Source organism: Quercus suber, unplaced genomic scaffold, assembly GCF_002906115.3.
Source record: "Quercus suber isolate HL8 unplaced genomic scaffold, Cork oak 2.0 scaffold_75, whole genome shotgun sequence".
In the NCBI taxonomy this organism is placed as follows: domain Eukaryota; kingdom Viridiplantae; phylum Streptophyta; class Magnoliopsida; order Fagales; family Fagaceae; genus Quercus; species Quercus suber.
The window spans coordinates 1,365,000-1,437,088 of record NW_027069540.1 but is presented as its reverse complement, the minus strand read 5'-3'; the positions used below and the strand labels follow the sequence as shown (position 1 = coordinate 1,437,088).

Sequence of the window (72,089 nt, the reverse complement as noted above, 5' to 3'; positions counted from 1 at the left end):
TGCTCAAGAGTGGCCAGGATTACCTAGAGGTGTGAAGTTTGATCCATCTGATCATGAGATTATCTGGCACTTACTTGCGAAAGTTGGAGAAGGGGATTTAAAACCCCATCCTTTTATTGACGAGTTTATCCAAACTGTTGAAAAAGATGATGGAATCTGTTATGCCCATCCTCAAAATCTACCAGGTTGGCGGGAAGAGTTTTGCATGTTTTTCTTCTTTCTTTATTGTATATCATTATTTTAATTTTGAAATGTAAATAATTTTAGGTGTCAAGCAGGATGGAAGTGTATCTCACTTTTTTCATAGAGCAATCAAGGCTTACAATACAGGAACTCGAAAGCGTAGAAAGATACATGGTGATGATTTTGGTGATGTCCGTTGGCACAAAACTGGTAGGACCAAGCCAGTGATCTTTGATGGGGTTCAAAGGGGGTGTAAGAAGATTATGGTTCTCTACATGAGCATGGAAAGAGGAGGCAAAGCTGAGAAAACTAACTGGGTTATGCATCAATATCACCTAGGAACTGCAGAGGAGGAACAGGATGGGGAGTATGTTATCTCTAAAATATTTTACCAGCAGCAGCAACAGCAAGTCAAGCAGGTTGAAAAGATTGATCAAGATTTGCCTGAAACCACTGATCCAGTGACTGTAAAAGCCGGTCCTGTCACTCCTGACCCACCTCCTTATACTGAAAGGCGCTGTTCAAAGAACGACCTTGGGCAAGATATTACTGTTACTAGTGAAGTTCCCTTGGCTCAGGTAGAGTTCTCTCTCTCTCTCTCTCTCTCTCTCCTGGCAGCATGAACATACTTTCATCTTTTGTTATGAAAACATGCTGTTTCATATCTTCTGCCTTCGCCTCACAATTGTTTTAGTTACCAATCGGAGGCTACCATTTCTGATGTACTTTTGGACTCCTTTTGTCTGGAAGAACTGAGACATGGCACGCTTGGATTGATAACAGAAAATTCCAAGATAAAAGTAAATTGCTGAAAATATATACCTTTTACATTTTAACTCAAGTGCCTATGTGATACTGATATTTTATTACCCTTCTTTTGTTTTTCTACTGAAGCATCCTGCAAATGAGTGTATAGAAAAAGAGGTTGAACCTGAATACAAAATGCCTGATTTTGATGATCAGCCCAAGGTAGAAAATCATACTGGTGAAGTGATGGATAATAATGATGTTCATCTTGAGGAAGATCCAAAATGGTGGGAGAGTGAGTCGCAACATCTTTTGGATTCTCAACAACTTGTGGAAGCACTGTCTCTATGTGATGATATTTTTCAAAGCCAGTCTCCCAATAGGGATGGAAATGAGAATGGGAATGGCAAACTTCGTCTTTCTGATTATGCTCAATTAGGACCGGAGGATTTAAAGAAGGATCTAGAGGAGTGCCAATACCTTGCGTGTGATCCAGCAAACATAGAACATGATACACCAACAGAATTCCGACTCAGTCAGCTTGTATGTTGTCTTCTCTACCATTTTGTTTGCATTATGCAAAAGTAATCAAATTCTGATATTTCCTTTGAACATCTTTGATTGTTGTCTTTTTTGTGCTTGGAATTAATTACAATATTTTCTGGAAATGGGTATTGTAGGATTTTGGATCGCAGGACAGTTATATAGCTTGGGGTGGCGGCAAGGTGATTGACTGAATGTGGCCGGTTTGGGTATATTAACTGTGGTAATTTTGTGCCCACTTTTTGTATAGACTTCACCTATTAGAATGTCTTTGGATTAAATACAGTTTGTTTTTTTCGCAGTTTGAACTGTATATTTATACGGGCGAGGTATAATCTTTTGCTGGAAACTTGAATTGTAATTTGTGGCGGTGAAGTCACTGTTTATATAACTCATGCTCTAATTATATACCTTTGTTGAGAAGATCAAAGATATGATCTATTTGTTCTCTTTAAAATGTTCTTGCAAAGTTTCTTTTTTAAGTCTCAAAATTAGCTTCAAGGTTTGATTTGAAAACAATAAGTTGATCTAGAAGTTTATTAGAATCTAGAGTTGCGAAGTTCTTGTTTCCTGAGCACTAGCATTCGGGATGCCAAAAAAGTGCTATTTTATACTTTAAAAATTTACTTTATCTATTTTACTATCTCATTTTATAAATAAGTTGATTTAGAAGTTTATTAGAATTTAGAGTTGCAAAGTTCTTGTTTGCTGAGCACTAGCATTCGGGATGCCAAAAAAGTACTATTTTATACTTTAAAAATTTACTTTATCTATTTTACTATCTCATTTTACAAATCACTCAACATTTCAAATTTTATTTTTAAATGACTTATTAAAATATTATAAACTACAACATTAAATAATATAAAAAAAACTACTCTTTCTCTCTCTTCCCTCTCCATTTGTCTCTTTGTCCACAGAGACCAAAAACACCATCAAACCACCCACCCTAACCACTGAACCACCATCCATCGCCAAGCTAACACCCACAACTGAAGCTATAGCTACCAACGAAGCAAATCTAGATCACAAACCCAGATCATCTAGCCACCAACGAAGCAAATCTAGATCCCCATAGCCCACCACCACCACCACCACCCATACCAACAAAAAAGTCTTAACCACCTAGTCACCATTCGTAACCTAGCCACCACTGAAACCCACCACAAAAACAACCATCACCAAAACCCACCCAAAAAACCATTACCGAAACCCACTCTGGATCAACCTAACCCCCACTTCGGATCAACTCAACCCAAACCTAAATTGGTCAAACTACCACCACTAGTCCATTACCACTATGACCCATAGCAAACCCACGAAAAGCATACCTATATCGGGACAACCCACAAAGAGCATACCCACGAAGAGCATACCCATACCGGATCAACCCATTGCAAACCCAAATCAGTCAAAACAATACATACCCATACTGGAACAACTACGAAGAGCATTAAGTACTAAGAGAAGAGAAGAGAGATTTGTCGATAACCAAACCAGAAAAACTACAAACAGTTGTTGCTTTGTCGAACTTTGAAGATGCCTATGATCTGACCCAATCGCAATACTAACACCACCCAAACACCCGACCCAAAATAAAGCCACAGGTGCAAAGAGAAGAGAGATTCAGAGAGTGAAATGCATTGAGGTAGAAGAGAGAAGGGAGAAGTGCATGAAAGAAAAAGAAAAGAGAGAGAGAGAGAGAGAGAGAGAGAGAGAGAGAGAGAGAGAGAGAGAGAGAGATGAATATAATATATTATTTGTGTTTTTTTTTGGGTGAAAATATGATTCATTATAAACTAAGAAACAACAACAAACTCAGTACAGACCCTATTAAAAAACATCCCATTGAGGTCATCCTCAATAACATCAATTAAGTCCACAGGCGGACTATCAAAGGTAGAAAAATCAGCATCTAGACAATAGCTAATCCTAGCAAGACTATTCGCACATCTGTTCACCTGACGGAAGCAATGCTTAATACAAACCTGCGGTATGCGAGAGATCAAGAGTCTGCAATCATCCAATAAAGGTGATATGATGTTATTAACATATGAAGGATTTCCTAAGGCATCCATAATAGACTTGGCATCAAGCTCAATTTCAAGAGAAGTAATGTTGAGGTTATTGCATAGAAGAAGGCCCCCCCTTAATCCCCACAGCTCAATGACAAAGCTATTTGTCATGCCAATACTCCTACTAAACCCAATAACCCACCTGCTTGCATCATCCCTAACCACCTTTCCACAACCTGCCAAGTCGGTGTTGCCACAATAGGAGCCATTTGTGTTGAGTTTCCACCAGCCTTGCATCGGCTTCTCCCATCTAATCCTCATCATGAAATTTCGGGTCAGCAACCTTGGGGAGGAAAGACATTGATAGAATTCTAAGGCTTGATTAACAATCATCAAAGCAAGCTTCGGGTTCCTGCTTTTGCCATTGAAAACCAAGTTGTTTCTACTCTTCCAAACATTCCACACAGTAAAGGGAAAAACAACTTTCCAAGGCGGGTGAGTAGCACCTAAATTGTGCTTAAATTTACTATTTAACATCAGCCAATCTTGAAGGTTGCTCCTCCAAAAAGCTTGATTAGTTGGTAAAACCCCTAGCTGGTTCCACAAGCATTTTAACAGTGGGTAGTCCCTAAGCGTATGCAAAATGCTTTCAGCTCCTTCCTGGCAAAAAGGGCATGTAGTATCATGACTAACACCCCTCTTCTCAGGGCAAACCTTAACTCCAATGCTATTATGTACGCATTTCCAAAGAAAAGTTCTAATCCTTGGAAGAGTATTCACTTTCCAAATCCAATGTGCTGAGAAATTTTCTGTACATTCAGCCCCCATGGCAATCCTATATGCACTCTTCAAATCAAAGGTGCCTTTGGGAGACCCTGACCAAGCCAACTTATCAACACTTTTACTCAAAAGCGTCACTGGGGTAGCTTAAATCAACCTTTTAACATCTAAGGGCAACTTAAAGGGGATCGTACCCCAGTCCCAACCCGTGTCTATCATAAAATCTTTAACTTCTAGATGGCTAGCTTCCCTTGTGATAGGACCTTGAATCAACCCTTAAGAGAACCTCCATTTGTCCACTTATTTTGCCACACATTCAACCCACTATTTCTACCAACCAGCCACTTACTACCTTTATTGAAAGTATCCATACCTTTTTTTACAGCAACCCATATATGGGAACAAGGAAGCCTATTGGCATTAGCAGCCACTCTTCTTCTTTGATTACAATATTTCAGCTTTAGCACTCTAGCCCAAGGGGCCTCCTTTTCAGTGTGGAACCTCCAATTAAGCTTAGATAAAAGAGCTATATTTTTACCCTTCGTTGATTGTAGCCCAAGCCCCCCTTCCTCCTTAGACTTTATCACCTTATCCCTACCAACCCAATGAATCTTCTTGGCTGCCTCCGACGATTCCCAAAGGAAATTTCGGTTAACTCTATCTAACCCATCCAAAATTCTTCCAGACAAATAAGTACATTGCATAACATACACAGGTATAGCAGCCAAAGAAGCTTGTATGAGAACAATCCGCCCCGCCAAAGAGAGCATGTTAGCCTTCCAACCCCAGAGTTTTTGTTTCACTCTATCAAGGATGAAATTGTACTCTTGAGATGAAGAGATAGGATGATTTAGAGGAAAGCCAAGATACTTCCCCAAGAAAGGAGTGGAAGCAAAACCAAGTATGTCACATAATGATTCCCTTGTGTCTCTGTCCACATTCGGAGAGAAATAAACTCTCCCTCGACTTAGCTTCACTCACTGATTGTCTAGTTAATTCACAAAACTCATCAAGAACATCTCTAATGGCAGAACAATTTACCTAATCCGCTTTAGCAAAGAAGATGAGATCATCCGCAAAAAGAAGGTGAGAGAACTCAAGACCACTTTGAGAAGCTTTGACTGGCTGCTATGTCTTCATATTGCACTTCTCTTCTACTAGTTGCCCAAGAAAGTCCATGCAAATGATGAAAAGGTATGGAGAAAGTAGGTCACCCTACCTTATCCCTTTAGAAGGCAATATCGGATCTAAGGCTTCCCCATTAAACAGTATGGAAGTGTAGACCGTCGACACACAACTCATTATGACATCTATGAGCTTTGTGGGAAGATTGATCCTATCAAGCATGTTTCGAATAAAACCCCACTCAAGCTTATCATAAGTCTTCTCCAAATCTATCTTCAAAGCCATGTACCTCGTCTTCCCTTTCTTCTTCCCAAGGGAGTGAATTATCTCTTGAGCAATGATGGCATTGTCAATACCTTTTCTCCTTGGGACAAAAGCCGTCTGTAAGGGAGATATAAACTTATCCAAGAAAGGTCTTAACCTTGTCACAATAATCTTGGTCACCACTTTATACACCGTATTACAAAGGCTAATAGGTCTATAATTACCTAGTGTCTCAGGACCTTGGATCTTAGGAATCAATGCAATAAGAGTTTTATTCAAATGCTCAGGCATTTTCTTACTCCTAAAAATTTGCTTAACTTCCTCAACCATTGAACCTCCCATTACTAACCAAAATTTTTGGAAAAAATCCGCATGTAGCCCATCTGGCCCCGGGGCTTTAAAAGGTTTTAATGACCACAAGGCAGCTTTAATTTCTTCTTCAGTTACCTTTCCACCGATGCTCTCTCTATCCCCATCTGAGAGTCTAACCTGACAATGCTTAGTGATGGGGTCTTCCCTTAAAGCACTCTCATGAGATGTCGAGTATATCACATTGAAACCCCTTCTAATAAACTCTTTAATATCACTTTCCTCATGAATCCACTCTCCCACTGCATTTTTGATTGCCATGATTTGATTCCTTTTCCTCCTAACCAATGTCGAAACATGGTAAAAAGCTGTATTGCGATCACCCTGGACCATCCAATTTACCTTAGACTTTAAAGCCCATAACTCCTCTTGATTGAAAACAATATCAAGATCCCTAAAGAGCTCTTCTTCCAACTTAAGAAGAAAACTAGAAGGTTTGATAGCAATAGCTCTCTGAATACCATTGATCCTAGCCAGTAGAATTTTCTTCCTTGTAAAAATATTCTCAAACTGATTCTTATTCCAAGCCATAACATTCCTAGTGAAGCTATCAACGGCCTCAACAAGATTATTTGCACCTCCCCACGCTTGAGAGACAACATCAGGGAAAGTTGGGTCTAATAGCCAACACGTTTGGAACCTAAAAGGCCTTTTCTTACCACTGCTTACCCCTGGTTGCATTTCTAACAGAACAAGGTAGTGATCAGAATGATACCTAGGTAGATGGGTAATTTTTGCATCGGGTATAACAAGCACCATTGAGAATTCACAAAAAACCTATCTATCCTCTCCTGAATCAAAGCTTGAATTTCCCTTCTATTGGTCCAAGTGTATCGAGGCCTCACAAAACTGGTATCTATCATATTGCATTTATCTAAACACTTCTTGAACAAAAGAGACCTGTTCACACTCACCGCTCTACCCCTAAATTTATCATAATTTACCAAAGGTTCATTAAAGTCCCCTACTATAACCCATGACATACTGCGAAGGTCTGCTACTTTCATGAGATTATTTCACAAAATGTGCCTTTCAGCACTCCTAGGACTAGCGTACACAGTAGAGAAAAGCCAAATTACATTAGAAATTCGTACCTTAACCGTGCAGTGAATTTCTTGTTTAGTGCTGGCCAGATGGGCAACATCAACTCTGTCTGAATTCTACAGCACCCATAATCCACTAGCATACCCAATTGTGTCGGTGCGAAAAGCTCCATTAAATGGAAGCCTCTCAGTAATTTCCCTTGCTCTGTTACCCCCAACTTGGGTTTCCATTACCACAAGGATAGCTGGATTATGATTTTGAACCAGCTCCCTAACACGCTTCTGAAAGGAGGGCTTCAAAACACCTCTACAATTCCAAATGATACAATTCATGAGGAAATTATGGTCTGGGTTTGGACAATCATCCAAGGGTAACCCCAACATTTCCTTCCCCTTCAAAGTCCATCTGATCCGCACCATGTGCTGCAAGACCCCCACTCCCATCACTTGAAAAGTAATGAACAGATTGAAGACCTATATCAGTACCTGTGTTCCTCCTCCGGTGTCGGAACATCCGCCAGGAAAACCCACCAAACTATCACTACTTTCCATGCCGGGTCGGATAGAAGCGCCAACCCTCTTTCACACTCTTCTTTGTTTGTGAGAAGATGTCCTTCCATGCATTCCTGAGCTAAAACCAAGTTAGGCTTGCACGACTCACGGCCAACCCGCTCACCATAATTTTCACCACTGCTCCCTCTTTGAATCTGACCCATCTCTAACATGGCAATGATAGCGAAATGAAAATCTCCAGCGTTGATAGCTGGGTTATGAATAGCCTGATCACCTTTCAAGGAATGCGCGCTTAGCTCCTTGCTTTGCACCACAGTCAACGCCTTCATGCTACCTTCCCTAGCGGCACTAATTTGAGGAGTATGAATAGCCTTAACACGCGCGAGCTCCTTCATTCCCTTTACTCAGTTAGGCTTCGTCTGATTGTGAGCTGCACCATTTCGGGATTTATCAAATTTTTGTTCTTTTAGTTTCAAACTTTGGGCCGAAAAAGATAGGGCTTGGTTCACACTTTCTTTTCCTATTCTATGTATCACCTGCTCCACTTGGGCTTTATCCAAGATCCTGATGGGAGACAATTTTCTCTTAGTCTCCTTATTCGGCCCATTGGGACTAGCAACTCTCTCCATGCTAGCCCATATCTTCCTATTTGCTTCATGGAGTTCGTTGCTCCTCTACTCGTAAGCCAGCCCTTGGTCAGGTAAGGACCCACCACTTCTCTGAGTTTTTGTTTCTTTATTCTTGCATGCCATGACCACCCATGGCCCATACGATTCTTCATGCACGTCCTTACGTATGGCATCATACTCCTGACCATGTGGTCCTACCTTTGCCTCAACGTTGTTAGCAACATGCACAACTTGTGAGCTTGCTCCTCTATCACCTGCACCTCCCAACTTTGCTTCCTCACACGGTGGCACTGACCTAACAACAAATGGACAAATCTCTCCTCTATGGCCCATTCTGCCACACTCAAAACATAAATTATGAATACCCTTATAGGTAATGGATTGCTCAAATTTTCCTATCATCACTGTAGTGATAAGCGGCTTATCCACATCAACTTGGATACACAACCTTGCAAATTTGCCTCTAGTTTTAGTTGCAGTAAACATATCAATCCTTAACACATTGCCAATAGCCTTCTCGATATGTTGGAGTGCCTTGGCATTGTAATATTCAATTGGTAACCCACTGAGTCTTATCCAAACTGCAATGGAAGACACATTGGTTGATTCAGGCTTGAAATCTGGTTCCCATGGTCTGAGTGAGAGGAAATGGTCTCCTATAAACCAAGGGCCTTTCTTCAAAACATTCTCAAAATCCTTTCTCAGTGACAACCTTGTAAGGAAGAAGCCATGTTCTAAATCTACAACGTCCAAACGCCCTATTGGCTTCCACATTGACAATAGTTTAGCTTGAAGGAAATTTAATCCAACAGCTTTACCGTACACTTTCACAATCAGAGCCCTCGCCCATGGTCATCGAATCTCCTGTTTAAGTTCCTTCGAAAACTTCACAGCTACCATACCTTGCTTGAGCATTTCCACTTCATCATTCAACTCGGCATCGTCATCCATGAACTCCTCAAAACAAAAAGCCTGCGTGTGTGCGCTTGGTATTTCGCCCATAAGTTTGTCTTTGAAGGAAGCATTTTGGTTGCCCGACCCCCCAGCAAAGCTAGAAGATGAAGAACCCGAACTTTGGCCTTCACAGAATCCAACATGATTGACATTTTTAACTTTCTTATTACTACGGGCAAGTTCCTCTTGTTCTTCGATGGAGAGAGAGCGTTCAGAGAGCATTTTCAATGTTTTGATAGGTAGTATCAACTATTAAGAGCTCATTATATTATTTGTGTTTACATTCAAGTGAATAGTTGGTTCTATATTTAAGAACCAACTGTTTACAAATTGTAAAAAATTAAGGAAACCCATCGCCATATGGAGCTTGTTTTTTGAAGTTTTGGTTGCAAAATAGCAACTAGGGGGTGTTTACACCCCTTAATGCTAATGCTCTAATAATGCATTTAAAGATTGTGTATTTGCTGAAAGTAGCATAGAAAAGAGGAAAACTCTTGTTTTGGGTGTGGTGCATTGGTGCTTGCCAAAATAAGCTTAAAGAGCTCAAAAAATTGGCCTCTTTTGGGCTTGCCAAACGAATGGTTTGCTATAATAAGATGTAATGTTTCAGTGTAGTAGATCACAGCCAAAAAAAAAAAAAAAAAAAAAAAAGTCTTGGACCATATCTTTTGCAATGTTGGTAACTATACTTCTTGTAGAAGACTTTATATGGTTGTTTTTATATTTATTTATTTTTATATAAATAAATCTTCTCCTCCAAGAATTGGGGGAAAGATTTAGGTCATTGGTATAGGCGTACAGCCCACTAGAATTTGAACCCTTTTTGGATTAAGACTTGAGAGAGTTTTAACTTGGACCAAAAGAGAATGTGTTTGGATTTGGATGTAGCTTTTTGGTTAAAAAGTTTATTAAAGTATAATTGTACTTAATAAAAGTGAGAATTAAAAATGCTGTGCCGTACATAAATAAATAATTTAAAGTTAAAAAAAGAAAAAAGAAAAAAATGGTTACCAAGCAGAGAAAACTCCTATGTCATTTGTGGGTGCCCGAGGACGAGGATGAAGTTGAAGAGTTGCAATATTGTTGTGGGGATGCCACAGGCCACGGGGCCGAGGAGGAAGGTCACCCGAGGAGAGGAAGGGATGAGTCATAGGACTCTGAGGCGTTCTGGGTTGAAAGAAGGATATGAAGAGAGAGAATCTGTGATCATAGGGGAAGTTTCTAATTTGGAGTAGCCTATTGCCTCCGCATTAAATGGTGGACAACAATTTTATTAGTTACATTGATGAGGAAGTGACCTGAACAGTGCAAGTCACAGCTAAGTAGATTCCTTCTGCCACTTTCTTCAGATATAGAAAGAAACAAGTGTCATGATAGGAAGTATGTTAGGTAATGATGGATGGTTGAGATATGAGAGAAGGAGAAATATATAAGAAAAAGGGGGTTTACAGAAAAAAGGGGCAAGACACAAGTACCAAGATATAGAGAAGAAACGAGAAGAACACTGAGAGAAAAGAGAGTGAACAGTAATATTTCTTATGTAAATGTGGCCTCCTCGAGCCAATTGGTTAAGGTCTGCATTTTCTTCCCTATTTTTCTCCTCGGGTGGAGCCCTCCTTTAGTTGTTTGTTTCCCTCTCTTATAAATTCATTGTTTTGGGCCACAGTTGGATTGATCCAACCACTATTCTAAGTGGACTTGGGCCTCTAGTTTATCTGGTCCTTACATCATTAAAAAAAAAAAAAAAGGGCTGGCTATTTCCTCTCTCTTTTTTTTTTTTTTTTAGTGCTTATTGCTTAATAGATTAAATAATGAAAGTGAAACACAGTATTTTAGGTTTAGAGTGGATGAAGCCAAGATGGGCCAGAATAAAAAGCTCAATGCCGTGTGGACCATCGTTGTAATTGGAAGAATATGATGCTCATGGTCAAGAAAACATTAATAGAGATTGATTGCATGAGTCATTGGGAGCAGCACAGCTTAGATTTTTATTTTATTTTTGTTGAATAACTGGAACAGTAGTATGAACATACATACATACATATGAGGAGGCCTTGCAGACCACATAATTCAATTCGGCTTGAAAATGGGCCAAAAGAACATTGTTCCTAGCCTTGAATTTGGCCAATCAGAGGCTAGAAATCTGTTGATAAGCAGCATTTATTAATTGCTTGTGGGGGAACCAAGATGACGAAGACCTGTCCTTGGTAACCAGTGAAGCTTGGACCCGGTTGGCAGCCTGGCAGCATGATGCATGAGAGTGCCTTAATTTGCTGGGTGAGAATACTCTTGGTGTGTAGGGCCAGACCTGCCCAAAGTTTTTTGTTCCATGGCAATGGCATCATCAAAGGGCCATGGTGTGTTCTTAATGAGTTATGTTAAGAATACAATAAATTGTCACAACAGTCGAGCTATTAGTCTCTTATAGGTCAAAATAAATAGTAAAATATTAGATTGAGACTTGCAATAATTAAAACAAGTGAGTTGTGAAATTTTGTTGTTGTGTCCATAAAATTTGTAGTTCTGAAAGTGTCTGATACTAAGGCCATGGTCCCTTTTCTGTACTTCATGGATGCAGCTAAAGATCAGATAGATGAGACCTCCAAACTCTGGCCAGTTTGGTTCTAATCTAACCAACTTTTCGTATTTCCATTAGGATGAATTATGATGCATGCTCTTATATTTGAGTGTGGTTTTGTTCTTCTCCTCTTTTTTCTTCATCTTCTTTTTTTTTTTTTTTTTTTTTTTTTTTAATTTAAATAATTTTTCATATCGTGGGTGTCTGGAGTTTTTTGAGAATTTAACTATTCCTATGGTGGATGTAGTTTCTAATCTCACATATAAAGTAATTACAAAAATAATTTCTTGAAGTGGTCTTAAGATAGGCAGTTAAGAGTTTTGAACACAAGATCTCATAGATCTTATGAGACATTAGAAGTCACTAAATCAACTCTTTGACATCGAGTGTGGTTTTGTTCCAACCATTTGCATGAATATATATTTAGAAATTGGTACTATAATCTCCAAAAATGTCATTTAATTTCCACAGAGACAATGATTTAAGCATTCCAAAATTGGTCAATACAATAATCAACTAAATTATACAAAAGCTCCTAGGTGTAGTGCCGTCACATTCTAGCTAGCTAGCTTTTCATGGCTCANGGCTACGTTCGATTGTCCCGGTGGCACTATACAGCCCAATGACCTACTTGTCTTTGCCAAATCACAGGTATTACAGTTTCAGATAAGATTTCCTCCAATTTCCTATAATTTTTATTTAGATGTATGACATGCATAGTACTTCAAAATTAAATAAATATCACGTGTCGCACATCTGACTAAAATGGGAGGGAATTGGAGAATTCAATTAGAGGGGATCATCTCCCCTATAGTTTTCCCATAATCAATACAAAAAAAATTATTTCACACTCGTCTTATCTGTACATACAATATTCAAAATTTACATAGAACGTCCAAAATTTTTATTAATAAAAACGTGAAATAAAGATGTATTGACAATGTACATTATTTAAAAACTTTTTTCGTGTAGTACTAATTACTAATGTAGTGGCTTTTGGTGTATTGTTTGTCTCACTACTAGGTGGATTATATCTTGGGTTCAAACCCAAGAAACACGAGCTACATGGTAGGACTTGGGTCAAATTATCCTAAACAAGTTCATCATAGAGGTGCTTCCATTGTGTCCATCAAGATAAATCCTGAACCTGTGACATGTCTAGGAGGCTTTTTGTATTTCAACTCGAGTGAACCCAACCCAAACGTGTTGGATGGTGCAGTGGTTAGTGGCCCCGATGAGAATGATAACTTCTACGACTTAAGATCTAACTACGAACAGGCTGAACCAACCACAGTTACTACCGCACCACTAGTTGGCATCCTGGCTAAGCTTGCCTTAAGCTTCAAATAATATATTATAGATTTATAGGGCTTGCTTTAATTGATTAGATGAATGGGCATCTATGGTTATGTAATTTTTATTATTTAATCAACGAATGCTTGATGGGAGTATTAGTTGCAGCTAGTTGTTGTTCTGCAAGTTGCTAATTAATTGGTTTGATTTTTATTTATTTATTATTTATTTATTATTTTATGAGACTAATTGGTTTGATTGGTTATTCATATAGTGGTCTGCAGCAGCTTTATTGTAATAATAAATTATGTTTTATCGGATGATCCCGAAGGGGCAATAATAAATTATGTCTGTTATAATAAAATTTTAGCTCATTCATTAAAAAAATAAAAAAATAAATGTGGTTACTCTAGGATTAAAATTTATTGTGATTCTCACCACTCCCCATCCTTTTTTTTTTTTTTTTTTTTCTTCATTTTTATGATGCACTCTCCTTCAAATTTGAAGTTCATGCTCTCTCTCTCTCTCTCTCTCTCTCTCTCTCTCATAATTTTAACACAGTACTGTCAATCATAGACTAAAATATGAAGGGTATTGGTTCTTTCTCACTTTTTATGACACATCGTCCATATACATCACTTATTTCACCTTTTAAATGTATATAAATAAGCCATAAATTGAACATCACGCGTGAATTGTGGATATTATATGTATGAAATGTACATAAAAGAGTGTTAGTAAACAATTACCACAGTATAAAAACTTCAAAAAAAAAAAAAAAAAAAAATTACCACAGTATAATACACTTTGTTGTGGGTCTCTTTAATTTGACAAGTCCAAATAAGTGGACCAAGTGAAAGGAAAAGCCCAATTATGCAAGCAATCCACCAAAAGAATACGAAGCCCATTCTTTTTCTCCATACCTACATATGGGCCAAGTTTACATGAAAAACCTATTGTGAATCATTTGGATAAATGAATATAAAGAGAGAAATTCGGATTTCAATCTTTAATTTAAATGACTTTAATAGGGTATAAAACAACAAATTTTTGAAATTTATGAAGGTAATTGAGCTTTATTATTATGTTCAAATGATTATTTGTATGATGCTATATCATATTCATATCCATCATATCAGTTATCACAATAGTATTTTTTTTTAGTGAAATCTCCAAAGCTCTTATCATCATCATGTGTTATTAAACTTATATCAAGCCATTTATATAAGTATAATTGTTGTTCAAATCCATTTGGTTGGGAAGATTTTAAGGAGAATTCAATTATCACTGTTAGGATCTAAGAAATTAGGAACTAATGTATTAGAACTTCAATTTGTAATGTTGGCAAACTATGATCAAAACGTTTAGTCTTGTTTTAGACTTGCTCAAAGTGTGCTTAAGTGTAAAGTTAGAATCAAGTGTTCTGTAAGATTTACTATGTAAATCTGCCTAGCTCGATCAATCAAAAATTAGGCTCAATCAATCGAAAGTCATGCAGATTGTTTTTCTGCAGAATTTTCCAATTCAGCCCAAGTCCATTTGACGTGTAGAGTTTTATGTTTTGTCTTAAGTATAAAAGGGAAAACGCTAACCACGTTTTGAGGTTGTTATTTATGCTCTGTGTGTGAATCTTTTGTGAGATTTAGAGGTGTTTGCCTTCACACATACTTAGGGTTATCAAGAATCAAGACTATGTCAAGAACTTGATGATTGTTTCAGTTGCTGATCCAAGAGCTTAAAGGTACACATGTAGGAGTACTTGTACTTACTGGGAATCCAAGAAAGAAGTAGTCCGTGGACTTGGAACTGTCACGTAGTCGTGGTAGTAAGTTTCTTACTCGATGTAGTAATAGAATGTTAGTGGTCTAAGTCGCTATTGTGTAAACTTCAATTCTTTCATAGTGGATTTAGTTTACCTTGAGAATAGCTAGGTTAAATCCTTTCCAGGTTTTTTACTAGTTTGGTTTTCCTGGGTCATCATATCTTTGTGTTATTTATTTTCTGCACTTTACATTGATATGATATATTTGTGTTAACCTTGATTTGATAATTTGACTAAGTAATCATTTGGCTAATTAACTAGGTTAATTTAGTTGTGTTTTAAGGGGTCTAAAAACGTACAATCACAATAATATTTTTTTAGTGAAATCTCCAAAGTTCTTATCATCATCATGTGTTATTAAACTTATATCAAGCCATTTATATAAGTATAATTGTTCTTCAAATCCGTTTGGTTGGGAAGATTTTAAGGAGGATGGAAAATAGAGAAGAGAAAAGTGGAGATAATATTTTTGGTGGGTGTTTGTTTTGAGGGAGGGGAGGAAAAAAAATTAGTGGGGTCAAGGTATTTTCTCCCTGAGCCCACCAAAATGTTTTCTCTCCAAAATGGGGAGAAACCTTGGTGGAAAATGCTCATGGCTCGAGCGGACAAAAATGCCCATATGCAAAGTACACATGGGTTTCATTCTTTGCCAATTTGTATTTTTCTTTTTTTCTTTTTTTTCCCCTTTGATTTTTGTCTCTCTATTATACGTACACTATGTCTCAAAATTTTTTCTTTATTCTTTTTTCATCTTCTTTGGTTTTTATCTTTTTCTGTACTTCTCAATTTCTCATTGGTTTTTTATTTTTTCATCTTTCTTTGGCTAGTGTTCTTTTAAAAAAAAAATTATGTCCATACACAATTTTTTAATAAAAAAATGTGTTACTTTTTTGTAAGGATATAATTGTAACTTTATACAAACTTCATTTCCCTCCAAATAAAAAAGTTTTCCATTTTTTCACTTTTTCATATTCTCAACCAAACATAAATGAGAGAAAACTAAATATCTTCTATTCTCCTACTTTTCTATCGTCCATTTTTTCCACCCCTCTAAACAATCGGAACCTTAGATTTGAAATCCTCAAAATACAAACTCAACCTTGGGGACTTTAGGAACATGTGATTTAATGGGACATATGCAACACCCATGAGCCCATGGGTGACACAAGTGCAAGCCATGCAAACACTTTGTGGGTTTTCATATATTTGTTATGCCTAGTTGTTCTTAAAAGGTTTTTGATTACTTTTCTCATCAATGAAGGATTTCTAGTTACATGGTTTTACGTTCTCAATTTTATGTTTCAAGTAAGGGAGTCAATCTCGTACTGGAGGTTGTACCTATTTGATTAGTGGAATGATATATTTCGGTACTGGTCAATACCGATGTACCATTTTGGGTTTACCGCTATTTTATATATATATATATATATTATAATAAGTATAAAAGTTTACCATAAAATATTACCCCAATTGGTTTTAGACTTTAGCATCAACAAAAAGAAAAAAAAAAAAAAACATAGTATAAAAATCAGAAAGCTTAATTGTTCATTGCATACTAAGAAAACAAATAATACTAATAAGTTGATGCAAATAAGTTATCATTCTTCCCTTGCAAAAATTCAAAAATTATAAAACTAAATAAATAAATAAAAATGATTTTTTCTTTGGTACTGGCCAGCATGCCCAGTACCGGCCAGTATGCCCAGTACCGGCCAGTACACCCAAAATTGGCCAGTACTCCCGGTACATGGCCGGTATGCCCGGTATTTAAACCGGTATGAAATGTTGGCATTTCGATACCGATATAATACATACCGGCCAGTATGGCCGGTATCGATACTATATTGACCACCTTAGTTTCAAGTCATTGGGCATTAATTTGTATGTAGATATAATTGATACCAAATTACAGTTGTGGGGCCCATGGGCCTGATAGCCTCGGCCCATCATGTAGCAGGACCAAGGCCCACGCCGAGGAATACTGACTATTCAAGGCTAAATTGGGGAAAACCTCTTTTCCCAATCCACGCCGAGGACCTCCTCATCCTCGGCCTGACAAGGATGATTTTTGGGAAAGACCAACCCCAAAGTAAGCTGTCACCCTTGAATTTAATGCATTCACCTAACCCCCCTGGCCGCATTAATGGGGAGATAACCCCTTAACAGAGCAACGTTGATCAGAGTGAACCACTTGAGTACTGATAAGGCCTCTGATGGGACGGACGGCCAGAAGAGAGGCAAATGGATGATCAACAGATGGAAGAAGGAGAGAGGAAGATGAAGACTATATAAGAAAAGCAAGTAAACTAAAAAAGGGGGGGGGGGGAAAGAGAGAAGAAAAGGGTCTCCTCGGCCACGGGCCGAGAAGCATCCCCCCAGTTGTAAAGAAACTCTAAGTATTTCTTTTATAAAAGAGAGTTCATGCTTGATGAACGATGGCCAGTGCCTAAACCTTTAACCCATTCTCTATAAATTTATTATTTGGGCTTGTTGGGCTGAAAACCTATTCATACTCAGGGTCAATCCAAATTGAGTCCCTACAATTGGCACCGTCTGTGGGAAGGATTAGTGCGCTGGCCGGCGCACCAGGCGATTGTTCTAAGTGGTCGTTTTATAGTAGGTTGGCAAAGTAAAAAAAAGAAAAAGAAAATAGAAGAGTTGACAGCGAAAAGAGAAATCTTGATATTATTTCATAAATAGAAAAAGTACAGATTACAATCAGAGGCTCAGACAGGCGTGTTTTACAAACAAATTTACAAGCTAATTCTACAATCAGAGGCCCAGGTGGAGCCGCCCTAAAAACGCTAGCCGGTGGGAAGTGTCAAGCCGTCCCTTTCTTGGTATAAAGAGAATGGGAGAGCTTGACACAAAAGGCAGAGAAGGGGGAGGGCCATCATGTTTCCAGGCCACCGACAACTCCCTTCTCGGCCAGGCGGAGCTGGAACAAAGAGAGGAGCAGATGCAGGGGCTCCGAGATACCTTCCCCCATGATGTTCCCTTGATCCTCTCCAATCCTCACGAGTGTTGGCTGTTGGAGACGGCAACACTCGAGCACCGCCCATGAGGTGAATTCACATGTCTTCTTCGTCGGGGGTGTGCTCCGAGGAAAGACGTTAGGTACTCCAACAACATCCCTCCGGGCCACCTTATATGGCGCCATCGGGGTTACGCCTAGATTCTGCTGCACCGGAAGCCCAGTGGGGGCTGCGGCCATAATGGCTCTTGGCTTGGATGCCCTCACACCCGCCCAGAGCCGCCTCGTATTTGCCAACTCCAGTCACAATTCTGGCGGAGTTGTTAAAAGGGATTGGGAAGTTGGAAGGAGGTGTCTTTTCTGTTTGTGCTGGGAAGTTCATGGATTGTGGAGAAACCATCTCCTCACCTTATATAGAGGATGGGGTTTGGTGAGAATTAATTCATGCAGAGTTCGAAAAGAGAATTATTAGCTGGGCTAATAATGAAGTTACCAATTTCCAAGGAGGCCATAGACCGTTGGACTCGTGTTAATTTACGAGGACATTAATGAGGGTGCGTTTCGTGCACCGAAGCGTCAAGTGCAGAATACGAACGGACAATGGACGCTTCATAAATGAAAAAGATGGGGCCTCGAGCTGGAGGCGAGATCAACGCCACGTGTAAAGATTATAATCTGACCCAAGGAGGAATCATCTCCAGTAAAGCGGTCCGAGGACAAACCTCTACTTACAGAAAAATAGAAGTGGTAGATAGAACCAAGGTATTGCATGGTCCTCGGACCCAAGCCTATGGTAAAACTATTCACACCATTATACCTGGGTACTAGACAGAACCAAGGTATTGCATGGTCCTCGGACTCAAACCTCTGGGGAAACTAGATACTTACAGAAAAATAGAAGTGGTAGACAGAACCAAGGTATTGCATGGTCCTCGGACCCAAGCCTATGGTAAAACTATTCACACCATTATACCTGGGTACTAGACATAACCAAGGTATTGCATAGTCCTCGAACCCAAGCCTATGAAAAACTAGATACTTATAGAAAAATAGAAGTACTAGACAGAACCAGGGTATTGCATGGTCCTCGGACTCAAGCCTATGGAAAACTAGATACTTATAGATAAATAGAAGTACTAGACATAACCAAGGTATTGCATGGTCCTCGGACCCAAGCCTATGGAAAACTAGATACTTATAGAAAAATAGAAGTACTAGACTGAACCAGGGTATTGCATGGTCCTCGGACCCAAGCCTATGGAAAACTAGATACTTATAGATAAATAGAAGTACTAGACATAACCAAGGTATTGCATGGTCCTCGGACTCAAGCGTATGGAAAACTAGATACTTATAGAAAAATAGAAGTACTAGGCATAACCAGGGTATTGCATGGTCCTCAGACTCGAACCTATGGAGAAAATAACTATCTGGAGAAAAACCAAAGCGTTACTTAAAGTCAAGCTATAATACGGTCTTTAGATTTATATTTAAAGGATAACAGATGGTTTCATGAAGCTAACTCCAGAATAGAATACGAATATTGAGCAGAATACAATAGTAAAGCAAATAAAAGAAAATATCATTAGTTGGAAGCAAAGTATTAAGTATTCAGTTCAAACGGAAAGTATACAACTCTCTTACAACGCCACTGAGGCAAGAAACAAAATGAGATAAAAGAGAAGATAAAAGAGAAAATAAACAAATTTATCCTATGTCGTATACTAGTCTCCCCAACTCAGTAGGCAAATTAAGTCAATAAGTAAATCAAAAGGCTTTGGCCAAGGCCTAAGGGCTTGGTCTCGAAAGGTCCGCCGGAGGCCTTGCCACGTCTTGTGGTATTTCCTGACCCTCGGTTATAACTTCCCCCAACATTCTCTGGGGCTCAACCTCCTCGGGTGGTTGGTCAGTTAACGATATATCCTCGGCAGTCTTATCGCGACTCTCAACCACTGGTAATGAGGACATCTCCTCAGGAGCAGCAGGTGCAACCTCGTGAATGGCAATAGGGTAATATACCCTGTCCTCCCTCCTAAGATCAGATGAGGCATCAACCCCTACTTGGTTGAGGGCTTCATGCCAAGTCTGAGAACAGTAATGCCTGCACACTGCAGGAACTTGAGCCCGAAGGGTGGCTTCAGTCTTAGCCACCCCATCTGCGAAAGCATCCTCCTCTGCCTGTTCTACAGAGTGCTCAGCGTCTATTTTTGCAAATACCGCCTTGTCTTTGGCTCTCACTACGTGCATGGTTCTATATATTTTTTTTTACACAATGTATAGGTTGATCTTGTGGGAGGATATTACGATGCCGGGATGACGTAAAGTTTGGTTTCCCATTTGCATTCACAATAACAATGCTTTCATGGAGCACATTCTCAACTGGAGGCCAAGAATGATCTTTCAAATGCACTGGAAGCCATCAAGTGGGGCACAGATTACTTGATCAAAGCGCACACTGAGCCAAACGTTCCATATGGGGTCAAGTTGGTGATGGTGATTCTGATCATGCTTGTTGGCAGCGACCAGAAGACATGACCACTCCACGGCCAGCTTATAAGATTGAAGATGAACATCCAGGATCAGGGGTGTAGCCAGAAATTTTTACATGAGGGGGCCGATTCGAACTATGAAGGTTGAAATTGACGACGATGAGTATTATCATTGTATGGATAGTCTATATTTTTAGGTTGATATGGACATTTTTTGAGATAAGCTCGTCGGATTTCATCTTGTTTGTTGATAGAGAATTCACATATTTGTTTACGTGATCCTGGATCACGATCTATCTCTTCAGATTGAATTCTTGAACATTTGGAGGGTTAGGGTGTTCATCAGGCATTAAAGTATCAACATTTGTTTCTACAGTCACAGGTGTCCTAATTTCTAAATTGTTAACGTCTTTTTTATTAAAGAATGCATCAATTGATTTTCGTTTGCTCATAATTCTTTTACCTTTAAGATATGACTCAAAAATTAACCTAAAAAGAAGTTTAAAAAATAAAATTTTAATTAGAAATTTTTACTTAGTTATATGGATGTTGTTCATACTCAAGAAAAAACAAAATTTCCACTATAATTTAAACATACAACCCATTTTTAATACGACTTTAATTAATAATGACCCCTCAAATAAAAACAAAAATTAAACACACAAGTATTGGTATACAACATTAACCAAACAATTTAACAATACCCACAGCCACATCCACAGTCACATGATATCTAACTAATCAAAAGTAGATAATAAATCAAAATAATTTTATCTTAGAAACTTTGTCTTCACAAATTGCAAAGATGGGTCACTTGTGTGGCAATGCCTACTGCCTTTGCTTGACTACCTCCAACTTTAGATCTTCCCTTCAAGACTCATCATAAACAATCTCTCCATGTCTTCAATTATGTATTTCTCTAAAAATCTATGAAAATATAAAGAGCATGTGAATATTTAGGTGTAGATAGTTAAGAAAAAAAAAAAGACACTAAAAAGAGATGAATGTCTAATGCTTAAGAAAGAGAAGAAAACTCACCAGTCACCAAGTAGTAACCAAGTTTCAAAACTAAAAATGATGAAGAAAGAAAAAATTGGTTAGGATTATTTATTATTATTTTTTTTTTTTGGGGATTGTGAGTACAGAGGACTGGAGTTTTGGGGGCTAGTAGGTAGGCAACGGTACTAGTGCAAATGAAAGTGTATCAAAGAAGACAAAACAAAAGAATAAGAAGTAAAGAAAGGGATTCCGTGGGTCAGTGGGTGGATTTTTTGAGATGAAGAGAAAGTGAAGTATTGTTTTTAGTGTTTGGACTTGAGCGGGCTAGCTTGTTTTATTTGGAGTACATATAGTGATAAGGCCTAAAACTAAAGTTGGGCTTGGGAGAATATTTGAGAATTGGGCATGGGGGGGGGGGCGGCTGTCCAATATTAGGGGGGCCCAATTTTTTTTTTCTACCTACTCTAATGGATTTTTTTTTTTTTTTTTTTTTGCAGGGGCCGGGGCCCCTCCCAAGCAACTATGTGGCTCCGCCCCCATCCAGAATTTGATCTTGCTGCTGAAACTTCTGCTGCTTTTGCTGCAACTTCTATTGCTTTCAAGACAACAGACGACAAATATGCATCCAACTATTAGACCATGCAAAACAGTTTATTTCCTCTCCACCATCGTAATCACTATTTATCACCCTTATCGATGGTTATAATTAAGTGATTAAATTCACCTCATTTAAATTCTTAGAATAGTTGATAATTTAATGTGTCTTAGAATACCTACTTTTAGGTAAAATTTCTAAGTTACATGTAAGAACGAATGTTAGAATATTAACTTACATTTTAAAAATAAAAAATCTTGTATTCACCTCAAAATTTTTTTTAAACCATTTAAATTCTTAGAATAATTGATAATTTAATGTGTCTTAGAATATTTGCTTTAAGGTAAAATTCTAAAGTTACATGTGAGGACAAATGTTAAAATATTAACTTACTTTTTAAAAATAAAAAATCCTGAATGTTGAATCCAACTTATTAAAGAGTTTAATCCACATATGAGTGAGGGGATGTTCAATTAAAGGCGAAATTATTAAATTTACAATTTTTTGACAATTATTTTACCATTACAAAAATAATCAAATATTAATACTTACCAAAAAAACAGTGTCACACACGTTCTAACACATATAGTACATATATGGTTGCCAACTTGCAGCTCTTTGACTTTGTACGCAATCGCCCCAGGATTGTACCAAAGCAGCATTCCTGTAGCAGGAGAATTCTACAGTGGCAGCGGATTTGAGGTACAGGAGAATTCTTTAGTTGTATAATGGTTTCTTATAATTAGAATGTAATTAATTGGAACTTTTTTTTTTTTTTTTTGAGAAATCTAATTAATTGGAACTTCAATTCACTATTTGATTCCCAAAAGTTTAAGGGAGATGATTTTTTTTTTTTTTTTTTTTTNGGGTAGGATTCAGAACCTTACCTCTTGATTCCAAAACTTATTCCAAACCTAGTCCTTTAATGATTGTCTACACTCTACACACAAACCCGAATACTCAAATCCCATATGCATGCTCCCTAACCTGCTCTATGAGGGTTAAAAGTGGTGTTGTTGCCATCCCTAAGGAAGGAGCATATAGTATAATAATGCTGAAGAAAAACAAGAGAAATAGAGGAAACAGAGATAGGATATGAGAGTGAGTTGATGGAAGCAAAGAGGAGAGGGGGACAAAATCACATACATTGACTATGATTTTGAAGGTGATGAAACTCTATGTTAGTTCTGTCATTTAAAGAATTAATATAAGAAAATGAGGAGTAGAGGAAAGAATTAGAGAAGAAATTCATGAAATGATACTTTTAGGTAACGAAGACCATCAGAGCAAGCTCTTACTGTGATTATATGTACTTTATGCAATTGGTTTACACAAATATTTTTATGATCCAATGATTTTATGGTAGGAAGTTTTATATTAATTAATAATAGTAAGCATGCAGTTGTTATTATTAGAACTTCATTAATATCTATCAAACACTAGAAGCTATTGATTCTACTAATTTTATCATTTAAATTGTTTCAAGAACATGTGATCTCCATGTGATGTAGTGGTTTCTTAAATTATAATCCCTTTGTCTGACATTGTTTTTCTACTCTTCCGTTTTAGGACATACCAAAATATTGTCCACTTTGAAAAGTTAATAAACACAATTATTATAACTTTTCTAGCAAACCATGTACTTTATTTGAGAAGTCAATACTTCTTTTCCATTTGCTTTATTTGAGTTTAAATAAAAAAGAGTAATTTTGGAAATTAGTAACTTTTTACTAATGCATTAAATAAGTTCCCTTAAAAAGTTGGTTTTCTTAAAAGACAGTGTTTGGCTACAACTTTCTTTAAAAAAATTAACATTGCTACATATGTTGAAAATTTAACCATTGGATTGCATGTTCTTTATGCTCTTAACACATGTATCAAATTTTGTGAAAATCAGATATTATTTACTATAAGATTCATAAACTTATTTTTTATGCATAATTTTAGACTACAAAAACTTGCAATTTAAATGATTGATGACATAATTATTGATCTTTGATCTTCTAGAAAATTTTCAAACATAAAAGATATAAAAAGAAAATGTAAATCCATAGTGGATTTGTCAAAATTCACATATAATAAAAAAATATTGAGTGAAATTGTAGCATTAAACTACAACCAAGTTTGTAATCAAACTTTATCATTTCTTAAATTGGACAAACTATTTAGGATGAGGGAGTATTTATTTAGTTTCCAAATATGTAATATGATTATAAATCAAATGGGTCATCCTTTTGGGCTCTGATACACTTAAGTCTCCAAGGTTCTGTTTAATGAATATATTCGAAATTGAGAATATATTTATTTATAAAAATGGAAGGAAGAAATAATATACAACTTCTCATTCTTTTCTTGATGCAAAATACTTTCTGGGTTGCAGTCATTCAGACGTTAATCTAGATGAATTAGGAAAGGAGACAATCAAAGAAGATGATCGGGCTGTTTTGCTGGAAGGAGGCCTCCCAAGATCATAGTACATCCATTAAAATGAACCTAATTAGGTAACTTGCTATTATGTATTCTTTTGGAGTTCTGCTTTGATTGTCTTTGGGTGTTCTTACCTTCTGCTTCTCATGTTTCTAGGTTTCTGACAATGGATGACTCTTTCTTGCTAGAAAATAGGACAACTTTGAGAGCAATGTAAGTCATTATCTTTCTTTTTTTTTTTGATATACAAAACTTAGCATTCTTTCTATCTTCATATCATAACTGCATGCTGTAGGTTGATATGGACTTTCTTTGAGATAATCTTATCGGATTTCATCTTGTTTGTTGATAGAAAATTCACATATTTGTTTACGTGATCCTGAATCACAGTCTATCTCTTCAGATTGAATTCTTAAACATTTGGAGGGGTCAGGGTGTTCATCAGGCATTAAAGTATTAACATTTGTTTCTACAGCCACAGGTGTCCTAATTTCTGAGTTGTTAACATCTGTTTTCTTAAAAAATGCATCAATTTTTTTTTTTCGTTTGCTCATAATTCTTTTAGCTTTAAGAATATGACTCAAAAATTAACCTGAAAAGAAGTTTAAAAAATAAAATTTTAATTAGTAATTTTTACTTAGTTATATGGATGTTATTCATACTCAAGAAAAAACAAAATTTCCACCATAATTTAAACATACAACCCATTTTTAATACGACTTTAATTAATAATAACCCCTCAAACAAAAACAAAAATTAAACACACAAGTATTGATACACAACATAAACCAAACAATTTAACAACACCCATAGCCACATGATATCTAACTAATCAAAAATAGGTAATAAATCAAAACAATTTTACCTTAGAAACTTTGTCTTTACAAAGTGCAAAGATGGGTTACCCGTATGGCAATGCCTACTGCCTCTACCTAACTGCCTCCAACTTTAGATCTTCCTTTCAAGACTCATCACAAACAATCTCTCCATGCCTTCAATCATGTATTTCTCTTAAAATCTATGAAAATATAAAGAACATGTGAATATTTAGGTGTAGATAGTTGAGAAAATAAAAAAAAGACACTAAAAAGAGATGAATGTCTAATGCTTAAGAAAGAGAAGAAAACTCACCAGTCACCAAGTAGTCACCAAGTTCCAAAACTAAAGCTGATGAAGAAAGAAAAAATTGGTCAGGAATTTTTTTTTTTTTTTTTTTTTGGGACAGTATAGTGCAAATGAAAGTGTATCAAAGAAGACCAAACAAAAGAATAAGAAGTAAAGAAAGGTATTCCGTGGGTCAGTGGGTGGATTTTTTGAGATGAAGAGAAAGTGAAGTTTTGTTTTTAGTGTTTGAACTTGAGCGGACCACCTTGTTTTATTTGGAGTACATAAGGTGATAAGGCCTAAAATTAAAGATGGGCTTGGAAGAATATTTGAGCTGAACTTGGGAGAATAGTTGAAAATTGGGGATTAGGGGAGCCGGCTGTCCAATATTGGGGGGGCCCAATTTTTTTTTTCTACCTACTCTAATGGATTTTTTTTTTTTTTTTTTTTTTGCAGGGGCCGGGGCCCCCTCCCAAGCAACTATGTGGCTCCGCCCCCATCCAGAATTTGATCTTGCTGCTGAAACTTCTGCTGCTTTTGCTGCAACTTCTATTGCTTTCAAGACAACAGACGACAAATATGCATCCAACTATTAGACCATGCAAAACAGTTTATTTCCTCTCCACCATCGTAATCACTATTTATCACCCTTATCGATGGTTATAATTAAGTGATTAAATTCACCTCATTTAAATTCTTAGAATAGTTGATAATTTAATGTGTCTTAGAATACCTACTTTTAGGTAAAATTTCTAAGTTACATGTAAGAACGAATGTTAGAATATTAACTTACATTTTAAAAATAAAAAATCTTGTATTCACCTCAAAATTTTTTTTAAACCATTTAAATTCTTAGAATAATTGATAATTTAATGTGTCTTAGAATATTTGCTTTAAGGTAAAATTCTAAAGTTACATGTGAGGACAAATGTTAAAATATTAACTTACTTTTTAAAAATAAAAAATCCTGAATGTTGAATCCAACTTATTAAAGAGTTTAATCCACATATGAGTGAGGGGATGTTCAATTAAAGGCGAAATTATTAAATTTACAATTTTTTGACAATTATTTTACCATTACAAAAATAATCAAATATTAATACTTACCAAAAAAACAGTGTCACACACGTTCTAACACATATAGTACATATATGGTTGCCAACTTGCAGCTCTTTGACTTTGTACGCAATCGCCCCAGGATTGTACCAAAGCAGCATTCCTGTAGCAGGAGAATTCTACAGTGGCAGCGGATTTGAGGTACAGGAGAATTCTTTAGTTGTATAATGGTTTCTTATAATTAGAATGTAATTAATTGGAACTTTTTTTTTTTTTTTTTGAGAAATCTAATTAATTGGAACTTCAATTCACTATTTGATTCCCAAAAGTTTAAGGGAGATGATTTTTTTTTTTTTTTTTTTTTTATATGAACTAAATTATGCATACCTGTTTTAACATGATGAATTGTTATGGGCTGCAACATGGCATGATCGTGCCACCGACAAGAAACTGTAGGGATAAATTCCTGTCTATGTGTAAATTAAATTAAATATAACCCAAGCAATAAAGAAAATAGAAATTTACGAAAGTGATAAAAAAATAAACCAACAAGAACACCAAGAAATTATGTGGAAAATCCTTGAGTGTAGAGGGAAAAATCACAGGGCAAATCTGATCAATTTACTATAATAAAATAGAGATTACAACACTCAAGTTATACTCAAAACCTGAGTTCACAATAAATTGAGAAAATACAATAATACCTCTAGGAACAAATACAACCTCACCGCAAAACCCTATAGCAAGATCTTCTACTCTAAATACTTCAACTCTATATGGTTATAGCATCCAAATAATCATCCTAGAGAAAAATCTCCAATTTATCTTCCTTGTGTGTCTTGAGTAAAAGAAAAATAACAATTTATTTTTTCCCTCAGTGCCGCAAAAAACACTATTCTTTTTCCTTCAGTCGGCTTCAAATCTGTGTTTCAATCTTTAGTCTCTCTCTAAATCTCTCTCTATCATGAAACCACACGCACCAAGCTTTATATAAGATCTTCTGCTGCCTGACATTCCTAATATAATTAGGAATAGAATTCTTTGACTTCTTGTGCAATTGGTACACTTATTTCTATATGAAATAAGATTCCATGTGGGCTGGACTTCTAGGTGTAGCCGTGCACCCCAACAATCACCCCCTCTAGCTCATCGAGGAAAGAGAACTTCATCCTAACTCTTCACTTAGAATTCATACCAGCCATTCCAACACAAAGCTCAAGCTTCTCTTTGGTCACAACCTTAGTCAACATCTTAGCTAGATTCTTCTTAGTATGAATCTTTCTCAATTGCATCAATTGTTTTTCAACAACTAGTCTTATCCAATGGTATCTCACTTTAATAAGCTTTGAATGAGAATGAAACATAGCATTCTTGCTCAAGTCTATTGTACTTTGACTATCACAATGAACTACATACTTGTCTTGCATCAAACCTAATTCTTGGAGGAATTGTTTTATCAAAAGCATTTTTTTACCTGTTTCATTCACTACAATATACTTAGCCCCAGTTGTACATAAGGCAACACTCTTCTACAATTTTTACTGCCATGAAACAGCTCCCCTTGCAAAAGTAAATAAATACCCAGAAGTAGATTTTCTACTATTAAGGTCACCAGCCATATTTGCATCTGTATAATCCTCCAAAACTGGTTTAGAGCTACCAAAACTCAAGCAAGACTTAGAGCTACCTCTCAAATATCTGAAGATCCACTTCATTGCTTCTTAGTGATCTTTACCAGGATTAACCATAAACTTGCTAACAACACCAACTGCATGAGCAATATCTAGGTCGTGTACAAACCATATCATACATCAAACTCCCAACTGTAGAGGAATAAGGAACTGATGCCATGTTCTCTTTCTCTTTCATGGATGACAGACAAGATTTCTTGCTTAGCTTGAAATGACCACCAAGAGGTGTACTGACTGGTTTGGTATGCTTTATGTTGAACCTTTCAAGTATTTGCTAACATATTTGTCGTGTTGGACCTAAGTTTTTCATATCAAAGGCCATAAACAAATCCTTCTTCAAATCACCAATCATACTAGCATCTTACCCTACAATCAACATATCATCTATATATAACAGAAGAATAAGAAATTTACCATCAGGAAATTTTCTGACTTACACATAGTGATCCACATTTGTCTTTGTGTACCCATGACCCACCATCAATGAGTCAAACTTCTTATACTACTGTCTTAGAGCTTGCTTCAAACCATACAAACTCTTCTTTAATCTGCACACCATGTGTTCTTTTCCTTTCACTTCAAATCCTTCTAGCTGTACCATGTAGATCTCTTCCTCCAAATCACCATGAAGAAAAGTAGTCTTCACATCTAATTGCTCAATCTCAAGATCCAAGCTAGCTACTAATCCCGAACTACTTGAATGGAACTCATCTTGATTACTGGAGAGAATATTTCATCAAAATCAACCCCATGTTTCTGACTGAAACCTTTGACCACCAATCGAGCTTTGTACTTCACTAACTTTTCACTATCTTTCTTTAGCTTGAACAATCATTTGTTTCTTAATGCCTTCTTACCTTTAGGAAGTTCAACCAACTCACAAGTCTTATTCTTATGCAAAGAATTCATCTCTTCTTACATAGCCTTCATTTGGCTCTACTTGTCCTTATGAGACTCTACTTCCTGAAAGCTTTCTGGCTCCCCTTCATCAGTAAAAAAAGTATACTCAGAAAAGGGACATCTAGTCGATGGACGATACTCCCTAGTAGGCCTCCACACTTGAGGTTCTTCCATCTATGGTGGAACAGGCTACTTCCCCTGTTCAACATCTTCAATATCTTGAGCATCATCACCATCAACTCCTGCTGGCACATCACCATCAACTGCTATTGGATCATCGCCAAGATTCTCATCTTGCACCTCTTTCCTATTTGTGGCATGCTGGAGGAAGAAGAGGTAGGTGTAAGGTCGGGAACACCTATAATAGCATCCTTTGTCTTTTTAGTTTTCTCAAGGTCTACCAAATTTTCATTCTCATGAAAAACCACATCTCAACTTCTGATAATCTTCTTTTTCTCAGGATCCCATAACTTGTAACCAAATTCTGCATCTCCATATCTAACAAATATACAAAGAGTGACTTTGCTATCAAGCGTCAATCTTTGTTCCTTAGGCACATGTGCAAATAACTTGCACCCAAATACCTTCAAGTGAGAGTAAAAAACATCTTTCCCAGTCCAAACTCTCTCTGGAATATCAAACTTCAATGGAACTGATGGATACCGATTAATTAGGTAGCATACAGTTTGAGCAGCTTCACACCAGAATGAATTAGGTAAATTAGCCATTCTTAACATACATCTAACCCAACAATAGTGCGGTTCATCCTCTCTGCCACACCATTTTGTTGTGGGGTACCAGGATCTATCTTCTTATGTCTAATACCTTTCTTGAAGCAATAACTCTTGAACTCATTAGATGTATATTCACCTCCATTGTCAGTATGGAAACACTTCAAAGGCTTTCTTTTCTCTCTTTTTGCCATGTTATGGAATTTCTTGAAGTGCTCAATTACCTGGTCTTCAGTTTTCAAAAAATACACCCACGCCTTTTGTGAAGCATCATCAATAAAAGTAATAAAATACTTATTGCCACCTAAGGACTTCACATCAATGGGACCACATACATCAAAATAAATGAGATCTAACAAATTGGGCTTTCTAGTAGAGGGAATGTGAAAAGACACTCTATGTTGTTTTCTAAATAAACAGTAATCACAAGGTTTAAGTGCTATACCTTTAGCAAAAGAATTGAGAGACTTCTTTTTCTAAAATCTGCAATCCCTTTTCACTCATGTGAGCTAGCCGCCTATGCCACAAGCTAGGCAAAGAATAAATCTTCATGAGTTGCACTAACAACATCTTTGCACACCTCTACTTTTTTTATTTATTAATCCACCTTTACTTGTGTCTTGTAAAGTGTACAACAAAACTTCCCTCCAACAAGCACCAATGATCCTTTAGAGAGCCTCCATTTACCATCTCTAAAATAGTTGCCATAGCCTTCTTTATCCAGAATATGAGTAAAAATCATATTTAAGCGCATATTAGGCACATGTCGCACATTCTTCAATGCCAAGGTGTATCCAGTATTAGTCTCAACACAAAAATCTCCAATTCTCATAATGTCAGCATAAATATTATTGCCCATCTTCACTTTTCCAAAGTCTCCTACTTTGTATGAAGTAAAGAGCTCATTTCTTGGAGTGACTTGATAGGAAGAGGCTGAGTCAATCACCCATTCAACATAAGGATGTGAAACATTACATTATTAATAATCTCCTATAGAGAGCACCACATCTTCAATTGTCGAGATAGTAGTGGTATTCTATTCCTCGGCCTTATTCTGATTTTCTCATCTTTCTATTTATTCTTCCAAGCCTTGCAGTTTCTTTTTATGTGTCCTTTTTTGTCACTATAGAAACACTTGAATTTTCCTTTCGATTTGATTGACTTATGGATTTACCATGCCCCTTAGAATTTCTAGTCTTACTCCTCCCCTTGTTCTCTGTGACAAAAGCCTGTGCATTATCCTTGCCTATGTCTTTCTTCTTGTTTCTTCATTGAACAAGCTATCCTTGTCCATTGCAAGTTGTAGCACACCATTTGGAGCAGAGTTACTAAGTGACACCACTAAAGTCTCCCAACTGTTAGGTAAGGAACTCAGAAGCAATAAAGCTTGAAGCTCATCATTAATTATCAACTTCATTATAACCATTTGATTTACCAAGTCTTAGAACTCACTCAAATACTCGGTAACAAATCTCTCTTCCTTAAGCTTCAAATTCACAAGGTTTCTAGCCATGAAAGCTTTATTTTAAGCCATCTTTCTTTCATAGAAACCCTTCAATTTTTCCCAAAGAACTTCTGCATTAGTCTCTTGAGATACATGATGAAACACACTCACATCAATGCATTGTCCAATAAATCCAATGGTTTTTCTATTTAACTTCTCCCAATCTTTATCAGACATCTTGCTTGGCTTAGCACTATCACCCTTAATAAGGTCATGCAAATCCTTACAGTAAAGGACATCCTCCATCATCAGCTTCCAAATTGAATAATTCGATGTTGAGAGTTTAATCATAGTGCTCATATTCATATTCATATTTTCCATTTAATTCAACACAAGACAATCACGTCCAACAACCAAAGCTCTGATACCATTTGTATGGATAAATCTTTGTCTATGTGTGAATTAAATTAAATATAACCCAAGCAATAAAGAAAATAGTAATCTACGGAAGCGATAAAAAAATCAACTAACAAGAACACCAAAAAATTACGTGGAAAACCCTTGAGTGTAAAGGGAAAAACCACGGGGCAAATCCGATCAATCCACTATAATAAAATAGAGATTACAACACTTAAGTTATACCCAAAACCTAAGTTCACAATAAATTGGGAAAATATAATAATACATCTAGGTACAAATACAACCTCACCACAAAACCCAAAAGCAAGATCTTCTACTCTGAATACTTCAACTCTATGTGATTATAGCACCCAAATAATTGTCCTAGAGAAAACTCCTAATTTATCTTCCTTGTGTGTCTTAAGCAAAAGCAAAATAACCTTCAGTGGGCTTCAAATCTGTGTTTTAGTTTTTAGTATCTCACTAAATCTCTCTCTATCATTAAACCACATGCACCAAGCTTTATATAAGAGCTTCTGTCGCCTGACATTCCTAATATAATTAGGAATAGATGTCTTTGACTTCTTGTGCAATTGGTACACCTATTTCTATATGAAATAGGATTCCATGTGGGCTGGACTTTTAGGTGTAGTCTTGTACCCTAACAAAAGCTAAAAGCTTGGAAAAGTGTTGAAAACACACGAGCTGTTTAAACCCCAAATAAAAGTTACGGCTTGGTTGATTTTACATTAACTTAATACTAAGTGCAGAATAGTGTAAACATAAGCGTATAAGCAAGACAACTACTCTAATCTATATTTAAAGCAACCTTGCAATAAAAATGAAATGAACAAGAGTAGGAAAGAGAGATGCAAACACATATAACACCAAGACGTGTTATCGAAGAGGAAACTGAAGAACTTGGTGAAAAACCTCTCCACCGTCCTCCAAGCAGAAATCGATTCACTAGACAATCAGTTGAGATACAAGGGTGAGCAAGAGACCCTCCAAGCCTAATCTACCCTTTGTACCTAAGCCCTCCAAGCTCTTACTCCAACAAGGCTTCTCGGAACCATATCTTGTCTAGTTTTTTAGATCCCACAACAAGTTCCATGTTGCATCTGCCACTCCAGGCTTCTTCCAATGATTCCTAGCAGTACCAAAACTTCACTTGACACTCTCAAATGGTGTGGTAAGTGTTTGGGCTATCAACCTTTTAGTAGTATGGAAACAGAGAGGTAGGAGATGAGGAATTTCCACTAGCAAATGTGTAGAGGATTGTGGGTATCTAATTCTCTAGGCGTTTGGCTAGGGTTTTCTCTTAGAAACTCTCTTTAACATTTGTGGGTAATGTGGGTGTAAATAGTGTAGGCACAGAAAGTGTGTATCAAATTGGACAGGCTGGTAGAGCAGAATGCCTCGCGGGTGTCTTGTAGGAAGGCCTTACCCGCGAGATACTCGTGAGAAACAACTGTCTCCATTTGGCCTGACTCTTCGCATTCCAGCACATGCAGGGCACATGATTCATTTCGCAGGTAGTTAAGTCGCGATATACTCGCGAGATATCTTCAGTCTTTAAATGTTAAGTCTTCACACACTCTCTCTCTATCACACAATCCTTATAGAGAAATCCCATAATAAATACAGGGTACAATAGATTGAATATAATTACAATCAAATTTGGCACGGAATATAAGCCAACAAAACAAATAGTTGTAAATAAAAACTTTACAATCTCCCCCTTTGGCTATTTCATGACAAAACCCCTAAAACATACTCTAGACTTAAACGTGAGTTTGGGAACAGTGGCAAAACTCACTCACATCTAATCTAGAAGTTGTGAAGCTTGCAAGCATATACTTGTTACTTGAAACACTTGCACACAAACAAAACTTTCATTAAGCTTATGACAAGTTAAATACAAGGTACGTACATGAGCAAGCAAAGTGCGATCAAGCTTGTAAGCACATCATAACATGTAAGCATATCTTTGATCAAACAAAAACCAGTAGTCATTAATGAATGACTACAATGAACATTTAGTAAGAAAATGCTCATCCAAACATGCAATGCAATTAAGAACAATCCAAAGGATTAATTGCATGTCCAACACTCAATCAATGCAAAATACACTAAGTACTTGCATCTAGGATAAAAGATCCTACTAGGGCACAAGAGTGAGGTACTTAAAATATATTAGCAACTTCTTAAAAGTACAAAAAAATGCTACAAAAGTATTGAGATAAACACAGAATAAACTGAAATAAAACTGAGATTAAAACAGAGTATTTAAGTTTTGAACAAAAGCTGTAAAATCTATAAGCATAAAGTAGCAGTTATAAAACCTAAAATAGATAGCAACTTCTTCTTCTTCTAGCTTCTTCTCCCTTTATCACCATACTCCCCCTATCAAAGGTCACCATACTCCCCCTATCAATGACATCATCTCCCCCTTTTTGTCATGAAATAGCTAGTCATTTTCTTCTAGCTTTTGTTGAATTTCGTCCAATTGAGTTTGGAGTGATGTGAGCTTTGAATCAAAATGATTATGGTACGAGTACATGATAGATACCAGCCCAGATATCTTGGTACTAATCTCTTGAAGAGCAGTGGTGATATTGTCTAATTGTTCATCATAGGCATAAGGTGTAGAGCTCGAGGTTCTCGACGGTGCATGACTTTCTTGCTTGGTGGTCTTCTTAGTGTGACTCATACTTGCATGAAGAGTACGAATGTTAATTGGACTTGGCCTTGGGTATGGGCGCTCATCTTCCAAGGGACGAACACCTTTGAGCTTCAAAATCCTTGAGATAAGGCGACAGAAAGGAATACAATTCCTTGAAGCAGTCCGATTAACTGTTTTTGCCAAGATGTGAAAAATATGAGAGCACACATCAATCTCTTCGTCAGTGATCAAATCATTCAAGAATAATGCTCGACCAAGATTCATATATCCGGTGCTTGACAAGGAATAGAGGTTGCTATACATGATCATTGAGAGAAGTCTTAATTCGGGAGAAAGGGATGCCACATTGATTGAAAGAAGTCTTAATTCGGGAGAAAGGGATGCCACATTGATTGACTTCTTATTGGAGGAGAATTTCAAATTAGCTCCTAAAGTCTTTTTAAGAAACTTTTCATCTGAGTTCAGCTCATCATATACCGGCGGTATAAGGAGTATTGGCCGGTTAATGTGTAGAATTTCTGCCAAGTACAGTGATGTTACAGAGAAACTTTTTCCTCGAACCCAACATTTTATCTCTTCTCCGACAACAATGGCATTGGCATAGAATTCCTTAACCATGTTCTCGTATGTATCCTCGAGAGTTAAAAGCAAAAAGTTCCAATCTTTTGTGGCAAACCATAAGGGTATATTTATGTCACTGAGTGAAGGCTGATCAACGACCCTTTCAACTAGCAAAGGAGCGTCACGAAAATAGTTCCTATAGTTTTGAAAAGCAGCAAAAGATCTGAACAGATCAGGGTCATAGACTTTAGTTGAGAAACGAGGCCTTTTTGACCTTGGTGACAGTTCATCAACATCAATGATTGAGTCTTTCCCTTTGCTGCTACCTCCTTTTACTGCAGATCTTTTAAAAGGAGACATCTGCACAAATGAACACAAAGCAAAGAACAACATTTGCACAAACACAAACCAGAACACAAAACTTGATTAGATTCAAGTTAGTTCCAAAACAAATGAAATAAAACTTAAAACAGAGCATAATTAACTCTAAACAACATGCTAAACACATAAAAACAAGAAAACATAAACACAATGCATGAAAACAAGTAACTGTGCATGTGTGTGCGTCTGTGTTAATGCATGAGAGTGTAGCACCAGATGCATGAGGGGTGCCTAGGTGTGTGCCTAGTGTGTGTAATATGGGCAAAGAATATGAAACACACAAACAGTGACAAAAAACTAATTAAGCAAGGTCATATAAGAATAAACCCATAAATTGAAGTCACTTGAATCCAATTTAGCACAAAAATGTCACTCGGACATTTTGTCGAACACCTAGCATGCACAATTGTAGTCTAAGTATGAACGATGCATGAACATGGTGAAGACTAGCCTTAATACATGTTAAAATGCCTTAAGAGGCCAACACAGATGCACAAAAGACAAATGAGACTCAGCCCAATCAGAGAATTTGAAAAATATGCACAAAAACTAGAAACCTAACCTAAATTTTCGAAAAACCCCAATTTTCAAAACCCTAACAAACATTATTGCAAAATCTAAGAAAATCACGAAGAAAATGTTGAAGAAAACATACCTTGATGTAGAAAAAACAGAAAAGATGCTTGAAATTGATGGGGTTTTGAAAGAAATTGATTTTAGGTTGAAAGGGGTTTGAAGGAAGTTGAGCAAGGGAAATGTGTGTGATTTGAAAAACTGTCACATCAACTATATAAAACTAAAAACATGCGTTTTTTGCGGGTTAGAGAGTAGCGAGACAGGCGCGAGACAGTCGCGAGAATGGCCACTAAAGCACATAAGCTTTCATGAAAGCTTAAAGTTGCGAAACAGTCACGATATCCTCTGTTTGAATTTTAAAAAAAATCTAGTTTCTGCCAAACAGCATTTCGCGAGAAGCTGTTGGTCGCGAGATAGTCACGAGACAATCGCGAGAGTCTCTGTGTGAATTTGCAAAAAGTTTATTTCCCTCAAACACTTTTTGCGGGAAGCTCTAAGTCACGAGATTCTCGCGAAACAACCCCTAAACCAGATTTTGATGAAAAACACAAAAATGCATTTTGACCAAAAATTAGACACATGAAAGTATAAAATCACTTTAAAAAACATATAAAACACTCAAAATCTTTTTGGGTTTGATTAGCATATACTTTAGCATACACATCACATTTGAACATATACAATCACACAAATGAGATAGGCATTAATAGAATCAAAGTCTTGTGTGTTGTGTGTGAGTATCAAATGTAGAATAGTCCTTAGACTAGAGTGAAGCTTCAATGATCAATTCAATCGAGTCATACATAACTGATACGAAATCAAGTGGACTATCTCCATTATAGAAATGAGTATATATGACCTCCCACAAGAAAATGATTACATAATTTAGAAGCTTTTCATTTGGCTTCTACATAAATCATAAATTGATTACATTTGATCCATTTTAGATGATACATCTCCCTTTTTGAGATCGGTGCTTGATATTTTTGATATATCAACATTTAGAAATAGCCTTTGGCTTTTTGGGCACCATTCATTTCAAAACACAAGTCGCTTTCCCTTTTTCCTAGTCAAATACTAGTACGTGCGACAGGCTTTTAGAACTCGATATCTCTTTTCAATTTGAGATTTACATTTACTGAGCTCCTTTGCAAAAACATAAAAATAAAGTGAGAAGAGATATAGACACAAGTCTATGTAAGTATCAAGACCATCAAGACTATTGACCAATCATTTATGACAAGCTTGAAGATCTATTTACAACAATCACACATAGTTTTCAAGATTTCTTCCACCCAGATAAATGTGCATATAATTATAAGCTAAGCTCAGAAATGCATTATGCCATTAGTACGAAGGTACTAGGCCAAACTCACATGAGATATACACAAAACACGTGATCAAACTTTTTAAAAAATTTTCAACTTTTTATGGGTTTTTGAATTTTTGAACACAATTAAAAACAAAACAAAACAAAAATAAAGCAAAAACTTGAAAAAGAAACATGCAATCAAATGCGACATGTGAAACCTTAACAACAGATATGCAATAATGAACAAAGAAGGTCCACACACAAAGATAGAGTTCAAGGAATGATACCGACACCAATGGTCTTACACAAAGATTCAAACTTCGGACCATCAAGAGGTTTAGTAAATATATCTGCCTTCTGGTTGTCAATGGTGATGAACTCCAAATACACCGTCTTTTCCTCCACCAAATCTCGAATGAAGTGGTACTGAATCTCGATATGCTTTGATTTCGAGTGTTAGATTGGATTCTTTGATAGATTTATGGCACTTGTGTTATCATAGAACACACACATAGTGTCTTGAGTAATTCTATAATCATGTAGAAGCTTCTTCATCCATAATAATTGTGCACAACAACTTGCTGCTGCAATGTATTCAGCTTCAGCCGTTGAAAGAGAGACTGAATTTTTTTTTTGCTCATCCATGACACCAAGTTATTTCCAAGAAAAAAACACTCACCAGAAGTGCTTTTTCTCTCATCAATACATCCGGCCCAATCAACATTAGAATATCCAGCTAGGCATTCATTCGAGTCTCTTGAATACCAAATTCCATAATCGGATGTGCCATTTATGTAGCGGATAATTCGTTTGACTGTAGTCAAGTGTGATTCTTTGGGTGCTGCCTGGAATCTAGCACAAACTCCAAAACTAAATGCTATGTCTGGTTTGCTAGCAGTGAGATATAAGAGACTACCGATCATGCTTTGATAGAGTGTTGGATTCACTTCTATACCTGTTGCATCACGACTCAATTTTGCTAAGGAACTCATGGGAGTGGAAGTGTGCTTCTTTGAGTCTAGGCCAAATCGTTTTACAAGATTTTTGGCATATTTCTCTTGAGAGATGAATATCCTATCATCTCGTTGTTTCACTTGAAGCCCTAAGAAATAGTTCAACTCTCCCACCATGCTCATCTCAAACTCCCTTTTCATTTCTTCTGAGAATTCATGATCTAGATGATTGATTATGGATCCCAAGACAATGTCATCCACATATACTTGAGCAACAAGGAGATAATTTTCATCTCTTTTGACAAACAAAGTTTGATCAGTTTGACCTCTTGTGAAACCATGATCTAAAAGATATATGGTGAGGCAATCATACCAAGCTCTTGGTGCTTGTTTCAACCCATATAATCTTCTTCAGCCTTAACACGTGTTCAGGAAAATTAGGGTCCTGAAACCCTTTTGGTTGTTCCACAAACACTTCTTCATTTAAAAATTCATTCAAGAAAGCATTCTTCACATCCATTTGATACAACTTGAAGTTTATAATGCATACTATGGAGAGAAGAACTCGAATTGACTCTAATCTTGCAACCGATGCAAAAGACTTATCAAAATCTATACCTTCAACTTGAGTATACCCTTGAGCCACCAATCTCGATTTATTTCGTACAACTTCACCATCTTCATCAATTTTGTTCTTGAAGATCCACTTGGTGCCGATGACATGTGTATCCTTGGGCCTTGGTACCAGCTCCTATACATCATTTCTAACAAATTGGTGCAACTCTTGGTGCGTGGACTCTACCCAATTCACATCCTTCAATGCTTCCTCCACTTTCTTTGGTTCAAACTGAGCAAGATAGCAGTTGTATGTCACATGATTCACAATATAAGCTCATTATTTTCTCAGCCAAAGTCCTTCATCTAAGTCACCAATGATAGTGCTTGAGGGATGATTGAGGATTACTCTTGATGATGGTCTTTGGAAAGTGGAAGGTTCCTCATCACGTGAGATTGGAGGTTGAACTTTCGGAGGGGTGAGTGGACTAGGAGATCCTTGAGTGGATCTAGTCACCCTTCTTGGTATAAGAGGTGTAGACTCCTCTTCCGACGATTCTTTCTCAGCATCTTCACCTTGAGACATTTCATCGTCTTGCTCATTCTTCTTAAGGGTTTGGCCTTCACCCTCATCATCAATACCTTTTGTCACAGATATTGTCCTTGATGACCACATTTATCGATTCCATCATCGTCTTAGTGCGCTTGTTATACACTCTATATGCTCGGCTATTTGTAGAGTAACCTAGGAATATCCCTTCATCACTTTTAGCATCAAATTTTCCAGGATTCTCCCTATCATTGAGAATGTAACACTTACTTCCAAATATTCAAAAATATTTCACTTTTGGTTTCTTCTCTCTCCATATTTCATATGATGTCTTCTTAGTTCTTGCTCAGAAATAAATTCTATTTCCAATGTGACAAGATGTATTCACAGCTTCAGCCCAGAACTTCTGTGGAATGTTTTTGTTGAGTAACATTACTCTAGCCATTTCTTGGATCACCCGGCTCTTTCTTTCAACCACCCCATTCTGTTGTGGAGTTTTTGTAGCTGAAAATTCCTTCTTAATGCCATGTTCATTGCAGAATGCTTCAAACTTAGCATTTTCAAACTCTTTCCCATGATCACTTCTGATTCTAACTAGGGGAACTCCTTTTTCATTCTGCAACCTCTTGCATAACCTTTCCAACTTATCACATGCTTCCGACTTCTCCCTAAGAAAGTCCACCCAAGAAAATCTTGAGAAATCGTCGACAACCACCATCATATAGTGCTTTCCACCCATGCTTTCTGTTCTAGTTGGATCCATCAGATCCACATGTAGTAATTCCAAGGGACGAGAAGTAGTAACTACATTTACTTTAGGATGACTTGACTTTATTTGTTTTCCCAATTGACGTGGACCACAAACACTCTTCTCAATTTTTCCAAACTTTGGTAAACCAACCATAGCTTTAAGTTTCGAGACTTTTGCTACTTGTTTGTAATTAGCATGTCCAAGACGTTGATGCCACAACTCCAAAAGATTCACTCGAGCACTCCTACATGCTATGCTTGGTTTAGGAATGACTCCATAACAATTGTCGGTGGTCCTTAGTCCTTTCAAAACTTAAACACCTTCTTCATTCAGAATTAGACACCCTTTCTTTGAAAATTGGACAAGGAAATCTTCATCACAAATTTAAGTGATATTCAGCAAGTTCACTTTTTATCCCTTAATGTACAACACATCAGTTAATAATGGCAGTCCTAGTATATCCACTGTTCCCTTGCCAAGAACTTGTGAGTGACTACCATCCCCAAATGTCACGAAACCGTCTTCCTTCTCTTTGAGATTTTTGAACAAAGACTTATCTCCTGTCATATGCCTTGAACAACCGTTGTCAAGATACCACAAACATGAATTAAATACTTTCAAAGTGGTATGAACAAAAAGGCTAGCATGTGAGATACATTCTTGACCATTAAAGGACATCTTGTTTTTCTTAGCTTTACTCACAGATAAGTGTAACTCCCTTTTCAAACAATCAATTTTGTCACTCAAGTGTCTATTCCTTCTCTTATGTTCATCAATTAAGGAATTCGACTCACATAAGCTGTTATGAATATCATGATTCCTATTAACTAAAGATTTCAGCATGTGTATACAGATTCTAGCATATTTCTTAGATTTGAATAACTCTAAAAGATCATTACTAAAACATTCTCCAAATATGCTCATATAGTCATTTTCACAAACACCTTTACTCTGCTTCATGTTGGCCTTAGCCAAATCACTTTTCATATCACACTAAGGGGTCTAGGATCACACTTAGATATTTAAACTACAGCGAGTGTACCTGCTCTGATATCAATTGAAAGCTCGAAAAAGTGTTGAAAACATACGAGTTGTTTGGACCCCCAAATAAAAGTTACGGCTTGGTTGATTTTACACTAACTTAATACTAAGTGTGAAATAGTGTAAACACAAGCGTATAAACAAGACAACTACTCTCATCCATATTTAAAGCAACCTAGCAGTAAAAATGAAATGAACAAGAGTAGAGAAGAGAGATGAAAATACAGATGACACCGAGACGTGTTATTGAAGAGAAAACCGAAGAATTCGGTGAAAAACCTCTCCGCCACCCTCCAAGCAGAAATCAATCAACTAGACAATCAGTTGAGATACAAGGGTGAGCAAGAGACCTTCCAAGCCTAATCTACCCTCTGTACCTAAGCCCTCCAAGCTCCTACTCTAACAAGACTTCTCGGAACCGTGTCTTGTCTAGTTCTCCAGATCCTGCAACAAGCTCCATGTTGCATTTGTCATTCCAAGCTTCTTCCAATACTTCCCAGCAGCACCAAAACTTCACTTGACACTCTCAAAGGGTGTGGTAAGTGTTTGGGCTATCAACCTCTCAATGGTATGGAAATGGAGAGGTAGGAGATGAGGAATTTCCACTAGCAAATGTATAGAGGATTGTGGGTATGACAATCTCTAATTCTCTAGGTGTATGGCTAGGGTTTTCTCTCAGAAGCTCTCCTTAATATTTGTGGGTAATGTGGATATAAATAGTGTAGGCACAAAAAGTGTGTATCAGACTGGACAGGCTGGCAAAGCAGAATGCCTCGCGGGTGTCTCGCGGAAAGGCCTTACCTGCGAGATACTCTTGAGACACATTTGTCTTCATCTAGCTTGATTTTTCGCATTGCAGCACGTGCAGGGCACATGATTCATTTTGCGGGTAGCTAAGTCATGATATACCCATGAGAAATCTTCAGTCTTCAGATGCTTGAGTCTTCACACTCTCTCTTTCTCTCTATCACGTAACCCTTACAGAGAAATCCCACAATAAATACAGGGTACAACAGATTGAATATAATTACAATCAAATTTGGCACGGAATATAAGCCAACAAAACAAATAGTTGTAAATAACAACTTTACAGAAACCTTACCTAGATTTCCTTCGAGGGTCAGGGAATAATATCGGTGGAACCGGGGCTGAGTTTTCCTGGGATGACAAGTATGTCGGTGCAGAGGTCCTATTTGCGAAGGTAGTATCTTTCTTGTATTCATAATGTTGGATTTGTCTCATATTTGTTAATAGTACACTTATCAAAGTGCCTTATAAGTTGAAAGGAGCGAGGTGGAGATATGAGATAATACCCTGATAGGTTTTTAGACCCCTTAAACCAACCAGATTAACTAAGTTAATTAGCCAAGTGATTAACTTAGTCAATTTATGCAATTTTAGGTTATCACAAATACACAATCATATCAAGAATATAAAGTAGCGGAAAAGTAAATAACACAATGATATGATGACCCAGAAAAACACACAGTAAAAACTTGGGGAGGATTTGACCTAATAATCCTCAAGGTAAACTTGAATCCACTATCTGAAAGAATCGAAGTTCATACAAAAGGACTTACAAGCTCCCCGCTTGATTTCCTAATGCTACCCACCAGTAGAACATACTGACAAGACCACGTGCAAGCTCCGAATCCACAAACTCCTTCTTTCTTGGATTCTCCACAAGATACAAGCATTCACACTTGTTATTCTTTAAGCTCCAATGGCAGCAACTGAGTTGATCATCAAGATGTTGAAGTAATCTCTACCTTGAAAACCCTAAATTTATGTGAAGGAAAGCTCCTCAATAATCTCACAAGAGATTCACACAAACAGCAAAGTATGAGCAATAATACAACCAGAGCAACTCACAAAGACGTGGCTAGAGTTTTGTTTTTATACCTAGATCAAAAACAGAAAACCCAAAATGTTTAATGAGATAGGGCTAAGTTGGAAATTCTGCAGAAAAATATTTTGGTAGACTTTCGATCGATTGAGTCTAGCTGAAATGCATCAATGCATCTGCAGCCTCTCGATTCCAACTTTACATAAATTAGACAACTTTGAGTAAGCCTAAACAAGACTAAACATATTTTTTTGATCATGGTTTGCCAACATTACACATTAGAGTTCTAAATACATTAAATTCTAAGTCTTTTGAACTTAACAAACTCCCCTTTTGGCAATCTGTGACAAAACACAAAATAAAATCTCAAAGTTTACAAATAAAAGCCCTTTACAAAAATAATGCTCATAAACACAAATTCAATCCTAACTACTATCCATCAGTTGTAAGTGTAGACAGCAGCTCAATTGAATTAGGCTGTATATTTCTGAAACACTCAACAAACGCATTAATGCATGTATAACGGAAAAATAGTAAATCAACAATTATGTAAACTAACTCTCCCCCTAAGTTAAATACATCAAAAATAAAACATTCTTGTATTTTGCACACATATTCCCACATTTCAAATAAATCTCCCCATTTTTATCACGTATTGACAAAGACAATCCAATAAAGAGTAAACATACGCAATAAAGGATAAGAGAAAATAGAAAATCAAGGGAACACAAAACAATTAAACTCTATAGAAAATAGAGACAACTCACCCTATGAACAACAATGGTTAAAAACAAGATTCTCCCCCTATAAAAATAGGAAACACAAAACAAGGGTTGGGAAAAACAGTTTTGGGGAAAAATAAGGGGGGGGGGGAAAATAAAAAGACACAAACCAAGTTTTTTTTTAAAAAGTTGAGGATACACATGAAAAAAAAATATTCTCTCTTTCAATAAAATGCAAACATGGCACTATGTGACTTATAAACAATTGCATGAGTAGAGAAAATATTTGCACATTGATTATCCATTATATCTCTTAAAAAAAATATTTTCTACAGTTTACACATAAAAAAAGGCATATGCTAGAAAGTACATAGCTCAAAAATTAATCAATCAATTGTTTGATCAAGTTGAGTACCTAATGTAGCAAAGTGTATGCATGTTATGTGTGAAAACAATGAGAGATATGACTGCAAAACTGCAAAATGGATACAAAAACAATGCAATGCATATGAATCCTAAACATACATGATGCATGAAAAAATATGTCATGATGCATGCTCTAATGCAGTGAAACTAAGTTCAATATAAATTTAAATTCACAAAATTGGCTTGCGCACAGAGTTTCTAATAAAAACCCCAAAATTGAAAATCACTTATTAAGATTTTAGAAAAATTTGACTAATTGATCATCATACAAGCTAGAATACTTAATATAATGATCAATTACATCAATTCAACAAGCCAATTGCATCAATTGAACCCAATTTGAACAAAATCCCCAATACGGGTACATTCAAGCTCTAGAAATTCTAATTTCTCAAACTTTAAACACATTTTGCATTGAGATCAAGGAACTTTTAATCTTGGATGGCCACAACAAGATCACACACAATAAAATGTACCAAGTTTAACAAAGAGTAACTTGTGTAGTGTGTGCAACTAGCAAAAACTTGAGATATATTTTAGGTGATATGTGAATAGCAATCAATCACAAAGTCTACAAAATCCATCACATAGAATTCAAAAGAGACTATCACCTAAAGAGTTACATCATATAACTCCCACATCTCCTAGAACATAAGCTTGCAATCATGTAAGTTTTTTGAATTTTGCCTCATAATATACACACCAATTTTAATTATGTGATTTGGCATCAAGCCTAATAGTACACACCAATTTTAAACATTAAGCAATTAAACCGAGGCTACACCTTATGTTTTTTTTGTGCATGTGCTACACTTTCTCGAGCACAGAATCTTACGATATGCACTAAGGTATTCGTGATTGGCTAGTGAACAGTGGTGAGATGGTTATTTATGCATTTTTAAAAAGGATCAAGTCCGACAGTCAAATAACATGTGACTTCAAGATTAAGATAAAATGATAAACACCATAAACATCTTTCCCACATAACATGCACCACAAAGTTTCAACTAGTAAAGTGCAATTAATAAGTTCATCAAAGCTAAACAAGGTACATAAACCTGTTATGTAAAGATAGGATAGCCAATCTTTGATTATAAATCCAAGATGTGAAATACAAAACACGAAAATATTTTTGGTTTAAAAAAAATTTATAACCAAAAACAAAAAGCATACTTTATGCTAAATGATTAATGCAAATGCAATGCATGACAGTACTTAGCTAAGCTATAGAGGGTATACAAACAAGAAATATCAATTTCTTAATTAACCCATGAGTACATGTACAAACTAGTACATACTCACACAAAAAAAAAAAAAAAAAAAAAAAAACATGACCAAAAATAGAAACAAAACATGTCCACAAATAATTGAAAGAATTAAATCAGGGACAAGTCAGCAACACTCACCTTAAAGAATCTTTTCTCACCCATCTAGCACGAGTCTTCAGCTTTGTAGGTGAAAAACCATGAGAAGCAGAGTGTATTTGAGAAATTACACCAATTTTCTGAGAAAGACTGAAATCTTGCAAATTTCTTTCACAAGCCAACAAGTTTAAAATTTTCAAAAACATACGAAATAATTTATTTGGACTTATGGTAGGAGAAATATCATCACATATCCTAGATTGACATATAGAATGCTTAAATTTCAATTTATGACAATTAGGACGAATATGACCACGGACACCACAAAAGTGACAGACAGGAACAAATTTAGGAATATTAGTATTCCTAACAACAAATCTAGTCTCAGATTTTGGTTTTTGCCTCAACAAAGAACAATTTGGTCTAATATGACCAACAACACCACAAAGGTGACAGGTAGGCACAAAAACAAATTTATTATGTTCTCTAACAATAGGTTTAGACATAGGTTTAGAAACTTCAGCGTCTACATCAAAACTTTTACATTTGTCTAACCTAGCAACATAAGCTTTTTCTTTATTATTCCTTTTGAAAGGAGGGATATAAACTTTCTCAGTTTTAGACTTAAGAGAAACAAAAACACTTCTGTTATCAACAGCAGGCTTAGTACTATTCAAATTTTCAATCTTAGCTTTAGATTCAACTAACTCTTGTTCCAAGCTTTTCATCTTCTCATCTTGAGAGGAAATTTGACTTCTCAAAAATTCATTCTTTTTATTAGACTTATCCAATCTCACAATCAATTCCTCTTTTTCAAGATTAGCCAATGTTAACTCTTCTTTAAATTTCTTAGAAATTTTCATAGATTTCACTAATTCCTTACGAAGAGTTTCACAGACATCAATAAAATCAACAAAAACAACAATGTCCTTTTTATTCAAATCATCACAAACATGAGTAGAAAGACACTTCAAATTATCCATGATAACATGGGTCAAGGATCAGCTTTTAGATCAAAAGATCTACAAGAAAAGAGCTACCTGCTCTGATACCACTTGATACAGTTTTTAAACCCCTTAAATCAACCAGATTAACCTAGTTAATTAGCCAAGTGATTAACTTAGTCAATTTATGCAATTTTAGGTTATCACAAACACACAATCATATCAAGAATATAAAGCAATAGAAAAGTAAATAACACAATGATATGATGACCTAGGAAACCACACGGTAAAAACTTGGAGAGGATTTGACCTAGCTATCCTCAAGGTAAACTTGAATCCACTATATGAAAGAATCGAAGTTCATATAAAGGACTTACAAACTCCCCACTTGACTTCCTAATGCTACCTACTAGTAGAACTTACTGACATGACCACGTGCAAGCTCCGAATCCACGGACTCCTTTTTTCTTGGATTCTCCACAAGATACAAGCATCCACACTTGTTATTCTTTAAACTCCAATGGCAGCAACTAAGTTGATCATCAAGATGTTGAAGCAATCTCTACCTTGAAAACCCTAAGTTTATGTGAAGGAAAACTCCTCAATGATCTCACAAGAGATTCACACAAACCGTAAAGTATGAACAACAATACAACTAGAGCAACTCACAAAAACGTGGCTAGGGTTTTGTTTTTATACCTAGGGCAAAAACAGGAAACCCAAAACGTTTAATGAGATAGTGCTGAGTTGGAAATTCTGCAGAAAAACATTCTGGCCGACTTTCGATCGATCGAGTCTAACCTTCTATTGATCGAGCCAGGCTGAAATGCACCAATGCATTTACAGCCTCTCGATTTCAACTTTACATAAATTAGACAACTTTGAGCAAGCCTAAACAAGACTAAACATATTGTTTTGATTATGGTTTGCCAACATTACACATTAGAGTTCTAAATACATTAAATCCTAAGTCTTTAGAACCTAACATACCCCATACAAGAAAATAGGATTACAAAAGTGTTTATATAAACATAACCCTATTTGTGGACATTAATACACTATCGACCTATGTACATTTTGTGTTGATTTTTTTCTTCTCTCTTCTTTAATCTTACACAAGCTGATTTTTTAAGTAAGAAAATAAACAACAAGTACTTGTATATATAATTCTAGCTAGTACTATTGCATTTATTTTGTGTTATAGCTTGTTTTGGAAGGGAAGGTGGAGTCTTCAGGCTTATGAAGCCAGTACAAGAGCTAGGTAGAGCAGTTCATATGCAATTGCATGCCTTCAAAAAGGCTATAGTAATGTGAACAAGTCACCTGGGGGGCTTGCTATGGTTTTTATCATACGACCTTCAATACACGACTGCTGCCACATTCATTGCAACATCATATTCTAAGTATCTCACTGCAAAGAAGGCTTCAATCCAATGTCCCAATGGCATTGTACAGCCCAATGAACTACTTTTGTTGGCCAAATCACAGGTTTATTACAGTATTCTCATATTTGAAACTGAAAATATTGTTTCACACTTTCGCACTTGTTACCTAATGTTTATAATTTCATGTGCCATAACCACTTTTTTTTTTTTTTGAAATTTATTGAGTACTCCAGGAGCAGTGCTCCCTCTCACATGAAGGGGTAGGAACACACCCCATTTTTTTATGTTAACATTTAAAACTTGAAATAGGTTACATGCATAGACGTGCACACTATTAAAAACATGTTTTTTTTTTTCCTTTCAATGTAGTACTACTTACTGATCAGTTGGTTTTTGTGTATTCTTTGTCTCTCACTACTAGGTGAATTATATATTGGGTTCAGATTCGAAAAAATTAAGCTACATGCATGGTAGGATTTGGATCAAATTATGTGAAACAAGTTCATATATCATAGAGGTGCGTCCATTGTGTCCATCAAGAACAATCCTGAACTTGTGACATGCAATGGAGGCTTTTTGCATATCAACTCGAGTGAACCCAATCGAAATATGTTGGATGGTGCAGTGGTTAATGGCCTCGATGAGAATGATAACTTCAATGACTTAAGATCTAACTACTAACGACTGAACCAGCCACTGTTACTGACACATCACTAGTGGGTGTTTTGGCTTGATTTGCCTAATTAAGTTTCAAATATACATTATAGCTGACAAACATTTTTAGTTTTAGATGAATGCACATATAATATAGTGTTGTTGGTCTTGGAATTAGTCCATGGCCAACGAATGCTTGATAGGAGTCGGTTTCTGCTAGTTTTTGTTCTACAGATTACTAATTGGTTATTAGTCTAGTTTGCTTTTATATTATAGCCGTTTGTAGCTTGCAACTTGTTTACAATAGTGAATGATATATGTTGTCTAAATTTCTCTTTTTGATATGTGACATGGATTTGGGATTTCCAGACATCATTAATTGAATTCTATATAGATTTCTTTTGAGATTTCAGGATTATTAAAATCATTTATTTCTGAAAAGTAATGATTAGATGGATTCTCACCACTTCACTCCCCTGTGTTGGGAATTCAACCTAAATTCCAACCTGTGAGAAACAAAAAAAATAGAGAAAACACACGTCAAAGAAAAGTAATCACACGCACAAGACAGTATTTATGTGGTTCGGCAATTTGCCTACGTCCACGGAGTTGCAGGGATTTTACTATTATCAGGGAAAAAATACAAAGTGCGGCTACAGTGTTTTTTTTTTCTCTCTCTCTCTAAAAACACAACAACAGTTATCAAACCCTAATCACAAAAGTGGCTTTTATATCTTGCGCATAGGATTATAATGGGCTACAAAATGGGCTAAAAATAAACTAGGCTCCACAAAGCCCAACAAATCTCCCACTTGTAGACTAGTTCAATTACCGACATCAGCCGTTATCCTCTAAAAGCAATCCCTCATCCCTGCAACTCATCCTCCTATCCTCAAGCTAGAAGGCCAACTGAAGCTGCACATAGCTTCAGCTTCTCAATAGTGACACCCTTAGTCAACATGTCTGCCGGGTTCTTAGATCCACATATCTTCTCAAGTATTACGAGCTTATCTTCAACAAGGTACCAGATAAAATAGTATTTTGTTTGTATATGTTTCGACTTTGAATGAAACGCCAAATTTTTAACAAGAAAAATTGCACTCTGACTGTCACTGTGTAGAATGCCCATCTCTTGCTTCTTACCCAATTCATCTAAGAAACCATGTAGCCAAATCATCTCATTTCCAGCTTCAGTTGCTGCAACATACTCAGCTTCTGTAGTTGACAAAGTAACAATCTTTTGCAGATTTGAAACCCATGATATAGCTGTACCACCCAAAGTAAATACAAACCCAGTAGTACTCTTTCTACTATCAATATCGTCAGCAAAATCAGCATCTACATAACCCTGTAGTTTCAAACTTGCACATGTGAAGCAAATATATGTATTTGATGAACCCTTCAAATGTCTCAGAATCCACTTGATTGCCTCCCAATGCTGCTTTTCAGGCCTACTCATGAATCTACTCACAACTCCCACTGCATGTACAATGTTTGGCCTTGTACACACCATAACATACATCAAGCTGCCAATAGCTGAGGCATAGGGCACCTTGCTCATACGGTCCCTTTCTTCTTCTGTCTTCGGTAACTGTTCTTTACTTAATTTGAAATGACTACCTAAGGGTGTGCTCATTGGTTTAGCTTTATTCATGTTGAACCTGCTGAGAACTTTCTTCACATACTCTGACTGTGAAAGCTTCAATGTACCATTAGTCTTGTCTCTAATGATTCTCATACCAAGGATTTGCTTTGCAGCTCCCAAATCCTTCATTACAAACTGTTTTGACAATTGCTTCTTCAAATTATTAATCTCCTCAATGCAAGACCCTGCAATAAGCATATCATCAACATACAATAGTAATATGATGTAAGAATTGTCAAAAAACTTAACATAACAACAGTAATCAGCTTTACATCTCTTGAACCCAATTCTATGCATAAAACTGTCAAATTTCTTGTACCACTATTTAGGAGCTTGTTTTAGGCCATACAAGCTCTTTCTCAGTTTGCAGGCTAGATTCTCTTGTACCTGAACAATGAACCCTTCTGGCTAAATCATGTAAAGATCTTCCTCCAAGTCACCATGAAGGAATGCTGTCTTCACATCTAACTGCTCAAGATGTAAGTTCTCTGTAGCCATCATTCCCAGCACCAGTCTAATTGTTGACATCTTCACAATTGGAGAAAATATCTTTGTGTGGTCAATGCCTTTCTTCTGCTGGAACCCTTTAACAACTAATCTGGCCTTGTAACGTTTGCTACCATCATGCTTATTCTTTATTCTGTATACCCACTTGTTATGCAAAGCCTTCTTTCCTATTGGCAATTCAGTCAGTTCCCATGTCTGATTCCCCAACAAGGAATCCATCTCATCCTTCATGGCTAACTCCCACTTGCTTGAATTTTCATCTTGCAAGGCTTCATTATAACACTCTGGCTCACCACCATCAGTCAACAGGAGATAATTTAAAACGGGTGAATAACGCTGTGGAGGTTTAATGTTCCTGGAAGATCTGCGGACTTCAACTATAGGTGTACTCTAATCTATCTGTGAATCTACATTCTTCTTATATTCTTCACCCTTTTTCTGGACAGTACTTTCAGTCAATTCATCTAAGTTTACAAACTCTAATTTCTTTTGATCTATCTCTGTAACATCTGACACTACAGTTGACCTGTCCTTGTACATAACTTGTTCATTAAATATCACATTTCTACTTCTGATGATTTTCCTATTTTGTTCATCCCAAAATCTATAGCCAAATTTCTCATCACCATAGCCAATGAAAAAATATATTTTAGACTTTGCATCAAGTTTACTACAAGCATTAGAATCAATATGAATATAAGAAACACAACCAAAAACTTTTAAATGTGAAAACTTTACTTCTTTACCGCTCCAAACCTTCTCAGGAAGTTTGAACTCCATGGGAACTGATGGCCTTCGATTTATCAGGTAAGCTACAGTGCTAATAGCATCAGCCCAAAAAGTTTTTGGTAGTCCAGCGTGCAACCTCATACTCCTAACACGCTCATTGGGAGTTCTGTTCATGTGCTCAGCCACACCATTCTGCTATGGTGTCCCAGGAATGGTCTTTTCCATCCTAATTCCTTGTGCAGCACAATACTCACTGAACCCTCCATCTATGTACTCTCCTCCATTATCGGACCTTAAACATTTTAGTTTTAAACCTATTCTGTCTCAACCATGGCCTTCCACTTCTTAAAAGTTTCAAATACATCAGATTTATTTTTCAGAAAACAAACCCATACCTTTGTACTTGAGTCATCAATGAAAGTGATGTAGTACCTTGAACCTCCAAGGGATGCAAGAAGGCCCCCACAAATCAGTGTGTACTAACTCCAATTTTTCAGCCTTCGATGTTCTGCTAGTTTTCAAGAAGCACATATTTTTCTGCTTTCCTAAGATGCAGCTTTCACACATATCAAAATCGATGGACTTTAATTCTGGTAGTTTTCCTTTTGACAGCATCATCTTCATCCCTTTCTCACTCATGTGACCAAGTCTGTGGTGCCATAGGCTTGTATCAGTACTTGCTTCAGCAACTGCAACTGTGTCTCTTGGGCTTGAGGTCATATAGAGAGTGTCAGTCTTCTTTCCATGAGCCAATACTCTAGCTCCCTTTGTAACCTTCCAAGTACCACCAACAAATAGTATTGCATGCCCTTCATCATCAAGTTGTCCAACAGAAATCAGATTCCTCCTCAAGTCAGGAATATGTCGAACCTTCTCTAGTAACCAAACAGATCCATTGGGCAACAATATCTGGACGTCTCCCATACCTACAACATCCAAGGCTGAACCATCAGCCAAATACACCTTACCAAAATCACCTACAACATAATTCTGTATGATTTCTCGGTGTGGAGTGGTATGAAACGAAGCTCCTGAGTCCAAAACCCAATCATCAAGTGGACTGTCTACTGCAAGAAGTAATGCATCATGTACCTCTTCTATTATAGTATTATCAGAATCATCTTCATTCTTCTTCTTAGGATTTTTGCATTGGTTCCTAAAGTGGCCTGTTTTCCCACAATTCCAACATTGTACTTGTTGGCCTGATCTAGATTTACTTTTGTTCCGATTAGTATTTCTGGATTTTGATCTGCCCCGATTTGAATTTCTATTATTACATCTGCCTCTTATCTCAAGGTTTAGGGCAGAACCAGATCCTGAGGTTTCACCTCCATCTCTTCTGCGAATCTCCTCAGCCAGAATTAAATCTCGAATATCATTGTACTTGAGCTTTTCTTTTCCTGTAGAATTACTTACTGCCATCCTCATTGCCTCCCAACTGTTTGGCAAAGAAGCCACGACGATCAAAGCACGAATCTCATCATCAAAATCAATTTCTACAGATGACAATTGATTTGTGATAGTGTTAAATTCGTTCAGATGTTGTGCTAGTGATGCATTCTCTGCCATCGCTCCCACTCAAACCTAACCCTAGGCTCTGATACCAGTTGTTCGGAATTCAACCTAAATTTCAACCTGTGAGAAACAAAAAAAAATAGAGAAAACACACGTCAAAGAAAAATAATCACACGCACAAGACAATATTTATGTGGTTTGGCAATTTGCTTATGTCCACGGAGTTGCAGAAATTTTACTATTATCAGGGAAAAAATATAAAGTGCGGCTACAGTGTTTTTCTCTCTCTCTAAAAACACAACAACAGTTATCAAACCCTAATCACAAAAGTGGCTTTTATATCCTGCGCACAGGATTACAATGGGCTACAAAACGGGCTAAAAATAAACTAGGCTCCACAAAGCCCAACACCCTGCCCTTTTTTATTTATTTAAGAAAATGTACCCTTCCCCCTTCAAAGATTTTGCATTGATGGTGACCAATCAAGACCTACACGGAGAACTCAGGCCAATTAAGTTTTGGAAGTGATTCAACAAATGGACAATATTTTTTTTTTACTCGTGATTAGTTCTCTGTGCTCAAGCATTAAGCACACATTCTCAATTGGAATTAAGAGAGAGAGAATTTTTAGATAATTAAATAATGTAACTAATGAAAAATTAATGGATACTGTATCCGTTTGAAAAAAATCTTAAGGTTATTTTACATTTTTTAGTTGCTTGGATGGACTATGGAGTACATTAGTAAATTTTGTTTAACAATTAGTTGAATGGTTGTGTATTTGCAAGAATTGTTATAATTAAGGTGGTGATTGCAATTTTCATAGTTTGAGGTGTAAAGTGCAAGAACATGGTTTATGGTATTTTTTCAAATTTACCCATAATTTCACCATTATACCCTTTACCTCTATTTGTTTTCTAAAAATAGGGACAAATTCAGTATTTAATCTCCATTTCATTAAGAAATGAGTATTCTTTCACTTTTGGGAGCAAGTATGGTTAAATAAATCAAACTATTTATGACTAGTAAGAGCTTAGTTCTAGAAAACATTAGTTCATATTTGTTTTTTTAGTAAACCAACCAAAGCTCAAGCCCAAATTTACTTTGCACTTGGAAAACACAATAGAAAGGAAAAAAAAAAAAAAAGACAAGGAGAAGAGCAGAGAAAGGAAATAAGTATTCCATTAAAGTGTTAGTGGGCCCCACCTCTAAAACTCTTTCTTCTCTCTCCTTTTCCTCCCAAATTGGGAGGAAAGAAATTGGTCAGCCATGGAAGAAAACAAATGCCTCCCTTTTCCTTTCCCCTACTCTATTCATCTCAACCAAACAAGAGATTTTTCTCCTTTCTCTCATATTTAGTCATTTTCCTCCTACTTTCCTCAAACCAAACATAACCTTAGGCTTGACTATTGAACGAATTAAGCTTAAATATGAGAATGTTTTCATAAATAAGCTCTTGAACATGAGACTCGAGATTGAATTGTGTAAATTTATAAATAAGTTCATAAGCTGCTTAAAAACCATGGGCAAGTCATGTGGCCCAAATTATTTTGGAGGTTTAGCTTTATATTGGAGAGATTCAATTGATTTGCACATTGATACTTGCTCATAGAACCACATTGATGCGATTATTAATATAGGAAAAGACAATGCTTAGAGATTTGCGGGTTTTTATGGAGAACCAGTTACTCACAAAAGGTTTGTGTAGTGAAATTTTAAAGTGCTCACAAGTACACGAACCATACTAAAGTATAGTTTGACAAGAACGAGGTCAAATCCACAAAAGAACTTGTATGAATGTAAGAAAATTAATTAAACCTTAACCAAATTAATCCTAATCTTTTTTAATTTCAAAAATTATATTTTTGAAATTAATACACTAAGCAGATAATTAAACAAAGCAAAGATATGATATAAAGCAGTAAACAAGATGTAAACAATCAAGAGAAAGGAATTAAGTTTCGGAATCCACCTTGTTAATTAATATCAGCATATATTCATGATCATTAATTTTTTCCAACCCACTACATGATATCTAGAATTCAATCTTGCTACCATGGAAGATATTCTCATTAAACTCCCTATTTTCAAAATCTAAAGCATGCTCATCTTTGCTTTCTAGTACTTATAAAATCAAATCATCAATTGCATCCGTTGACAAACAACTCACAAGAGATCGATATCCAACTTTAAAATCAAGCAATTATTAACCAAGAATTCAATTAATTAAGATAAATCCAAAATCATGAGAAAAACATAATTAAACTCATATTAAAAATTCTATCTGAGTCAATTGAGATGAAGCAAGAACAATTTAAATTATTAAAGAACAACTACTATGGGAAAAATCAAATCACATAAATAATACTAATAATTCTTAACAAGGTTTTATCCTCAACCTTAATTGAAAATTTAGCTACTCGTAGTAATTGAAATAAAACACAAAAATAAAATACTAAGCAATATTAAACTAGACAAATAAAACAAAATTAGAATGAAAGAAAGAAGTCACAATGCTAGAGAAAAGTAATATAGGAAACCAAATGTGGCACTGCCCTCTTGCTCCTATTTTATGTTGTGCGCTCTAGCCCCAGTAGTCCTACCCTAAAGAGCCTTTAAATAGGTCAAGTAATCCTATTACAACTAGAATTTTCTCAAGTTTTCAAGTTTCACCTAACCAACATTTTTGGTCCCTTTAACGTCAAAATTTGGACTTTGGATAAACTAAAAAGTTGTGTAGCCTTTTAAGTTAGCTTTCCGTCCAAACTTGAATCATCTTAATTGGACATCTGAGCCAAAAGTTATGTCCAAAATACTAACTAGTGTGCAGACTGGAATCCTACTCCTAATTAGACTTGGATTTGGTGCAAATTTTCTTTCATTTCTTGCTCCAATTGGACTTAAATTTAATTGGATCTTACTTTGACTTCATTATAGCCATTGTAAAAGTAAAGTCCATTAGCCTTCTTTTTTACACAAATCCGCTCATTTAATTCCATTTTAATCTTGTAGGTTTTCAAGTTTGATTTGGGTTTAGCCCACTTAAATTACGATCTATCATTTTGTCTCAAATAAAGCCCACTAGCATGTAAAACCTTTATAACCTATAAAATAAAGATATAGATTATAATCAGTCACAAATTAACATAATAATGAGGCTAAAGATACAAATATGACGGTACTTTATTATATATATTTCATGCATATCAGTTTGAATATTGGAATTTGATTTTTCAGCTTAAAAATTGAATGAAGTTTCCTGGTAATGTTTTGGGAATTTTAATGAGTTGGTTAGAAGTACAAAGAAGTTAGGAGGAGGTAATAGAAATCAGCCCTGTAGAGAGATAAAAGGCACATAGCCAAGCTCCGTAACCCTATTGATCGAGGGACAACAACCCTTGCTTGCAAACCAAATGTCGGACTCCTTATCATCATGCGAAATCATACCACACCAGTAAAAAAAGTGTGGAAATTTTTCATACTTGAAGGAGACCCAAACTTCCTTATCTTGATTCAAGAGGACCTTTTGACTTGGGCTAAGAGGTGTGGAAATGTCAATTTCCACCCTTCCTCATAAAAAGTCACCCCCAATTAGATCTTCCTTTTATTACCTTTCTTACCGATCTTTCGAGTTCAATAGTTGTTTCTACATTAAGCCTATATATGGGTAGCCCATGCATCTCGAACATGACAAAAACATGACCAAGTGTTTATCAAAAGATCACGGCTCCAAAGCTAGAACTCGTTCAACATCATTCTCTGCCTAAAATAGAAAAAAGGATAAAATAATTTTATGAGTGAGATATTTTCTAAAAAAAATCTTAAATTTTATTCTAATTTTACAACTGACAACCAAACTTATGAATAAGTTTAATTATTCCATTACAACATATTTTATTCTCAGTAATGAAGATTACGATTCCTATCGTAATCCTCATTCAATGTATCAAACATGCCCTAATTTTAGAAATTTTACACTTACTAAAGAGTAACTATTACAATCTTTTTATAGAGAAATAGTTATTCCTCATTTTAATGAATAGCTATTCATAAGGAATGACTATTACTTGTAATAAAAACATAATCAAATTATAATAAAAATTAGCTAAACCATCGGAATAACATTACAATGCCTATTATAATATACCAAATGTGAATACAATGGAGGAGTTGTTGTTTTGTTTTAGTTTTTAGGAGTTGGAGTTTTGTTATTATTTGGTTCTAAATTTTAGGAGTTGGAGCCCTAGAGGATCACGTTGTGTTTAGTGGTCCGAATTTTATGTTTTGGATTGTTCATATCTACTTGTGTAAATTCAGTGCTTATCAAAATAAAAGATATCAGATATTATCATCCAAATTTTATCTTTTAAGGAGGCTGAAAAACCTCAAACTAATCCATAAATTATCCTTTGTTCTCTATTTAAATTTCTTCAGATAAGCCACAATAGATAACGACAAAGAACTGTCTTTACCATAAACTTGGAGGCATCATATAGTTAAGTGGACAAGAATATCAATGTCAGTGTATATTTTTATAACAATTGCATCTATTCAGTAAATAAGACGAGCTAAACTTGATTGAGTTTTGATATTATTAAGCTAAGTCTACTTTAATCAAGTTCAGTTCGTGAGTAACTTGGTAAAGCTCAAGACTGCCTCAATTTGGGTGAATTTGTTATAATATATATACACACACACACTTCAAACTAATGAAACCGCACCGCTATAAGTCGGAAAACTAACCCTTGGTAGTGTGCATCTGTTCTGTTTATGAGGAAACTAATTCCTATCGGTTCAACGATAGATTTGGCAGTCTTTCCCTCTTCTCTTCTCCGTGTGTATTGAATGATGGAATGAATAGAGCCGCGTAGTGCGTAGCATAGCGAATGTTGAAAGCTCTGCGTAGCATTCTTATTCTTAATGAACAGTAGTAGTAAATTGTAGATGTGAGCCCAACCACCCCACTTTAATAGTAGGAGAAAGGAAAACGCTCGATCCATGGAGTCCGTCATCCGATCTCCCCATTGACAGATAGAGTTGAAGAAGAATCAATTAGCCCGGGATTTCATATTGAGATCTTCAACTACTTCCGAGAGGGTCTCGCACCGACCAAACTGCGCACACCCCTACCAAACATGTCCTTAGGGCATGTTTGACACACTGAATAAGTATTATAACATGAATGATAATTTTTATTACTAGAAATAAAATATGTTATAATAAAAATCTATTCTTAAGTTTGATTGAGTTGTAACATTATAATAAAACTTAAAATTTATTTTAGAAAATATTTTACTTATACAATTATATTTCTTTAAAAATAATATATATATATATATATATTTTTTTTTAACTTGAGAGAGAGGGATGGGTTATTTTGTTTTTTTTTTTTTGTTTTATAATTTTTATCTATATATGGAAAATTTGTTTATTTGAAAATATATTTGTTTTAGAAATTATTACACCTAATAAGAAATAATTATTATATTATAGTGCCTATTACAATCTACCAAATATACCCTTACAATAAAACTTATAGTACTTTTAACATCTTCAATATTGTTATTATAATTATAGAATTATCCAAAATAAATTAGCTTATAACCTAACATAGTTTAAAACTATTTATATTGAATCATTCTAAAAGCCAAATTTTATATAATTATTTATAATCTGATAACGTGAAAAATGTTCTTTTTCAAAAAATTATGTGGCAACATTTGAAGAAAAAATTACAAAAAATCAAAATATGTTGATTAAATAATTAGATTAATAAAACTAACCTAAAGAATTTACCTAAATCTTGCCTATAAAAATCACACGTTCATTAATCTAAACAACAATGTGTGATTCTTTCCAAAAATAAAATAAAATAAAATAAAACCCTCAATCTCTAACCAATTCATTACTCATTCATATCAATCATTTGAACTATTTACACAAAAAAGATGAAGAATATATTATATATTTTGTAAATGGAAAATTTTACAATACCCTTCTTTTTTAAGAATCGGTATTATTTTTGAGTGTGACTTACCTCCAGTATTTTTTTTAACTGAAATCTCTTTTTGTATTATTAAGAAATTGTCATATCAACCACTAACTAAATAAAATATGGAGATTAAAATTCACTACTACTTATCATTATATATTTAAAATAACAGGAGATGTCCAATTAAAAAAGTATTAGAGGTAAGCCAAATTTTTTTTTTTTAGTAGATAACAAGTAACAACATTAAATTAACAACTAAGATTTGGGTAGATACTATACCCAAACAAAAAAGTATGGTATCATAGAATTACCCTTCTAAGAAAATACATTTTCTAAATCTTCCTATACGGGAATGTTCATTAATTCTCTTCCAAAATGTTGGGACCCCCAGATCTACAATTACGGGTCTATTATAGAAAAGAAGTAAAAAGCGGCCCATTGTCTCTGAACGAATACTATATTGATAACTCTATAAATTCCCGCCTTCAAAAAGCCTTCAAAAAAAAAATTCCCAGTTATCGGAGGAAAATTATTATCTTCTAGCTATAGGCATTATTCTTCACACTATTATACATCAAAGAGCAATGTCTTCAATCAAAGTCTTTAGTTTGGTTAGCCTGTGTATCATTTTATTGGCTCATGGAGTTGCTTCACTTGAATATGGTGAAGCTCTGACAAAGTCTTTGTTGTTTTATGAGGGCCAACGTTCAGGAAAATTGCCATCTAACCAAAGAGTGCAATGGCGTGGAGATTCTGCGCTTAAAGATGGTAGCGATGCAGGAGTAAGATAATCTCAACTTCATTATTATTTTTTTTTTTATGCATACTTGTCTTCTTCTTTTTTTATGCTGTTATGCATGGGGTGCCATACTGCCATTTTGAAAGTTCGTAATTCAATTATGAGTGTGCTCTTTTCTCTATATTTCTACTTGTTTGGTGGAAAACTCTGGTGCTATGTTACCAGTTTTTAAATTCTTTAATTTTCATTTTTCATATGCATATGTTTTTCTCCGTTTGTTTCAAGAGAATACGTTTATTTTTTTTATTTTTTATTTTTTTTTTTAAGTTTTAGTGCATTTGGTGGCATAAAAATAAGCTGTTCAAAGGAAAACTAAAGTTGATCAATGAAAAATCCCAGTTTTGTTTTAGAGAGCTTGTTTTCAGCTTTTATTTTTTGGAAAACAAACTCGCTCAAAAGCAGGGCCTCTCTCCGATTCTAAGTACGGAAAAGATAAATTGATAATAATGAATTGAAAAGATTCTTTGTTAACCCAAAAAATAGAGATAATAAGCGGTATCAAAGTGGTAATTGATTTTTAGGATATTATGAAATTTTTTTAGAAATTTTTTTATAGAAAAAAAGTTAATTAATTAAAAAAAAATTTTTTATATATTTTCCATAAAAGTTGTATAAAAAATTTCTTAAAATGACCCATTAACAAATACTCTAAAGACATTTGTTAACAAAACCTAATTAACATTTTGAACTATTTTGAATGAAGAGTATAATAATTTTGAATGGTATGAAATATAGCTTCTTCTTTTTTCTTTTTCTTTTTTTTCCTTTTTTTTAATACATTTTGAACTATTTTGATGGAGAATATAGTTATTTTGAATTATATGAAATTTTGTAAGCCCAAAATGAATTATTGACAAATCAAATTCTAGAATGGAAAATATAATTTCACACATTATTATACATTTCATACACACAATATCTATAATATCATACACTATTGGAATGAATGATGCGTGGGTGATGTACACCAAGGAGTGTGAGAGAATAATTGTCCATACTAGAAACGATTAAAAAAATGTCCAAACTTATATTCTTCCATTTCAATTCCTTTTTAGATATATATTTTGTTAACACATAGTACATGGTAATCAATTTGTTAAATAGTTTAATTAAGTGAATGTTTTCTATATGTTTCAATTGAGTACAAGAATGAATATATGTTCTTTACATTTTCACACAATATATAAATATATTTTGTTAACACATAGTACATGGTAATCAATTTGTTAAATAGTTTAATTAAGTGAATGTTTTCTATATGTTTCAATTGAGTACAAGAATGAATATATGTTCTTTACATTTTCACACAATATATATAGGTTGATCTTGTGGGAGGATATTACGATGCTGGGGACAACGTAAAGTTTGGTTTCCCATTTGCATTCACAATAACAATGCTTTCATGGAGCACAATCGAGTTCCAAGCTCAACTGGAGGCCAAGAAAGAGCTTTCAAATGCACTAGATGCCATCAAGTGGGGCACAGATTACTTGATCAAAGCCCATCCTGAACCAAACGTTCTATATGCTCAAGTTGGTGATGGTGATTCTGATCATTCATGTTGGCAAAGACCAGAAGACATGACTACCCCAAGAACAACTTTTAAGATTGATGAGGAACATCCAGGATCTGATCTTGCTGCTGAAACTGCTGCTGCTTTCGCCGCAGCTTCTATTGCTTTCAAGCCATCAAATCCCAAATATGCATCCCAGCTTTTAGAACACGCAAAACAGGTTAAGTTTCCTGTTTACATCTTTAGAGTAATTCTAGCATCTTGTAAAACTCCACAACTTTCCCCGAATCTACCTTACATTGTAAATTGTGATTAACTATGTGTCATGTACCTATAATTTTCTCTCTACCACTCATAGTTGATTATGTAGATAGTTGTGGCAAAAGTTATGATGTTTTATGTGGTTTTAGAATTTTTTCACAATTTATTATTGTTAATATTGTAGTTATTCTTTTATTTTAACCTAAAGTACCCATGTTTTTTATTTGTAAAAGAAAACTTTCATTGTTACATACATGCTAATACATATAGCATTATACATGGTTGCAGCTCTTTGACTTTGCACGCAATCACCAGGGAGTGTACCAAAGCAGCATTCCTCAAGCAGGAAATTTCTACAGCAGTAGCGGATTTGAGGTACGTAGTAGTATAAAGGAGTTTGGCTCTAGCCATGTAGAAATAGTTTCTTATAAGAACGTAATTAATTGGAACTTGAATTGTCAATGTTTTTTAGTTCAACTAACATTTTATGATCTTTCTATCATAAACTTTTGAGAAATGCTATATTCACAATATTTTCATAACAAATTATAAGTAATAAACTATTATTGGTTCTAATTTAAATCTACCATATGAATTACTTTTTGGCCCATCAATAACAACCACTTAAAATTTGTTATAAAAGTGTTGTAAAAATGTTATGCACGTAGCATTTTTCTAAACTTTTAGGGTCCAATTTTCTCTCCTTCAATTAAATTTAATAATATGTACATTACTTTTAATTTTATTTGAAAAAGAAATCATTATTTGTGTTTCATTGTTCAATACAACTATGTTTGAATTAAATTAGATAGACTAATGAACTCCACCTAGGATACTGCACCTAAAATTTAGAAACTTGAATATTTTATTTCAGATATGGTAGTTGAATTTTTGTATATGAACTAACCATGTCTGTTTTCTAACAGGATGAATTGTTATGGGCTGCAGCATGGCTTCATCGTGCCACCGACGAGAAAACCTACCTAGATTTCCTTGGAGGATCATCGAATACCGGTGGAACCAGAACCACCTTTTCCTGGGATGACAAATATGTTGGAGCACAAGTCCTAGTTTCAAAGGTACTTATATATATATATATATATATAGGAATACCACTCTTACCAATTGCAATCTTTTTATTTGGAGAAAGAACGATATGTATCACCATTTCATAAAGTTTCACGTGAATTAAGAATGGGAGCTAACATGAGGCATATATATATTTGGTGTGTAGCTTGTTTTGGAGGGGAAGGTGGGGTATTCAGGCATATGGAGCCAGTACAAGAGCCAGGCAGAGCAGTTCATATGCTCTTGTGCACAGAAAGGCAATAGTAATGTTAAGAAGTCACCTGGGGGTTTGTTGTGGTTTCTACCATCTAATAACCTTCAATACACCACCTCTGCTACATTCATTGCCACTGCATATTCTCAATATCTGACTGGAAAGAAGGCTTCGATCCAATGTCTCGGTGGCATGGTACAGCCCGATGAACTAATTGCCTTGGCCAAATCACAGGTACTACAATATTGTTTTCCCACTTCAGAAAAAACTAAATATGTTGGTGATTTAAGTGTCTATGGGAAAAAATTATATATAAATGTGTTGTGTTTTCAACTATTTTGCTTATTTAACCTTAAAAAGATAAGAACAAAGTTTCGCTCCAAATTAATTTAGAGAAAAACTCAACAAACTTTTCATATATCTTTATATTGCATGTTCTTATTATATTATTCATGCATGTAAAATTTCAAGAAGATCAAATATTAATTGCCATCTCATCAAACAAATGTTAAAATTTCAAATTTTTATGATCTAAAATTGTGTATAAAAAATAAGTTTATTGATCAAATAGTAAATAATATCCAATTTGAACGAAATTTCATATGCATGTTAAGAACATAAGTAACATGAATTTCAATAATCAAATTTTCAAAATTAAAAGAAAAAACTAAAAAAAAAAGATACATGAAAAGTTTGAAAATTTTCTCTCCAAACTAGTTTGGATAGAAACTTTGTTCAAAAGATAAATTAAGAAATAATACTTATATTAATCTTGAGGAATAGCACAATCAAATTAAGATTACGTCTCATAATCAGAGATCACTAATTTAAATTCCATTGAGAAGATCTACACTGTTTAATGTAAATAATTATTTCTTTATTCAAAACTTATTTTACTTTAGCTTTCTTTCCCAAATTCTAAAGATTTCACATGTTGTTACTTGGTACTATTTATGTCTTAATCAGAAAAGTATGGCCAAACAAATTTTTTTTCTCCCTTGTAGCACCATATACTAATTTTGGACTAAGGCCTTATTGTTGTTCCTATACTATGTACTGATTAATGGCTTCTGGTTTATTCTCTCTCGCACTACTAGGTGGATTATATCTTGGGTGCAAATCCGCAAAAAATGAGCTACATGGTAGGATTTGGGTCAAATTATCCGAAACAACTTCATCATAGAGGAGCATCCATTGTGTCCATCAAGAAGAATCCTGAACCTGTGACATGCAAAGGGGGCTTTGAGTTGTATTTCAACAAGAATGAACCCAACCCAAATGTGTTAGATGGTGCAGTGGTTGGTGGCCCGGATGACAATGATGGCTTCACGGACTCAAGATCTAACTTCCAACAGGCTGAAACAGCAACTGCAAACATTGCACCACTAGTTGGCGTTTTGGCTCGGATTGCCTAAGCTTCATTCAAATATATACATGCCCAACTTTTTTAAGTCAATGGGGATACAAAGAAGTTGTAATTAAACACGTTCGTGCTGGAATTAGTCCAGCAATGAAAGGTTGATAGGAGCTAGCTGCTGCTGCTGCTTCTTGTTAAGCAGATAGCTAAGTAGAATAAGTAGTTTTGTTTGGTTTGCTTTGATGTTACAGATATTGGTCTGAAGCTTGTTTCTTTTGTTTGTTAAATTTTAGCCCACTCATAAAAAACAAAGGGCATAAAATTTTTCTCTTTCTGGTTTCTCTGGGATTATAATTGGAGCATCTATGAAATCCATCAAGCCCATAAATATTTGCAGCGTGTATTAACTAAACACATGAGAAGAGTTCTTACACCTGCTGAGTAAAATTTGGAGATATGGATTAAAAGGAAAAAGAGGATTTTCTTACTTTTAATGAAAAATCACATAGATAAATGCCGCTTATAATTCACAATGGAATTGAAGGGGTAGATATTGGCATCATTACCCCTAATAATTCACAGGCCAATCTCATCCGCTATATATGCTGTATACACAACCTCTGTGGAGATGCATACCATTGATAAAGCCTAACCCCATGTATTCACTAAACACATGGGGTTAGGCTAAGTGCTTGCCTGTTGTGTCATTGTTTATTTACCAAAAATTTTACTTAGACTGGATGACTTTTTTGGCCATGGATTTTTCTTTTAGCTTTTATTACAACTTTTTAAAGACTCACTTTTTATGTGTACAACTATAATTTAACCAACCTCTACAAATAAGTTTTTAGCAAAAAACTACACCCAAATGCACTATTCTTTCTTTTCTACAGTATGTAGCTTGTGATAAAAATGTAACTATGATGTGACTATTAGTCCTGTAGTTAAACCTGCTACCGTCAAGTTACTCCTTGCATTGGCTGTGAATAATGGTTGGGGTTTAAAGCAGCTTGATGTTAATAATGCATTCCTTCATGGTATTTTGAAGGAGGAGATCTATATGGCTCAACCCCAAGGGTATGTAGACCCTGCTTATCTAGATAATGCGTGTCTTCTTCATAAGGCTTTGTATGGTCTTAAGCGAGTACCAAGGGCCTGGTTTGAAAGGTTTATTACACAGCTTCTAGGGCATCTTGGGTTTATAGCTTCTGGTGCTCATGGCGATCTCTTCATATACAAGCAGAACACTCACCTAATCTATCTTATACTCTATGTGGATGATATTATAGTGACTGGTAATACTAATCATTCCTCTCTTACTGATTTTCTTCATTTAACATCTAATTAAGTTCAGGTTTTGAACTCAAGGATTTGGACAATCTTTATTACTTTCTTGGTCTTCAAATTGAACACACATCCACTGGTTTGTTTGTTCATCACCATGATAAATATAATAAGACTCTCATGTGCTTACTAAATTTGCTATGCAAGATTGCGCCTGGTAAAACCCCATGTTCTCCTAATCATCATCTATTACCCAATGACAGTCCTCTACTTCCTGATTCTTCTCCCTATAGAAGCCTTGTGGGTGCCTTACAAATACCTAAGCTTCACTAGACCAGACCTTTCTTTTGTTGTTCAGTAAGCTTGCAAACACATCAGTTGCACCCACACAGAACCATCTTCAGGCAGCTAAGAGAATTTTCTGGTATCTTAGAGGCTTCATCAAGGCCTTGCATTTACTAAAGGTCCCCCTTCTCTGTCTGCCTACAGTGATGTTGATTGGGCTGGGGACCCTATTGATTGTAAATCCATTACTGGGATGGTGGTCTTTTTTGATAATTGTCATATTAATTGGTCTGCTAAGAAGCAACCAACTGTTTCTCGATCCTCAACTGAAGCTAAATATCAGGCTATGGCTTCAGCTGCTGCTGAACTTTGTTGGATTCGGATACTTTTAAAGGACCTTAGTATTTTTCTTCCTCATCCACCATTGCTTTGGGGTGATAATGTTTCTACAATTGCTATAGCATAGAATTAATCTAATCTTTCATGCCCGAACCAAGCACACCGAAGTAGACTATCATTTTGTGCAAGAAAGGGTTCTTAGGCATGATCTTCGGGTTAAATTCATTGCTTCCAATGATCAATTTGCTGATATCCTGACAAAAGGCTTGTCTTCTCCTCGGTTTCTTTGGCTTGCTTCCAAATTCATGAAGCTCAAAACACTGTTCCAACAGTCAAATTCAAAACAATGTCGTAAAGGTTCAATTATTAAAACAGTACAATGAAGACTATCATTTAGATTAAAGACTTTATGTGCTTGTATTCAAACGGTGTTGTTTAATCTAGCTAAGAATAGTCAAGCCTATATATTGAAAAAGTATCAAACGACGATACAAACGTTATCTTTATCCAAATTCAATAAACGAAAGATATGTGTACAAAAATAACTACCCACTAACACATATCTTTCATTTATTTTTGGAGTAGTTATTTTTGCAAACAAGTCATTCACTTCATGAATTTTTATACCGCTGACATGGTATCATTTGATACCAAATACATTCTCGTGTGTATTATTTGTATGATCAATAGCAATTAGGTAGTTATTCTTAGGTCCAAACTTAACGGATTTACTATAACAAATTCCCACTCTTTGCTCATCATTCCTCTGACTTTTTTGTTAAATTGACTCAACAATTTTAAACATGTAAAAGTCTTTTAGTAGAATAGTAAACAAATGACACGGTTAATCATGAGAACCAGATAATTTCTCAGTAAAAAAAAAAAAAAAGCTCTCTTTTGTTAATTCAGTAATAAAGAGAATTTTCACAAGCTTTTCTTTGTGAGAGAATCTTTTAATTTTGGCAACAGAGATAGAATTGAATTCAAAGCTCCTTTCGTTTCAGGTACGGACACAGATTTCTGCTTTCTTTCTCTCTAAATTGTTTATTTAGTCGTTGAAAACAATGAAATTACAATTCAATACTCAACTTCACCATCAATATTTTACAGCTACTGGAAATTGTAAAACATTATGTATATATGTAAACAGGTTTGAAAAATACATGCGATTGTTGTTCAATGTTTGTTAATTTGATTATTACTTAGCCTCCTAAAAAATGTTTGATAAAAATTCCAAGGAAGAAAGTGGTTACTACTTACTTGGACCGCTGTTATTGATGAGGATTGAAAAGTCAAAAATGTACACAAGATTGTGAAGGAAATGGGGTAATTGCATGGTGCAATTGCATTTAGCAACTTCACCTGATCTCAATCCATTAATGGGGTACTTGGAATATGAGGCTTTGAGGTTGTAGTTTACTTGTATGTGCAATGTGGAGAGTTACGAAGTGTATTTTCGTGCATTTGGTCATTTCTTATTGGACACAAACTTTGATCATTTCTTATTAAACAATAAGCACATCATATAGTTAGGAAATGCCTAACCCGTGTAGAATTAGACTTTCCTTGATATGTTTTTGAAAGCGTGATATACAATAGGGAAGTTATGAAGCTTAATTTATATTTTCCTTTTTTTTTTTTTTGGTTAAAAAGTGATATATTTTTGAAAATTTGGCTTTTCCCGTATTATCTAAGCAGTCAAACATAGGGAGGAAATAGGTAACTATTTTTTTTTCTATAACTATTTAGTTAGTTGGTACGGTTCGGAAACTATATTGATTAGTAGCATCTCGAGTCTCAGAAAGTCGAGTTGTGCGCTCATACCTCGAGTCTTTGAGGCTCGGTTTTTATAGTTTGGCCTGGCCTGGTTCCACGTGGCATCCCACATGGAACTCGAGTTTCGGAGACTTGAGATCTATGTGGCGTCTACGTGGACCTCGAGTCTCAGAAACTCGAGTTTTGTATGACACACTGTCATCTCTAGTCCCATCTGGTCATGTCACTGACAGGCCTTCACGTTTTGTTTTAACTGTAGCTGGCCTGCCTGATATGCTTTCACGGGTTTTGTAGTTTTACTTGGTCACATCTTAAGCTCCTGACTTTTTTATGTCACTTACTTGGCTGAAGCTCTTTGTCAACAGAAATTGCTTCTCTCTCAACTCATACTCTCTCACTCTGCATTACTCCTCTCTCAACTCTCATACTCATTCTACAGAGCAGAACAATACTCCCCTTTTAACTCTCATACAAGCCGATCATTGTAGTCTCTCTCTCCCTCTCACTCTCATACAATCCCAGTAGTACATTTGCACATCTTCATGTCAGGTAAGGGTCTCCTCACTCTCTAGTTTGTTGTTTAGTGTATATATTACTGCTTTAGTATTTCTAATGTTGCTTGTATTGAATTTTTCATGACATAGATTGAATAAAAATCTAGCACTTTATATATATAATTGTTTTTTTATTTTTTTTGGGTAATGTGTAATGAACCCCTCTGCTCTACGTTATTTCATTAATACAAAAATATTTTAACGTAACTAAAATTCAACACTTTTTATAAATAGTATAATTATTTGTTTATTTTAGTGAAACGTTATAATAATAACTAATCTAGCAATGAAATTATTAAAAATAATATTTTTAGTTCCATTTTTTATTATTTATATTAAACATCAACATTTTCATGTATTAATATTTTTCTATAAACTGGATTTAATGCATCAACTGGCCTATGGTTGCAAGTGTTCCATTTGGCAAAAGCTCACCACTGTAATATGGATAATGGTATTGACCCAAATATTCATTCAAAGGTGCTTATTGCAATTTCAGCCAAAATCCCCAAACACAGATTCACCAAAACCCAATCGTCCAATACCACAGATCCACCACGGAGTCCGATCCATGGCCACAGATTGACCATGACTCCTCTGACCCGGATCTCCTCCTCTCAAGCCCAGCCCTGCATCGTTGCCGCTTGTCTAGTGTCAACTTTTTGCAGATGTTATCGGCAAGCGTACGAGCATCTTCCAGTTGCCTTCCGACGAAGATTAAAGGTTGTTGATCAGAAGGGATGACTTTTTTGTCTTGGATCTTGGCCTTCATGTTTTTGACCATATCGGAGCTTTCCACCTCCAGAGGAATGATCTTGCCGGTTAAGGTTTTCACAAAGATTTGCTTCTAAATTCTAAACATGTCAGCATCTCATTTATTATTTTAATATTAAGTATGTCAACTATGTAAATCATTTGCCACGTAAGCGTTTTTTGTTAGTGAATTAAGGGTAGAGATCAAATTGAGTGTAAGTTGAAAATAACAAGGACTAAATTAACTGCTATTAAAATGTAGTGATCAAATTGACTGTGAACCCAAAATATAAGAACTAAAATGGTGTTTTTGCCTATTATAAACCCATGAAATTTATCTAAAAAAAACTCATGGTAACTATTTATCTTATATCACAATATTTATCTCTCTAATATTCAAAAGCCCATGACAACCATATATAAAATGTCCACGGAAAGTTATAAATATTTATCTTAAGCCCATGAAAATTATATTCAAAACTCATGACAATTATTTATTTTCAAAACCTATGACAATCATTTATAAAAAGGCCATGGAAAATTATATTATCTCATCATTTAAAAAAATAAAAAAATACGATTTGTGAATGTAAACTAACCATCTAGTAAGCTAAAAGCCATACAATTTCACCAAGAGTCTTGTGGCATAGTTCAAGATCACATTAAAATGTTTCTAATAGAGGTATTAGAAATTCAAATCTTCTCACCTTCAATCATTAAATTATTAAAATTAAAAAAGAAAAAACCATATCAATCATTTTCATTGAAAGTTGGAAACTTTTAAGTTTGACAAGATGGTAATGGGCATAGTCTTTGCAGGCGTCAATGCAATTGCAGATGCTTTACAGTGGCAAGCACCATCATCGGTGGTAAACTAATTCATTTAATTTATACTCATTACTCACATCACAATTCACAAGTCACAACTTGTGACTTGGAATTGTTTCGGGTGCTTGCAAGACAAGACCCTCAAGACTCAACTCATGGGGACATGGTGTCCACTGTCCACACATTACAACATAGCCATGATACAAACTTTTGACCATTTTGTAAATCTGAATGGGGCGTATATCTCTATCAATTATCATCACGTTTCTTTCCTTAAAACAGAAGGGAATCACTCTCTCCAACTTGGTAACACAAATCAGGGAATTTAGCTTCATTTTCTTGCTGAAACTGAAAGCCTTGTGACTATGGAACATGGTTTACAACAGCTTGGGGAAGTTGTAACCGAGGGTCAGGAAATACCTTAAGACGTGGCAAGTCCTCCGACGGACCTTTCGAAACCAAGCCTTAGGCCTTGGCCAAACCTTTTGATTTACTTATTGACTTAATTTGCCCACTGAATTGAGGGGACTAGTATATGACATAGGATAAATTTGTTTATTTTCTCTTTTATCTCATTTTGTTTCTTGCCTCAGTGGCGTTGTAAGGGAGTTGTATACTTTCCGTTTGAACTGAATACTTAATACTTTGCTTCTGACTAATGAGGTTTTCTTTTATTGCTTTACTATTGTACTCTGCTCAATATTCGTATTCTATTCTAGAGTTAGCCTCATGAAACCATCTATTATCCTTCAAATATAAATCTAAAGATCGTATTATAGCTTGACTCTAAGTAACGCTTGGTTTTTCTCCAGATAGTTATTTTCTCCATAGGTTCAAGTCCGAGGACCATGCAATACTTGGTTAGGCATAGTACTTCTATTTTCTATAGTATCTAGTTTTCCATAGGTTTGGGTCCGAGGACCATGCAATACCTGGTTATGTCTAGTACTTCTATTTTTCTGTAAGTATCTAGTTTTCATAGGTTTGTGAGTCCGAGGCCATGCAATACCTTGGTTATGTCTAGTACTCAGGTATAATGGTGTGTATAGTTTTACCATAGGCTTGGTCCGAGGACCATGCAATACCTTGGTTCTGTCTACCACTTCTATTTTTCTGTAAGTATCTAGTTTCCCATAGGTTTGGGTCCGAGGACCATGCAAGACCTTGGTTCTGTCTAGTACTCAGGTATAATGGTGTGTATAGTTTTACCATAGGCTTGGGTCCGAGGACCATGCAATACCTTGGTTCTGTCTACCACTTCTATTTTTCTGTAAGTATCTAGTTTCCCATAGGTTTGGGTCGAGGACCATGCAAGACCTTGATTCTGTCTAGTACTCAGGTATAATGGTGTGTATAGTTTTACCATAGGCTTGGGTCCGAGGACCATGCAGTACCTTGGTTCTGTCTATCACTTCTATTTTTCTGTAAGTATCTAGTTTCCCCATAGGTTGGGTCCGAGGACCATGCAATACCTTGATTCTGTCTAGTACCCAGGTATAATGGTGTGTATAGTTTTACCATAGGCTTGGGTCCGAGGACCATGCAATACCTTGGTTCTGTCTACCACTTCTATTTTTCTGTAAGTATAGGTTATCCTCGGATCGCTTTGCTGGAGATGATTCCTCCTTGGGTCAGATTATGATCTTTACACGTGGCGTTGATCTCGCCTCCAGCTCAAGGCTCATCTTTTCATTTATGAAGCGCCCATTGTCCGTTCGTGTTCAGCGCTTGACGCTACGGTGCGCGAAACGCGCTTTCATTAATGTCCTCGTAAATTAACACGAGTCCAACGGTCTATGGCCCTTGGAAATTGGTAGCTTCATTATTAGCCCAGCTGATAATTCTCTTTTCGAACTCTGCATGAATTAATTCTCACCAACCCCCACCCCTATAAAAGGTGGCGAGATTGTTTCTCCACAACCCATGGACCTTTCAACACCAACAGAAAAACAGAACACATTCTTCTAACTTCCCAAGCCCTTTCAACAACCCCGCCGGAATGTGACTGGAACCGAAAAAAGCCGGTATGGCCGCAGCCCCCTGGGCTTTCGGTGCGGCAGAATCTAGGCGTAACCCCGATGGCGCCCTACAAGGTGGCCCAGAGGGATGTTGTTAGAGTACCTAACGTTTCTCCTCGGAGCGCACCCCCGACGAAGAAGACGTGTGAATTCACCTCATAGGCGGTGCTCGAGTGTTGCCGTCTCCAACTGCCAACACTCGTGAGGATTGGAGAGAATTAAGGGAACATCATGGGGAAGGTATCCCGGAGCCCCTGCATCTGCTCCTCTCTTTGTTC

The 72,089-nt window shown here is 35.8% G+C and overlaps 2 protein-coding genes and 1 pseudogene across 2 annotated transcripts in view; all 3 read left to right on the top strand.

Annotated features, from left to right (window-relative positions):
* The window catches only part of LOC111998193 (SUPPRESSOR OF GAMMA RESPONSE 1), a 9,858-nt gene extending 7,928 nt beyond the window's left edge, over nt 1–1,930 (top strand). The window contains exons 3-6 of the mRNA XM_024030607.2: nt 1–185; nt 268–761; nt 1,078–1,473; nt 1,611–1,930. The exon at nt 1–185 is cut by the window's left edge and continues 2 nt beyond it. Coding sequence (XP_023886375.1) covers nt 1–185; nt 268–761; nt 1,078–1,473; nt 1,611–1,667 — 1,132 coding nt within the window. The 3' untranslated portion in view covers nt 1,668–1,930. The remainder of the gene's footprint in view (nt 186–267; nt 762–1,077; nt 1,474–1,610) is intronic.
* A 15,886-nt stretch (nt 1,931–17,816) lies between these two features.
* Nucleotides 17,817–48,401, top strand: LOC111998285 (endoglucanase 15-like; annotated as a pseudogene).
* Nucleotides 48,402–59,346: 10,945 nt separating this feature from the next.
* Nucleotides 59,347–64,032, top strand: LOC112010583 (endoglucanase 14). The gene is made up of 6 exons (XM_065773493.1): nt 59,347–59,544; nt 60,881–61,294; nt 61,624–61,710; nt 62,262–62,414; nt 62,570–62,851; nt 63,715–64,032. Exons 1-6 carry the CDS (start codon nt 59,347–59,349, stop codon nt 64,030–64,032), a joined length of 1,452 nt encoding a protein of 483 aa, XP_065629565.1.
* Nucleotides 64,033–72,089: the final 8,057 nt, after the last annotated feature.

Bases quoted from the DNA above. Each gene is read 5' to 3' on its own strand.
- LOC112010583 (XM_065773493.1), top strand. From the start codon at position 59,347: ATGTCTTCAATCAAAGTCTTTAGTTTGGTTAGCCTGTGTATCATTTTA. The intron at 59,545-60,880 runs GTAAGATAATCT...CAATATATATAG, and splicing joins AAGATGGTAGCGATGCAGGA to GTTGATCTTGTGGGAGGATA. The intron at 61,711-62,261 runs GTACGTAGTAGT...GTTTTCTAACAG, and splicing joins ACAGCAGTAGCGGATTTGAG to GATGAATTGTTATGGGCTGC.